This window comes from Bacillus rossius, chromosome 17 (assembly GCF_032445375.1).
Source record: "Bacillus rossius redtenbacheri isolate Brsri chromosome 17, Brsri_v3, whole genome shotgun sequence".
In the NCBI taxonomy this organism is placed as follows: domain Eukaryota; kingdom Metazoa; phylum Arthropoda; class Insecta; order Phasmatodea; family Bacillidae; genus Bacillus; species Bacillus rossius.
The window spans coordinates 17,078,026-17,138,973 of NC_086344.1; the positions used below are offsets into that span (position 1 = coordinate 17,078,026).

At 38.6% G+C, this 60,948-nt stretch overlaps 1 protein-coding gene across 1 annotated transcript; it reads right to left on the reverse strand.

The window, feature by feature from the left end:
- Nucleotides 1-11,376: 11,376 nt before the first annotated feature.
- On the reverse strand, nt 11,377-51,026 carry LOC134540973 (paraplegin). The gene is made up of 11 exons (XM_063384069.1): nt 50,656-51,026; nt 47,095-47,379; nt 44,647-44,784; nt 42,003-42,236; nt 39,442-39,606; nt 36,887-37,038; nt 35,923-36,145; nt 26,557-26,719; nt 16,232-16,542; nt 14,991-15,302; nt 11,377-11,662 (listed from the first exon to the last, which is right to left on the reverse strand). The coding sequence occupies exons 1-11, from the start codon at nt 50,824-50,826 to the stop codon at nt 11,477-11,479; spliced, it is 2,340 nt and encodes a 779-aa protein (XP_063240139.1). The 5' UTR covers nt 50,827-51,026; the 3' UTR covers nt 11,377-11,476.
- Nucleotides 51,027-60,948: the final 9,922 nt, after the last annotated feature.

Genomic DNA, 60,948 nt, shown 5'->3' on the forward strand with positions numbered 1-60,948 from the left:
ACCAATTCAGTCATTGCTTACCCTTGTGATGCGTAGTTTCCCTTGCAGTAAACAGTCTGTTTGGGAAACACCAAGCATAACTAACATTTGGTTAGTAAACTGACGTAGAAGGTTTGGAAACCTTCGATGGACCTACTAATCGTTCGATACACAAGACCTGAAACACACTATTGAAACACCGAGAAGCACAGCGAGTAAAGTCTATAATAGGTACCTGCAATTCTGGGAGGGGAGTTATTGAATCATTCGCTGAGCACTTAAACAATATGGCAGGTTTGTTAAATTCCTCAAGTACTAGCTTTAAAATTTCATTTGAAGTGAAGTGCCAAATTTATATTTATTTAGATTGTTTGACAATGATAAGGGGCATCAAGTATGCTTCTGTACAGCATGTAAATACTGCCGAGTTAAACTTTGGATTTCAAAGTATTAATATCAAACTTTGTGATAGTAATTTTATAATATCTGATAGTATGCATATAAATTTTTTCTAATAAATTTAAAAGTATTGTTACGAACGTGAGCAGAGGCGCAGCACGTGCAGGATCGGAGCTGGCTGGCGGCCCCGCACGGCCACTGATGTCACGTGGCTGCCGCAACATGATATGTGCCGCACGCCATTGGCAGATTACAAGGGTCGTCGCTGTTTGTTCACCAACAATATGGCATGCATTATTCAAAACAAACCACCAATGATTTCAAAATTTTAATCGGATTACACTGCAATGACATGACACGTTTTTACCGACCATTATGTAACAACGAAAAACTGCCTGTAGAAACACGTCACTTCCGGGCGCCAGGTGGACCACCTGTTAAAACAAAAATTCCTCTACTTTCAGACAGGCTGGCCAACGTGACAGTTTGGTTCTTCTCTTCAAGCATTGCACTATTTACACTAAAAATCCCGCCCACCTTGAAATCAAGATTTAAAGTCGGTAGGCAGGGGACACAGCTTGACCGCTGGACACCGAAGGAGCCCCTGTGAAGTCTGCGTGGTGGCCACCCGCATGACACCATCCCTGCCTGGGTGGACCTCAACTACCCGTCCCAGACGCCATTGTAGAGGAGGAGCTCGATCTTCCTTCATTAACACAAGCTGTTGTACGCTGAGCTTAGACCCATATCATGCTACTTGGCCTTCTGTTGGAGGGTATGAAGATAGTCCCGGTGCCAGTGATGCCAAAATTCTTGATGTAAACGCTCCACCAGTTGCCAACGCTGAAGACTATTCAATGCCAAGTGGCTAAGATCAAGCTCTGGAGGCGCAACAAGAGGTTCAAGCATCCTGGAGTCAGTGCCCTGAGGTCATTAGTATCAGAACTAATTGTAGACAGGGGCCAGGAATTTAATACAGCTTCGACTTGAACCACTGCAGTGTACATCTCCTCAAAGTTTAATATTTGCTCCCCAACCACTCTGCTCAGATGACTTTTGATCGCTTTCACATCAGCCTCCCAAAGGCCTCCGAAATGAGGGGCTGCAGGTGGATTGAAATGCCAGTATATGCCTAGAGGAGCAGCCAAATCATTTACTGCTCTCTGGTATGGTGCTGAAGCGAGAAGCTTTTGTAACTTATGTAATCGATTGTGGGCCCCGACGAAATTGCTTCCACAATCACTGTAAACATCTGACCACCTACCTTGACAAGCGATGAAGCACTTGTAGGCAGCCATGAAAACATCGGTGGACAAGTCGGAAGCAAGCTCCACATGTACTGCCTTGTTGGCACAACACACAAAAAGTCACAAGTAAGCCTTTAACATGGGAACCTTACGAGTTCTGCTGGGTTGGATGGCAAACGGACCCACGTAATACACACCCGTCCTAGAAATGGTTTCACCTGCTGCACTCTCATAGCTGGCAGGTTTCCAGTAACGGGTGCACAGGGTGATGGATTCACCTTCCAACATTGCAGACAGGAAGGCAAGACTCTGCTGATAGCCCGCCGATCTGACAGTATCCAGAATTGTTCCCTGAGGATACCCTGAAGAGTACGAAGTCCGGGATGCTGATTGATTTCATGATGGTGGCGAATTATCAGGTCAGTCAACGGGTGACAAGTGGGCAGCAATGCATGGTGTTTTTGCTCGAATAACAAATTAGAGTTATGGAGCCGACCGCCCACCCTAATGAGACAAGAAAGGGGGACAGCTTCCGAATACGAGCAGTAGAGCATTGACCCCTTTTCAACGCAGCTAGTTCGTCTGGAAATGCCACAGACTGTACGTGGAACAAGAGGACTTGCAAAGCCTTGGTTACCTCAAAGGACGTCAGCAGTCCATCTATCCGTGAACCAACATCTCGACAATTGAAGAGGTGGATTCCAAAAGGGGTTAAGTCACATTTTAGCGATTTTGTGTTTATATGTGGAATAACTAACTTTTTACTATTCGCATCTATGGCTGTAACAGGTATTCCAAAAGCGCTTAAGTTATAGCTGTTATGCGGTAGTGAAATCTGGGTTTCTTTCCAAAACGTCCTAAGTCAGCAGTGTTTTCCAAACAAGCCTTGGTTAGTCATGCACCGATATTCGCATGCATAAACAGGTATTAGTTACTCTATGGTGAAAGTATTGTCATGGTTTTGTACTGCATAGAGGTTATGTCTGTTTATTATTGTTATTGTGGTGGTTTGTCTTGTCAATAGTTAATGTATAAGTAAATGCCAAAATGAATGTAAGTGAACTACAAGATAGCACATGTTCTGTAACAGATATAAGTAGTACACGAAGTAGAAAACGAGCAAGAAATGAAGATAAGTGGGTTAAAAACCGTAAAAAGTTTGCCAGAAACAGCAGTGAGGCCCATGGTTGCATGCACGCATAAAGAAGGTGGTAATAGTTGTAAGGCTGCTTTGCTGTCTACAGCAGATATAAGTGCATTTTATGACAAAATTTATAAACACAAAACAGCTGCTGAACAGAATAGCTTTGTTTTCAAGTATATTGTCGCACAAGAGCCCATACAGCGTAGGCCCAGAAACAAAAATAAGCCTAGAAGCCGTACCGTTACTAAATATTTCATACGACAGACAAGCGGTCGTATTCTAAATGTATGTAACAAAACGTTTTTGTCTGTAATGAGATTTTCTCGTAAAAGAATAAACACCTTAAGCAAACACATGGAAGTATATAGGGAATGCCCACATGAAAGGCGTTGTGGGGCTAGGTTAAATCCCAAACACACTGCGATAAAAGACTCAATGATTGCATACATTAAAACGTTTGGATGCAATGAAAGCCATTATGGCCGAGGAAAAAGTGTTCGTGGTTATCTTAATCCTGAATTTTCTATCAAAAAGTTGTGGCGAATGTGGAAAGATAACCAAAAAATAGAAAACAAACCAATTGCTTCATTATCTAAGTTTTTCAAGGTGTTTCAAAACAACTTCAATCTCAGCTTTGGAAGCACAAAGACGGATGTGTGCTCATTTTGTTACAAGACTAAGAACCAAATCAAGACGTCACGTGACCTTGCTGAAAAGGCTCGATTAATGACTCAGTGTAGGCTACATACTCTTAGAGCTAAAATTTTTTATGAAATCATGAAGAAACAAGAAAACAATATAATAAGTGTTTCATTTGACATGGAACAAAACCAACCACTGCCCAAATTAAGCATTGGTGAGGTCTTTTATGCCAGACAAATCTGGCTGTACAATTTGACGTTTGTTTTGATGGAAAACCAACAAAACACTTCCAACACATCTGTGTACACTTGTCTGAAGACCAAAGTGGTCGAGGTTCTAATGAAGTATGTTCGGCATTGAGTCATTTTTTTGGAAAATCTTGAGAAAAAATTGGCAAATACCAAAAATCTTTTTGACTCTGAGATTATTTTCAGATGCCTGCAGTGGGCAAAATAAAAACACCAATGTTATGATGTTCTTACTCAACTACGTTGCCAAATCAAGAACCTTTGCAAAAGTGGAACATTACTTTCCAATCAGAGGTCATAGCTATATGCCCCCTGACCAAGTATTTGGAAGATTTGAAAAGGAGTTACGGAAAAAAGAAACAATATTAGAGCCTAGTGAATATCACAAGGTATTTGCGACGGGTGCTACAGTAAATGTGTTAGGCATAGATTGGGTGGTCTCAAACTTTATGGAAGCTTCAAAGAAGGCCATAGTAAAAAGACTTCCCTTTAAAATGCGTGATCAACGTGTTCTCATCTACTCAAGAATGCATGACACTACTATTGACATTCAAAACACATATTGTGGTCTGCCAACAACAGTCAAGGTGACTAAATCACGTACAGTATTGAAAGAAGCGTACACAAACGTTCATGTTTCGCCAGCAGAAAACCATATTAGTGAAAAAAAGCGACAAGATGTGAAGAAACTTCTGCAGTTTGTTTCACTCAGTCAATGTGCAAGACAGTTTTACCAAACTGCTCTGACTAACAATGTAGAAGGAGATAACGACAACAATATTGTACTATATGATGAAGAAGATCCATTCCTTTAAACATTGTAACCTTAATGTTCACTCAAAAGACTTGACACATTTTAAAGATCATATTGTTGCTTTTGTTTTGTACTATGCATAAGTCTACATACATATTTTTTCAGTATTATGTAAACATCACACTTAGGCCTGTCAATCTGGTAGGACTAATATTCTTCAATTACATGTTTTTCAAAAAGTCCTCAGTCACTGACAAGTTTTCCAAAAAGCTCTTAGTCACTGACAAGTTTTCCAAATAGCTCTAAGTCACTGATGTTCCGTTTTCTTAACCTAATTACAGGTAATATATTGAACTCATAATCACAATAACTGCCTGAGAACATGTTCTTAATGTAAAACATTAGCATTATGTGGATTTTGTGCTTGACATTATCAAAATACACATTCACACAAAAAAAATTGTTTCCTGGAAAAAGTACATTTTTGACTTAGCCCCTTTTGGAATCCACCTCTTCAATTATGTACGAACCTCAGAACCAAGGCCACCACCCTACTCAATCTGGTTAGACTACTGTAACATGCAATCAGTGATTCTAACTCCGCTGGCATAACCGTACTCAACGAGATCAACTTATGTTCAAGAACCCTGGATTCCACAAACTGACATGTAGGATTCGTCGGCCAGTGAACTGGAGATTTTTGCAACCAGGATGGACCCGTCCACCACAAGGCATGATTTAACAGCTGAGCGGGTAAGAAGCCACGAGAGGCACAATCAGCAGGGTTCCATTCAGAAGGCACATGCCTCCACCACGAGGTTTCAGTGAGCTCTTGAATCTCACTCACCCTATTGGCTACAAGTTTTCAACTGATGGGGCGAAGAACCAATCCAAGACAATACAACCTGTGAGTCAGTCCACAAATGGATAGACAAAAAGGTGAAATCAATTGCATACAATTCCAACAGATGATGGATCAGATGAGCCAACAACAGATCACCGCAAAGTTCTAGGCGTGGCAAGGACTGTGACTTGACAGGTGTAACCTTTGATTTTCCAGCCAATAAGAATGTGGTGATATCATCACCACGAACGACACACAAGTACACCACTGCTGCGTAGCCAATCTCTGAGCTATCACAGAAACCATGTAGTTGGTAGAACGACTGCGGTGGACCTGAAATCTTTCTCGGCACTTCAAGTGCGGCAAGTAGATGCAATTCACTGTTGAAGTGGTGCCACTTCTCGACAATATCTGATGAAGGCTCATCATCCCAGACCAGTTTCCTTAACCAAAAAACCTGAATTAAGTGCTTGGAGAACAGGGTGAGCGGTGACAGTCACCCAAGAGGATAAAAAATTCTGGCAACCTCAGACAGTATATTTCTTTTGGTGGGCCTTTTTGAATTTGTCTTGCCGGTTAGAGAAAACATCCGCTGTGGGGTCCCATTGTACACCCAAGACATTCACAACATGTTCTTTCTGATACAACGAATGCACACCTGGAGTTTCAACATCACCTGCCGGGAGCCAATCAAGAAGATCCTTGTGGTTTCTCACAAACTTTCTCAGCTTGAAAACTCTTGCGGCCAGGAGAGAAATCAATTCTCGCTGTAAAGCCAGTGCACTCTCAACTGATGACGCACCAGTGACCCCATCATCAACATGCACATCAGTCAGCAGAATGTTGGCTGCGACAGGAAAACGATCCCTTTCATACTCAGCTAACTGTCGCAGAGTGCTAATGGCTAGGTAGGGTGACAATGAAAACCCGTAGGTGACCGTTTTCAACCGATACTCCTCCATAGGATGACTTTCATCAAAATGCCAAACAACGCGCTGCAAATCCTGATGGCGACGACAAACCACAATCTGACGATACATCTGTTTCACATCTGCTGTGAATACTACCTCATGCAACCTAACCTTCAGAAGCACTTCTGTTAGATCCTGTTGTAATTTGGGTCCAACAAGCAGTGCATCATTCAGAGAAAGACCAGTTGAGCTCTTGGCAGAAGCATCGAAAGCACGTAATTTTTTGGTTGAGCTGTCTGGTTTAACGACCTCATGGTGAGGAAGGTAGTAAGACGGCAAGCAAGACAACTGGGACTCGGGTACCTTTTCCATGTGACCTGTGCCTAGAATATCATGCATAAATTCATTGTATATGTGCCTTAGGACTACATCTCCCTTTAACCTCTTTTCCAACCGAAGAAGTCGATTTACAGCATGTGGTCTCGAAGATCCAAATTCTAGTTCAGTGTCACGAAAAGGCAACGACACCACGTATCTACCATCCTGGCCCCGGCGATGAGTTTCAACAAATAACTCTCTACCATCCTGGCCCCGGCGATGAGTTTCAACAAATAACTCTTCACATTTCACCTCATCCACAAACTTGTATTTTACGGGAGGGAACTCTTTGACTTCCCAAAATCGCCTCACTATGTCCTCCAGTGGGGACAAAGTCAAAAGTGATAAGCAACACGAAGAAGAAGGCACAGAAGGTGAGGTCACTTGTCCCATCAAAATCCACCCTAGTACGGAATCCAATGCCGTAGGGTAGCCATCAATCCTGTTTCCAGTTAAGAGTCTGGGAATCACATCAACACCTATCAACCAATCAATGGGCCCAGGAGTATCAAACATAGGGTCAGCCAATTTTCGGTGAGCAACAGAGTGACGTACTTCCTTTGACAATTTGTCATTCGGTAAGCCGTTAGTGATATGAGGTAGTACAAACACATCCAGAGCAAACTGGAAGCCAGGGTTGTCCCGTGGAGAAAGGACCAAATGGGTAACTGATTTTGCAACACTGACTGGAGTATTGGAAAGACCATGTATCGGAAGATAGGCCCGATGACGAGCTAAACCAAGCTCTGGAGGCAATGCTCTGTGATAAAACTCACTTGACTGGCCGTATCTAGCAGTACGCGAGCTACCTGGGGTGTTCCAGAGACATCAAGAATGTGAACCTGGGCCGTAGACAACAATACCATTGGTGCCATAGCCCAGGTATCAGGTGTAACAGCTCCATCACCCGGTGGAAACTCAGTCTCAAGACTGTTCTGATGACCTGTGTTGAGTACTCTTCGGTTCGAAATGCAACAAGGTATGGTGTCATGCACCGCACTTCCGACAAGATGATGCCTTGCAATTTGCAAAGCGGTGAGACTATGAAAAACAATTCAAACACGTGTTCTTCTTAACAACAGAATGTCTTTCGTTGGGGTTTAGTTTAAGAACGTCAGGGCAGGTATACAACTTGTGAACACCAGAACAGATAGGGCACGACCCCGGGACGGAACTGGTTAGACATTTTGAAGATGCTTGGCCACGCGGCTGTCTCCAATTGGACTCTAAAGGCTGGGGCTTTGGTTTCACAGACTGCAGGCTTGACTTCTTAGACCTGGCATTGTTGGAACTAACTGCCTTGTAGGCCCGACGTCAAGGAATGCTATGAAGTCTTTAAGAGTCGGCAACTCAGGACCCAAACTCATTTCCCACTGTGTCTGAAGAGACGTATCCAACCGTTTGCAAACAAGAGGTAGAAGACTGAGATCCCATTTGTCCACCGGATCATCAAGATTGCGAAGCGCAGATAGGTTTTCATTGAGGACTGTTAACAACTGACGCAAGGAGATGTGAGAATCAACAGATGCCGATGGTGCCTGTAATAGTGCATCAACATGCACACTGACAAGAAGCCATTTGTTCTCGTACCAATCCACCAGTAATTTCCAATTAATGTCGGAATTTCCCTCGGACATCGGCAACGACTGAATCATCCCAAGTGGCTCACCGTGGAGGGCAGATTTCAAATATGCCAACTTCGCAACTGGACTCAATTCGTCGTTGCCTTGGACAAGCATAGCAAACACAGTAGAAAAATTAGGCCAATGACGTGGATCTCCTTCAAAAGTCGGAAGATTGATCTTCGGCAACATCACGCAAAACTTCAATTTAGAATGAGTACAAGCTGTTATCGTTTCCTTATGTTCCTCATTTTGGGCATCTAATGTAGCCATTACAAAATAATATCGCTCCTCAAACTGTCAAACGAGCGGCATGAGCATCCAGGTCAATTTCAGTACCTGATGAATCGGTTGCTGCCAATTCTACTGTTACGTAGTCTGCATAAAAATGTTCGCGCACCTTAGGAAGATCATGGCTAGTAGCGACAAACAAGTTTTTTTTTGTAGGATCGGTGCCAATAGTCTGTGCGAGATTGTACGCGCGCTTGAGGCGGCCATCAGCGATACAAAGACGTAGAAGGGCCGATTGTAATTCCGATATGACAAATACGGGGATCAGAACAAAGACAAACCAAAACCAACAACAAAACAAACTCACAACCACCAACAACGGCGCACTTTGAGGTTATACAGAAACAAAGAAAACAAAAACGTGTCAACACAAACTACCACGGTAAAACACACCGGAACGAAGATCCGGCCCGGAGGACCAAAAAATGTTTGTTCACCAACAATATGGCGCGCATTATTCAAAACAAAACACCAATGATTTCAAAATTTTAATCGGATTGCACTGCAACGACATGACACGTTTTTACCGACCATTATGTAACAACAAAATACTGCCTGTAGAAACACGTCACTTCCGGGCGCCAGATGGACCAAATGTAAAAACGAAAATTCCTCAACTTTCAGACAGGCTGGCCAACGCGACAGTTTTGTTCTTTTCTTCAAGCACTGCACTATTTACAATAAACATCCGCTTTCGACCCCCTCCTTCCCTCCGCACACCACGCGGCGCCGTTAACATTACGTAACTGACATCTGACAGCTGCCGACGCGTGTCTAGAGATTTCTCGCGTCGGGTCAGTGCGGAATGACGCGACTGACTCCAGCCACGTTCGTGAATTCTAGAAGTCGCGCCTGTGATATATAAGCTAGGATGCCGGCCTCCGGAGTTGGGAGTTAGTCAGTGAGGAGTCGGGAGTTTTCTCGCGGCGGAGTTTCCGGGCAATAGTGTCGCGGGTGCGGCGGAGTTCCGGCGTGAGAGAGTCTGCGCGAGTGCCGCGAAGTTCCAAGTGAAGCATCGAGTGGATCCTCGGCGAAGGGTAGTGCGATGACGGCGGCGGAGTGCGGCGGATGGCGGCGGCGGAGTGCAGCGACGGGGTCCTGCGACGGAGGTCCACGAGGGGTGCTGCAGCGAGAGTTACGCCAGAGGTACGGCCCAGCGAGCTGTGTGGTGTGTAGAATCCGAGTGACTAGGGAATGAACATTCTTTAGGTGTATTTGATTATTAGGCATTTTAAAAAGATTATTTGATAGTGAAGTAAATATTGGCAATAAATATAACTGTGGTAATAAAATCTTTAATTGGGCTAACTTTACGAACCCGGTATTTTTCCCACACGATTTTTTTTTTTTCATTTTAATAATAAATCGTAACAGTATACTTGGGTTCAAAACTAAATGAAGTAGCTTGGCTTCTGGGTTGAAGCAGCGTCCAAGGTGAATATATCACCGTTTTTTTTTTACTTTTTCCCAACCTAACTAAAACTAAGTGTGTGTGGGAGGGTTCCGGATTAGGGAGGGAGACTAAGTGTGTCTCAGGCTGAAGCCAGTGGCGTCTCGTCAGGGCAAGCAAGACAAGCAGTGCTTGCCCAGGCAGTTTCCAGACATTGTATTTTTTAAATAAATATTTTATTCAGAATAGTATTTTACTTTGGCTCGTGCAGTTAGGTGTATGTATTTTTTACACTATCTTCTAGGGACCCAATACTGTGCGCTGTGCATTATAAGAAAAAAACTCGTTGACACACAAAACATGCTGTTTTAGAAGCGTTGCTAGGTTTAGAAGCGCTGGTAGGACCGCTTTTAGCAGGAAGGCTGCCGCAGTAATTTCCTTTCGAAAGGATATCGATGATACTACACTCCCACTTAGGATATAAATAATGTAGAGTAGGTATTTTATTATCAGAATAATGAAAGTCAAACATTATTATTCAAAAATAATTTATAATTTAAAAAATTGTCAATTTTTCTACCTGTTGAATAGTCAATGTTCAGTTAAAAAAACTACTTAAATAGCACCCTTTTGTACCTTGAAATCCATATTTTCCCGGGGGAGCCGGGGGAGCCGGGGGAGCCGGGGGAGCCGGGGGAGCCCCCCCCCCCCCCCCCCCCACCACCACCGGGGCCAGTTTTGGGGTGAACGGAGTTGTTGCTTCCCCTCATGTAAACCTCACGCCTAGCCCCTGGCCGAAGCCTATACGCTCTTAGTCATACAGGAGGGGTAGTATGCATCATGTGCTAGTAGGGGGATTGGCCAGCCATGGTAGCGATTGGTGCCATGACTAACTCCCCTTACTGACTTCACTAGACTAAAACTAGATTATTTGTGTCCAGGCTCGTAATTCAGTGTACATGTGACTCCGCCACCTACTTTACTTTCACTTGTATACTAAAAGCAGTTCCGATGTATAAAATTTTAGACCTTTACGCATGGTATTTGTCATCTAAACATGATGTTAACATTCATTTTTCCTATAAATAAATTGAACCTGGAAATAGTAAATTTTTAACTCATTAGAAAGACAATTTATGACAGCCTTCTTAGGTTTATACATTGATATTATAAGTTACAATTGGTATTATGTGCAGGTATTTGTTGAATCTTCATATGAATCTGTTAAAATATATTTTTTTCATTAAATATCTTAATCCTAGTAAAACATAAACTGAAAATTATTCTACCAGTCTTTTGATTACTGAAGTGTTCAATAAAATGTAACTTAAAAATATTTCTCCAAATACAGATGTTTCTTTACCTTTAAGTACAGGAAAAGCACACAGATTTGTTTATGTACTTGTAAAGTCCATTTTAGGCAGCCCTGGTGAAGTCACTACAGGAGACAAGATTTTTAGATTTTTATCTGGTGGCAAAAGCTCTTATACCATCAGCTAATTAAATAATATAAAAAACTAAACGTCCAAAGGTTGTAGTTGTTTGCTGTAACATAGATGTTATACTTTTAGACATACAACCATTGAATGACAATACTAGGATAGCAGTAACTAAAGAATAATAATTTTTATGAAATGGTAAACATGTCTTGTTCTTCCTTTGCTTCAGGTGTCTGAGTCTTGTTTGGTGCATCTTTGAAAACTTCAAAATCTACGTCATTGATTAATTTCTTCTTCCCAAAAGGCGGCGGGCCAATCAATTGCTCCACATCGTCATAGTTGAGCGTCTCTTTCTTCAGCAATGTTTCGGCCAGCTACAAAGAAATAGTGATGATTAAAACCAAAAGGCAAAACACACAGTAATACACTTTACAGAAAGAGAAACATGTAAAGAACACTTGGAAATCAATTGTTTAGCATTTTGTTTCCGAAATTGAAAATTTTGTGAAATTTTCAATTTTTCTAAAAAATAGCATTTTGTAGCACATACCAGCACACTTTTTTCTTTCAGAAGTTTGTATTCATTTGCACCATGTTCCATAGTTTTTTTTTTTTTGCCTTTCCATATTAACAAAGAACTGTTCCTAACAGTAAACTTTAGTTTCAAGTGTACATATGATAGCAGTGGCAGAAGCAATGAGACGGATAGTTGTGAAAATTACAGAAACTGTGTTGCTGGTTTAAGCATTGAAAAAATACTACAAGTAGTTGTAGCTATTAGTACAATATATAATAAAAATATGAGCGTATGCTTTTTACTTTGTTTGCTAGGCAAACTATTTTTCACTCATTTGAAAATAAACCATGTGTTACATTGCGTATCATGTATTCGCATACAAATGTGTGAATCTTACATGGGCATCACATTTCATCCTGTTAAATTTATTATGCACATTTTGTTGCACACTAATTTTTACCCTCAACTTTCTTAAACAGTATATTTGCAAATCAAATTCTGAATCCAATATCAAATTTTTCATGAATATCAAATTTTAACATATACTAAAACTTTTTTTTCCCACACATTACAGTAGTCCAACAAAAATTGATCCAAAATACAGTATAATATATATATATAAATTACATATATTATATATAATATATATATGTTATATATATATATATATATATAGGTGTAAGATAAAATAAAAGAAACCAGCAATTCATTTTCTAACACTGCAAATGAGACAATTGCAAGTTAAAAATTTAAAAAAAAAACCTTTTATATAAGTAACAAAGTTGTTGGGCAAATTCTTACATGGGAAATAATTACGGGACCGAAATATTTGACCACATTAGATGAGAAAACGTACTGTTTTAGAATGCCTTAAATGAGTTTTACTGTAATCCTCTGCCCACAGCATACTCTTAAATGCTTTAGCTTGAGCATCATGAGATTATTCTGAAGTTCTGCTCACTCTCACCTGATGACCGAGGGGAACGAGTGGATCTTTTGGTTTTTAGAAGATAAACAATGATTTCATCCAGGCGTTGATTTCTGTTTTTATTTTACTTTTGATTATTTGCCATAATGTAGAGCTACATCATGTGCATTAATTAACAGAAATCATATACAACATGGAATTGAGATTACATTAATACAAGAATGGGCACAAGATGGGCTCAAGAATGGGTACAAGAATGGGTACAAGAATGGACCGGCCCTTATTAGAGAATTAGCATACGTAGATTTAACAATTTTTGATTACAGTTCATAATAAGAAAACACATTAAATTATCGTCGTGAGGTTCTTGATTTCAGATCAAAGAAACGTCGTGGTTAGATGTTAGATCTAAAAAGGTTTAAAAAAATTGAAAGGCTGGCATTTTGGAGATTATTGGATGAAGTGGGACAGCTGACGAGATGTCAGAGGGCCTGGGTCATCTGCCCCGTGGAGGCTGATCTGGTCCTTGGAAAAGTACCCGGGTTCAGTACTCGGTGCCTGGTCCGGCACTTGTACTGTGTTACTTGGTCCCTGTATGTGAACAGATCCAAACACATATGTTTAGGACTGAATCACAGACAGTAGGTGGAATAGGCAGAAAATGCCTCCTAGTTACGATGACAGATGGGGGAGGGGTGGTGCTAAAAACTCACCAAACAGGGTGATGTCTACCAGGGTCTGCCCGTTGGTTGACCAGGCGAGCGCGTGGCGGATGATCCATTATTCTCAAAGAAAATTATCTACAAAGACTAATACATTACTACTTTAGCTAGATTTACGTGGACTGATATCTCGAAGTTGGTGGTACTGCCCGATGTCAGTGCGACCTACTGAGGTGTGGCTGAACTGAGTAGAGATCGACTCGCGCGGGTCAGCTGGTAGCAGCATGTAGCTTATGCGACGGACTAAGCCAGCGCTCTGGTGGCTTGGGGAGGAACTACATGAACTGGTTCCTGCGGGAGACACCAGAGGGCAGGCGTTTCGCGGGCGTTCAAACTCTCAGGGGATGAGATTCGCAAAACTACCGCTAATTGGCATAAGCATGTACTTCATGTACTACTGTCATGGACTTGGGGACAGGCCGAGCCTGGCCGGGGTTAGTGGCCGGTCAAAGACCCGGGGCGGTGTTCCCAGGAAACCTGGAGAGGGGTTAAAACTGCGATGCCAGTGGGAAAGGTGGTCTACAAGACTTAGAGGCGTCAATATACTTTGGCAAAGATGATTCGCGATCATGCCAAGGAGTGCTCGCGTCAGGGGAGCTCTAGGAACTGGCCGGTGCTAAGAGCTTGCAGATCATAGCAGTTCTCGTCACGGATCGGGGACGAATTACAGGAGACGTACGTGCGCCAATGCGGGAATAATGGGATTGTCCTGCTGGGTCATTGAATAGTAAGCACAATCAGATCTAGAGCTGGGAATACTTTGGAAGACGAGTCTGACAAATGTTGGATGGAGTGTACAGGAGGAGGAACAAGTTTAAGTTCTTGCAGCAGAGGAATGATTGGAGACATCATTTAAGTTGAAAAAATTGGTTGTCTGTAAAGTCTGTTTACGGACGATAGTTTAACGTGACAACGTCATAACAAAACATTGATGAAATGATTGCATACTTTTATGAATAAAATTGAATCATTTTTTATTGAATTATCACTATTCTGTATGGATACAAAGAAGGAGTAAAATGAAATCTAGAATTTAATTGATAAATTTACTTTTATTTGCACTCATTAATTCAAATATGTTTATTACTTTAATGAAGATATTATTTTAACTATAACTTTTATACATGTTTGCTATTTAACTTATTCCAATCTGTGTTATTCTGTTAAAGATAGGACGATGATAGGAAAAGTAGGAAACAAATGGGAGTGTTTCAAGTTTAATGTACCTCGAAAAAGTCAAATTGATGGTTGTTCCAATCGAGTGGAAGAGAGATAGATGCGGCGCAAGCGTACAATGAGCGTAACGTGACAATGAGCGTAGTCATCCTTTTTCGTGCGTGCAGCCGGCGTTCATCGATTTATTAAACGTTGTCACGTCAAAAAAATTCAAATTTAAAATTTTGCCGAAAAATACTAGTTGGCAGCACACTGCACACTGTATGTGTGCCCGGATAAGCAGGGCCTTTTAAACATCTTCCCTGTCTGCGGGAACCCTCAGCAGGCTGTCCCCCCGAACACACAGCGGAGCAGCGTACCAGCTGCAGCTTGTCCCGGTGCTGCGCGAGGACCCGCTCCGTGCGGCGGTAGGCGGACGCCACAAGCCGGCGCGCCTCGTCGTCCATGAGGGCCGCCAGCCGCTTGCTGAACGGCCGCCGGCCCACCTCCCGGGAGTCCTCCTCCGAGAAGGACAGCAGCCCCACCGCCTGCGTCATGCCGTACTGCTTCACCATGGCGTACGCCATCTTGGTCACCCTCTGGAGGTCGTTCTGGGCCCCGGTCGTGATGCGGTTGAACGTGAGCGACTCCGCGACCCTCCCCCCGAGCGCCATGCACATCCTCTCCAACAGCTGCGGGACGACGTGGCAATCAGTACTACACACATGCATGGAGATGACACCAATAAAAATAACATAACAATTAAATACTTTTTGGCAAAAAAAATTATGATTATTCATATTTTAACTATTTTATTCCAAATATGTTTTTTCTACTTAATTTACCTTTGTGAATCAAAAGCAGCAACATGTCATAAGTCATAATTTCTTTTTCACATTTTACTCCCATTATCGCTATTATGTGTAGGGACCTTGAACAATGGTGAAGTGCGAAATTCATGGAAAACTGAAAATGTTCAGCGATTTTAAATATTTTTTTTTGGAAAAAAGAGTTTGACGATTCTAGGAGTTGATTGATTCCATTTATACATATAAAACATCACAAGTTACATCCAAGAATTGTAACACAGGAAACAAATTACATTTCATTAACAGGGTTTTGGGAAATCCTAATTTTTATTGATTTATGAATGATATACAAAATCTAACAAACAATTTAAAATTGTATACAACACAATCAGATGATCTTAGTTTATGCTCGGGTTGACATAAATATTGGCATTAAAGTCTCTAAAAATCTATTATATATATATATATGTATTAAATTTATGAAAATATTTATAAACAACACAATATAGTTATCTTGCTAAAGAAACAACACTGCCTAATTTTTTTGAATACATACATTTTTTTTTTATTGAAAATTATTTCTTTGCTTCTCCATGCATTTAGCCACTTTAAACGACATTGTTGAGCAGTTTCTACTGATTAAATATGAAAAAAAAAAGTATAATATTATTATTATTATTTTTTTTGCCACACAGGCGGTGTTGTGTCTTACTTGACACTGTATTATCAATTTATTTAAAATAATGGGGAAAAAAACACAAAATTATGGATGCAAAATAATTTCGGAACCTGCCCTCCCACCAGAGACTCACTTCCTCGTTGGAGTGCAGTTTGGCGTCAGAGGGCATGTACTGGGCGAAGCCGAGCGCGGCGGTGGTGCGCGGCACGATGGTGACCTTGAGCAGGGCGTCCGTGTGCTCTAGCATCCAGCCGACGAGGGCGTGGCCCGACTCGTGGTACGCCACCACCTCCTTCTCCTGCGGCGACATGGCGTGGCTGCGCTTCTCCGTGCCGCCCACCACGCGCTCCACCGCGTACTCGAGGTCGCGGCCTGTCACCACGCGCTGCTTCAGGCGGGCCGCGTGCAGAGCCGCCTCGTTGCACACGTTCGCTATGTCCGCGCCTGCACACACATACCCACTCATCCTGACAACCGCAACACTGGCGTGACGCTGCGTTTTTATCACACTTCACAGTGAATAGGGAGGGCGTGATGGTTCTGGGACAATGGAAACAAACGGGCGCCATCTTATCTGGCAGTGTGGGACCACGTGGGGCACCTCATACTCGGGCCACGAGGCGAGGGTTGTCATGTCCGCACTTACACACACACACCCACTCATCCCGACAACCGCAACACTGGCATGACGCTGCGTTTTTATCACACTTCACAGTAAGTAGGGAGAGCGTGGTGGTTCTGGGACACTGGAAACAAACGGGCGCCATCTTATCTGGCAGTGTGGGACCACGTGGCGAGGTGGACATGGCACCTCATACTCGGACCAAGAGGCGAGGGTTGTCATGTCCGCGCCTACACACACACACACACACACACCCACTCATCCCAACAACTGCAACACTGGCGTGATGCTGCGTTTTTATCACACTTCACAGTAAGTAGGGAGAGCGTGATGGTTCTGGGACACTGGAAACAAACTGGCGCCATCTTATCTGGCAGTGTGGGACCACGTGGCGAAGTGGACATGGCACCTCATACTCGGGCCACGAGGCGAGGGTTGTCATGTTCGCGCCTACGCACGCACGCACGCACGCACGCACGCACGCACGCACGCACGCACGCACGCACGCACGCACGCACGCACGCACGCACGCACGCACGCACGCACGCACGCACGCACGCACGCACGCACGCACGCACGCACGCACGCACGCACGCACGCACGCACGCACGCACGCACGCACGCACGCACGCACGCACGCACGCACGCACGCACGCACGCACGCACGCACGCACGCACGCACGCACGCACGCACGCACGCACGCACGCACGCACGCACGCACGCACGCACGCACGCACGCACGCACGCACGCACGCACGCACGCACGCCAAGTTTATTACTGGCGGCATATTTAAAAAAAATAATTGTCTGCTGTCGGCCAACATATATTTTTTTTTAAATATCGCCAACTTTGGAAAAAATAAGTCTGCTGCTAGGGACTGTAATCATTTATTATAGTGTCGCCAACTGTGAAAAGTTTAATCATCTGCTGTAGGCAGCGATCTTTTTATAGTGGTGCATAACTGAAACTTATAGTAGTAGTTATGTTTAAAATCCTAAAGTCCATCCAAATCTTTTTATAGTAATGGGTGATGTCAGGATATTAAACTTTAAAAACAATATATTTTAAATACTAAAGACGTCATTTTAGATTGACATATGCAGACTACCATTGTAACAAAGCAAAAGACATGTTTATTAGAAGTATACTTATAGCACTAGCTTACAGTCATAATTTTTTTACTGTGTAATATTCTTTTATACTTAGTATAATTTATGTATAATATTTTTAAAAAATGTATGTCAAGTGTTTCTTTTTAACCGACTTCAAAAAAAGAGGAGGTTGTTAATTCGACTTTTTTTTATTTTTTTGTTTTTTATGTTTGTTACCTCAGAACTTTAGACTGGGTGAACCGATTTTGATTATTGTTTTTTTATTTGAAATCTGGTGCTTCCAGTGTTGTCCCATTTCAATTTGGTTCAATTCTGACAATGGCATCCATGAGAAAACCATATAAGTCTTTAATTTGCATTAAGTATGTGTGCAACAATGGACGAATAACTCAATATCACGCCAACCGATTTTGATGATTATTTTTTTATTTGAAAGGATGTACTTCAAGGGTAGTTTGATGAGAGTCTGGTGAGAGTCTGGTGAGAGTCTGGTTAGGTTCTGATTATGGGATCCATGACAAAGTAACGAAACTCTTCAATTCTTAGGAGCAAATTACAGATACTCGGCCGAATCTTTTATAGGCTATCTGGAAATTTGAGTCACCTACCATAACATGGATCAAGCTGAGACGGTTTGCACGTTTCTCTTCTGTCTATTTGGATAGATGATCGTGTATCACACTGAGTCGGTGGGCACATTGTTCCTCCATCTCATTCGATAGACTATCGTTGATCAAGCCGAGACGGTGACTATGTTTTTCGATATTTTCCCTGTTCAAAACTTTTTCATGTAAAGCCACATTTTCTAAAGTCTATTTTTGCGCTCTTCGCAAGTCTCTTTTGAAATTGTCCTCGAGGTAGATTTCCTCTGTTGAGATAGGCGTTTCTCCCTGACTTTGTTTGTTTCATTTAAACGGCGATGTCTCATATGAGCAGCACGTTTAGTAGGTCTACCCATATTCAGACAAATTAGTAAGTGTACTTCAGATTCACTAAAAATCAAAAAATAAACACAAATTTTAACAACAAAAACCAACTTAAAAATAACTATTCCAAAAAAAATTAATATGCACTAAAAAATTAAAAAATAAAAATTGTGTATTCTTCTACAACTTAATAATCAACTTACTTTTTCTACTCAATATGTAGGTACAATCTATGTGTTTACCACGCAAGAAGGTAGGTAGGTAGGTACCTACCCACTTTAAATCTAACTGAACACATACCTATGAATAACAAACAATTATTAAAATATTTTTTTAGTTTTCTCCTAAGTAAAATTAAATAAAAATATTAGACAACTTAAAAGTCAATCAAATTATTATGTTAATATAATGTAATTACAATTACTGTTATTTTTGGAGTTGGTGTCAGCCAAGGAAACACTACAATATACCTAGTAATAATAATACGAGAATACTTTAAGAAATATTTTTTTACAAATTAACTTTTATATTAATGACAATACCTATACTGTGAGTACTGTGACAATACCAATACTTAATCAAACCCATTTACAAATTAACTTTTATACGACAATATACTGTGACAATATCAGCGACCTTGAAGCGACATAAATACCAATACCTAATTAAACCAAACAAACTAACTTTAATACAATACTATGCTGAGACATAATGTAGCAAAAAGGTGACAAGAAAATATAACCAATATTAAACACAAGGACTTACCGTAAGAAGGACGGCGTAGGTATGTGTTGAGTTAGATTTGAAGTGTGACACAGACTCCAAAAATAACAATAATTGTAACAACATTATATTATCGTAATAATTTGATTGACTTTAAGTAGTCTAATATTTTTCATTTCATTTTACTTAGGAGAACTCTAAAAAATATTTTGAACATTGTTTGTTATTCATAGGTATGTGTTCAGTTAGATTTCAAGTGGGTAGGTACCTACTTACCTTCTTGTGTGGTAAACACATAGATCATATCTACATACTGATGAATAGAAAAAGTAAGTTGAATATTAAGTTGTAGAAGAATACGCAATTATTTTTTTATTTTTAGTGCATATTAATTTGTTTTGGAATAGTTTTTTTTAAAGACTTTTTTGACATGACGTCTAATAAATCGATGAATGCCGGCTGCACGCACGAAAAATGTCCCGTTGCGCACATTGTCCCATTACGCTGTGTCCCATTGCGCTGTGTCCCATTACACTGTGTCCCGTTACACTCATTGTACGCTTGCGCCGCATCTATCTCTCTTCCACTCGATTGGAACAACCATCGATTTTACTTTTTCGAGGCACATTAAACTTGAAACACTCCAATACGTTTCCTACTTTTCCTATCATCGTCCTATCCTTAACAAAATAACAGATTGGAAGAAGTTAAATAGCAAACACGTATAAAAGTTATAGTTAAAATAATATCTTCGTTAAAGAAATAAACATATTTGAATTAATGAGTGCAAATAAAAGTAAATTTATCAATTAAATTGTAGATTTAATTTCACTCCTTCTTTGTATCCATACAAAATAGTGATAATTCAATAAAAATGATTCAATTTTATTCATAAAAGTATGCAATCATTACATCAATGTTTTGGTATGACGTCACGTTAAAGTAACGTCCGTAAACCGACTTTACAGACAACCAATTTTTTTTGTTAAAATTTGAGTTTATTTAGTATTTCACTTATTAAAGTATTTATCTATGGTAATAAAGGTTTTTATTTATTTTATACCTCTTATTATGTGTAATGTGTTTGCATTTAAGTTTTAAGTCTTAATTATTTGTTAAATTGTGGTAGCATGCAGGCATACATTGTTCAGTATGTTATAGGCATATGGTTTAATATATTCCTCAAGTGTTTTTAAAAGTCATATTCATCTTGTGGTCAGTAATAATAATAATAAAATTAAGTGTTCTTAAAAGTTAAGTAATTTTTATTAGTAATAAGTATTTATATGTTCAGAAAAAAAAACAGTAAAACCGTGTTAATACGTGTTTCAAGGGACTGGATGATAAAAACTTATTAACAGGGAAAACTTCTTAAAAGGGAAATAGTACAGATCAGATTCTACATAAAAATAATCATTAAAATGACATACTTTGGTTATGCACTGTTCGTTCAGCTTTCTTTTTTAAAATTTGAATATTTGTGGGGATTCCATTACAAAAAAACATTTGTTGTTTATTAAAAGCCTCGCATTACTTTAAAATTATTATTATTGAATTAAGTAATTACTCAAAATATTGAATTACCTTTTAAGTTACCATGAAAATCAAACATTTGAGACCCTCAGAGGCCCTAATGCAACCTGTACAGTGTTTACCTCTCTAATTTTATTTTTTATTGGTAGTAGACATCTGTAGGAAGGCCCTTATATATTAACTCTATCATTACCAATGGCCAAAGTGGGTGGGAAAAAATTAATGTTTGTGACAGATACCTTGAAAACTACACAATGGAGGCTCCAAGAGGGACTGATTCTACCTGTACTGTGGTTGACTCTTGAATTACATTTTTTTTAATCTAGTGGACACCTGTAGGAAAGTCCTTAGGTCTATCGGCATCATTGCACAGTTTGATGTAAAAAAATAAAAACCACGACAGTATTTGCCTTAGTTGCGTGGAATAGCGTAGGCTGTTGTCCCAAGCTCTCTGTACAATGACACAATAGGTGGTAAATAGATCCAGCAGATAGAGCTAATTTCAGCACAGTTAGCATTCTTGGTACTGGTATTAACCTCTGTGGTTATGTTTTTGCAGCATTCTTTAGTTTTGCTTCAAGGGTATTAAAAAATTTATAAATATTATCACTACAATTTTCTGTCGTAAATACATGTATCTAAATGTGTCACAATGAATGAGTAATTATCTAATTAATTATCTAAAATTATCTAAAAGTGAATACGTGTTTGCTGGCTGACATATTCAAATCATTTTGTTCGGGTTGTTTACAGTACTTTATTATTCTTTAGATCCAGCTCATTACATCACTGCTTGCTATAATATGACTTTGAATACTAACACTTCGAAATAACAAATATTTGTTTGTTTACAAATACTTGCCATAACATACCTCATCAGTGTCATATTACCAACGTTTAATGCTCATATTAAGCCATTTATGGGATATAAATACCCTTTTTTTGATGTTTTAATTGGACTTTATTATAAAAAAAAATAAAAATAAGCAACATTTAAAATATGCCACAAGTATTTAAAGTTTTCTTTCGCTATTGTCTCGCTAAACAGTAACAGACAAAATCCCATAAACCATTAAAAACATGACATATATGTAGGGACAGGTACTTTTCGCGATCGTGAATCACCGCCGTTATTTCGCGAATTTGGCCCTTTTTTTTTTACGAAAATGTGAATTTTGCGATTTTCCACTGTTTCGTCGCGAATTTGGTCAAAATTTTGTTATTTGAAGCTTAAATTGCCACAAACACATATAATTTAGATATAAATCATCTTCCGTTCGTAACACCAGCGCACCAATAAAAAATAAAACAATAAAACACTACATAAAAATACATTTCACCGTGCCGGCAACATTACTAGGCAAAACTAGGTAAACAATTTATTTTCTCCAACCATAACCACAAAAACCACATTCTGTGGCAATAAATCACGGCGAGGTTAACGACCACAGATGACGGTAATCCAGGACCGTTTATATTTTGCATTTTAACATTACAAGCTTCAACACTTGTTTCTCGTGCCATGAAGTTATCAAAACAAAACGTGTTTCTCAATAAACGTGTTACCAACGTAGCAGTACGAGAATGCGTGAAAGAAATGAACGTTTACGAACAATCGATTGTTGTTTAATCATACAATCAAGCGTGTTCGGTAGATAAAAACGATACCGCGTTCAGAACGCGTAAATTTTGATATCAACGAAAATTACCAGTGTTTTTTCTACATAATTTACTTAACCATAAAATACTTTAGGCAATTTTAAACTGCAACAAACTAATTGATGGATGTATGTGATTTTTTTTCTTCGGTTGTTAGGTTACTGCACATGCGTGCATTTATTATTGTTCGGTGGCTATTCATTGCGGTAACTGAACGAAGTATGACATAAACACACTAGAAAGGGCCTAAGAATTTTCTTCTGATGGTCTCTATTCGACAGATAAGGCAGTTTTATTTTGTAAATACTGTAATTACAGACTCAATTGGGGGACGCACCACAACGCCAAACGTACAATAACGCCGAATGCCAAATTGACCACAACGCCGGCACGCTAGAAAACTGCTGTGTACCACAACGCCGAAATACATAAAAGCCGAAAAATGTCATTCCAGGACTTCCACAAAGGTTAGATTAGGTTAGGTTTGACTAGATTAGGTTTGACTAGGTTAGGTTTGACTAGATTAGGTTTGACTAGGTTAGGTTTGACTAGGTTATGTTAGGATAGGCTAGGTTCAGTATGGTTAGGTTATATTACGCTAGGTTAGGTAAGGTTAGGTTTGATTGTGGTATTTCGGCGTTAAGGTACATTTAAGAAACACACACCAATTTATTCAGTTGTTATTTCAGCGTTATGGTACACAGCAGTTTTCTAGCTGTCAGCGTTGTGGTCAATTTTGACATTCAGCGTTATTGTACGTTTGGCGTTGTGGTATTTCGGCATTGTGGTAACAACCCCTCAATTGTTAAGCACATAAGCAGTGAAAAGCACAAAAAGTCACACATTTCTTCCCCCGCTATTGTAGCACTGCAGCATACTAACAGTGTTTGTGCACAGCAAGCAAAAAAAAAAGGAAAACTGAAGCGCATCGTTTTGCTATGGAGACCACTAAGGTGTTCCTCAAAGTGAACATCCCACTTCATAAACTTCAGGACCCCAGTATTTTAAGCTGGATGAAGAAATATGTTGAAGTTTTGTATTTATGCCTACATCAATATCTGTAATCATGGAGTGGCTTAAATTTAGAAGCTCTCAAAACCAAACGCAATTTAAGCTAGTTGGAAATGGGCATTTTAAAACTAACCTAAGCTAAACTTACCAAATATAAAATAAGACTCACCAAAACCAACCAAACCTAAAACTAAAGAAACCTAACTTTTTGGCCTAGCATACCACCTGAGTTAGGAATATATTTTATTGACAAACCTTCCCTCTAAACCCAAAAGTTTTGACATTCTGGAAGAGTAGCTACTTTTAAGTTTGAAGGGTTTTTCACTTCTAAATATTAGTTCTAAACATTTTGACTATTCATTACTAAGTTCATTTAACTTTTTCTTAAAAAAAAAGGTACGCGTAGATACATTTCGCCACTTTTTTTCCTCACCGCTTTTGGCTTTATTTCTCACCGCTTTTGGCATTTTTGCTTACCGCTTTTCACTAATTTTACTCACCGAAAAGTTCCTGTCCCTACATATATGTGTCATTTTAAACTTTAAAACAAAATATTATTTGTATTATCTTCATTACATGCACCAGAAGTGGGAAAAAATAAACAAATGTCGATAACGATGGACTGCAACACCACCAAATATTGACTGTCCATTGAGATAGACATTAAAAAATATTTCAATCGTAGTTTCAACGGCTTATAAATTGATGGTCACAATCAATCTGACAACATGTGATACAGTAGCAGCTAACTTGCTGTATGTATCGATGATGAAACATATGTTGCGAATCAAAAATATATGTATATATAAAAAACATAAATAATGATTTAAGATTCTAGATGAAATTAGCAAAACTGTGCTTAAATTATTGCTGAACAAAAATCCTGTTTACCTGGCTGTGATTAATAACAAAAACTCGTGAATAACTAAGGTTTAAATATGTAAATATTAGCTCATTCAATCTCTAATTTGTGAACATAGCATTTTAAAAATAATTCACGTTTTTCGTAAAATAGATTACAATGGATTTGACAGTACTTTGTGGTTCACAAAAATTTTCTGGAACAATAAGAAGAGTAGCAGGTTTTGGAAAATAAAGCGAATAGGAACTGAAATGAAAGGTCAGTTATTGGTTGGTAAAGTTAGGTTAAGTTAGTTTAGCTGCATATTTAAAAAAAATTATTTCAAAATGTTTTATTTTAACAAATATTACTGTAGCTTACTAAACTCAACCAACTTTTTATTTTAGTATTGTCTAATTTGTCTAATTTTCCAGAAACTGTTTGTTATATGACGCGAAAAAAAAAATTTTTGTGGGCTACAAATTCCCATTCTTACTATTCAAATTTGATACATATTTGTATTTGATAATAATTAAATTTTCAAATTCGTTTTCTATTAAAAGTGAAAAACTGATATTCGCACAGGCCTAATTAAGAGTAATGGAAATAACTTTATAGGCGATAAAGTTATTTGTAAAAAAAAAACACAATTTTAAAATAAATTTCATTTTCTTTAGTACGAACTTGTACAATTAATTCTGTAAATTTATTTTAACAGACGTGTCTTGATTAAAATGGTAGCCAACATACACTTTTCAGAGGTTGAAAAACAAATTATTTTGGTATTTGAGTAGCACTGTTTTGATTAGTATTCTGCTTTTCTAGAAAGAATTAGGGAATTACTTCCAGGTAGAGGTGGGTTGTTACAGCAATTTTCGGTAACTGTTACAACCTGATACTGATACAGTAAAGTACTAGTTACAAGTATCTGATACTTCTGTATCAGTTAGAGCAATAGCGGTCCCAGGAAGCGACAAGGTATCAGCATTCTCATTACAGGTTACACATCCTCAGTGCCGTCATCACCCGCGTAAAAAGGTATCGGTGTCTCTGATACATTATTTATCACGCCCGGTAATTCTCTACCTCTGTTACTCTCATGCCCGCCTAATACAGCCAGTATCAATCAGTTCAACATTCACTGCAGTTCGTCCTGGCCGTGTATTACCATGTACATTGTTGCGGGCTGTCATGCTTTGTAGTTAGTATCTTTATAGTGAAATAAGGAATGGATAAGTGCAGGAAAAAGACTTCATTTGTGTGGAATTTTTTCATGGAAAATAATGAGTTTGCTAATTGTAATTTGTGTAAACAAAAACTGAGTTATAAATCATCATCGACTAATCTGAAGAAACATTTGAAACGTAAACATTGATATAGTATGCTCACTAATGTACCTATCTGTTTTTTTTATTTTTTATTTTTAATAAAATCGTAATCTTTTAATGTATGAAAACACTAGTTACTAATTGTTTTCGAAAAAAGAAAGTCTATATGTTGATTACATCTGTTATTAGTGTCAACTAAGAATTTATTTGCATTTTCATAGCTGTTAGGTGCACAAATATAAATATTATATCTTGTATTAATGTACTTTTTAATATTAAAATTTCATTAGTTTTATTATTGAACGAGACGGTGCACGCACTGCGCACTGAGCGTACTTTGATGTGGGACAATAAACAAAACGACTCGTAAAAATTTCGCTCTGCGCCTCTCCTGCACTTCCTCCCCTACATTCTTTCCCTTCTTTATCCCTTATTCGTCGTGCCACTCCCTCCCCTTTCACAAGCTCCGCCCAAGTGACCGTCATCTGCGATCGGGTTCTGCGCACATTGGCCGTGGTGTTGTTACAGGCGAATTCTGAACTGATACTAAATTACTTGATACTCGTTTGCCGTTCCTGATACAGGCGCATATCAGTAACAAAGTATATCAGGATGATACTTTGCGACCCACCTCTACTTCCAGGTGTGAGTATACGTAAGGCTTAGAAAAGTAACATTTGTAGGTATTTGTGTAAACTTACCACTGAAACCTGGTGTCAAGTATGCCATTCTTCGGGAGTAAAACTGTGGCTCTTTCTCTAAGGAAATGCTTTTCAAGTGCTGTTCGAAAATTTCTTTCCTTTCTTCAAAAGTAGGAAAGTCAATTAAAATGTGCCTGTCAAACCTTCCTGGTCTAAGTAATGCCTAGAAAAAAATAAGACACATTTTTAGAAAATAAAATAATCTGCATTAAAAATCATGTTCTACACGAATGGAAATATCTTTACTACAAGCGACACTACAGAAAATATTAGGTAAGCATTTTCATGGTTAGTATCATCGAGAATACATACTTACAATGCATAATATTTAAACTTATTATGTGCTAGCATCTGTTTCTACTAGTATTACAAATATAGAATAGGGATATTTCCCATATTTTTTCATTCATTAAAGTCTTGACAGTTTTTTTTTTAAATAAGCGTGCAATCCTTTTAGTTTGAACATGAATAAAACATGTGAAAAATACATTTTAAGAGAGTGAGCACACATTTTCACTAGAAAAAAGGACATCCACACAATTTTTTTTGAGAGCAGCACATATTGCTGACTTAAACCAATCCAATTTGAAAACTCTTAGGAGTTTTTACGATATGAAACAATTTTTTGGAAATTTAGAATTTGGTGAACTTCGAGACCAAGTACATAACCTTATTATTAATAAATTAAAATACCTACTACATGGAACAAAATTTAAAAATATTTGAAAAAAACGTAACACTACAACAGAATCAATAAACCAGAGAACACCAAAAAACAAATTAATATCACATACAACACAAAAACCCCATGTAAAGTTATGAAATGTACCTTTAAATGTACCTTTATTAAATCATTATAATTTTATTCTTTACAGACAAAACCCAATGACCGTATTTTATTAAGTAGTTTGTCAAAAAATGTACCTACCAAGTGGTTTGCAAAAAATAAATATTTTTTTCCTAACTGTTAATGCACCACTTATGTATAAGCTAATTTTTATGTTGCAAATCCTGGTAGGTAGGTACGTACTCAAAAATTTAAAAATACTTGCCGCTTTATTTTAGTTTCCTTCCTGAATCTGCCCAAATGTTTATATTACAAATAATTATGGTATCAAAACAAATACAGCTCCTATCAGATGATGATTAATATATTTTAATGAAAACAGTACAGTAAACTACCTATAATTAGGGCCCCCTGAAAGTGATAAAAACAATTTTCAGATTTCATCATTAAAAATTACCAAAAGCGGTGTTAAAATTCACTTTAAAACACAAAAGCGGTGCTAAAAAAAAAAAATTTTAAAAAAAAACTTGTGTTACCGTAAATATATCTGAAATTATTTAAGTTAAATAATTTTACTTCAACCTACTCATTACTGAATACCCTAAACAAGTAGGTTACATATATTTATATGACAATACTTTTGATTTAGACACTGATTATTAGTTCGTTCCCATAAACTAATCTGGAAAACTATTAATCCCTTTAACAAAATCGAGGACGCACCACAACGCCGAAATGCCAAATTGATCACAACAACAGCTAGAAAACTGCTGTGTACCACAATGCCGAAAAATGTCATTACAGGGCTGCCACAAAGGTTGGGTTAGGTTAGACTAGGTTAGGTTAGATTAGGTTAGGTTAGATTAGGTTAGGTTAGATTAGGTTAGGTTAGACTAGGTTAGGATAAGCTAGGTTAGGCTAGGTTAGGTTAGGTTAGGTAAGGTAAGGTAAGGTAAGGTAAGGTTAGGTTTGATTGTGGTATTTTGGCATTAAGGTACATTTAACAAACACACACAAATTCATTCAGTTGTTATTTCGGCGTATAGTTGTTATTTCGGCGTTGTGGTCAATTTTGACATTCGGCATTATGGTATTTACGCGTTGTGGTAACGACCCAACAAAATTTATTAAAACTGTTGGCCAACTAATCATCATCATTACACCATTCGAAAAATAATGTTTGTTTACATTTTTCCGCCTTTTGGCGCGATTTAAAATGCTTGTGCCTGGTTTGCCCGATAATCTGCTTGATACTACGACGCTGTTCCAACTATATGCCAGCGCCCCCGGCTGACGTGATATGGCCACTCACGTAAGGCTGTTCCAAACACTGTTTGCCCAATCATCTGCTTGCTTTTGTATTTATCCGGTGTCGCTGTTCCAAGCTGACGTCAGTGCCCCGAGCGGTGTGCGTACGCTTTAAAACTTCACCTGTTTGTCTTATCTATCCAAACATTATGCCGGAAAGGAAAATAAACGCCGTAGTTTTGCGTATTTTTACAGTATATTTTTGGGTTTAACATTATAACGTGAGCGTGTGTAAGCTTTTGTTTGCTTTAGTGCATTTGTGATTAATGTTTGGCGGCCATGTTGCGGTGTTTGTTTACCATTGACGAGACAAGTCTTTTACCCAGTATTTAAATTTCGCGTAAAAACAGTGCGATTTCGCGTTTTAATACAAAATTTCCTGTAAAAACGCTGTGTTATGGCGATTTCGCGTAAAAAATGTATTTAACTGTGATTTCGCGTTTATCGTCGTTTGATCGCGATCGCGAAAAGAACAGGCCCCTACCTATTATCCGCATATGCTACGAAAAAATACAGTACATATGTAAATCTGTATTTTATTACAAGTGAGAAAATTTGATCTCTATCTGACGAGTATATTGTGTGCAGTATACAGTTAAACACCACAGGCGAGCCCAGTGCAAAGGCGCAGATGACTCACGAAGCGGCTTTGCAACACATCGTCAGACTGCTTCACTATTTAGAGGAACATGACGACGATGCGCAGTTGGCTGAAAAACTTATGTTGCGGAAATTCAATCAAGAATTAAGAAAAGATGTTTCCAAAGTAAGAAACAAATACAAGTGACTGATTTTTTTTTTCAAAAATTTGTAAATTTAAAGAGTTGTGCTTTTTTAATATCTAATGAAGTGTCTGAGTATGTACAGTATGTACTGTATCCTTGTTACGAAGTAAGTACTGAGCACTTTTATGTTTGTTTACATCACTGAAATGTATTGTACGTTAATTATTCAGTAAAATACTAAAATTTTAGCATCATTTAATAATTTTTTCTGTTAATTGTAACTTTTACTGTACATAAATTTTTTGAATTTTAAGTCCAAATTAATATTTTCTTTTTTGTTTCCCTTTTTGGCTCTTTTGCGGATTATCCGCGATTTTCACTATCCGCGGTGGCCCTGCCACTTAATTTCACGGATAATCGGGAGTGTACTGTATTAAGAAACATTTAGTTTTCATTTGTAAAGAATAATAGCAGAACACAGTCAACGTCCTGTCAGTGATTATTTATTTACATCTATATACTGTGTTTTCTTGCATAATCATTGCACATTTTATTCTAAAATCAAGTTTGAAAAGTAGGGGTGCGACGATTATGCGGAAAAAAAAATTTTGTTAGGTAAAGTTATTCATAAAAACAAAACCCATTCATGGAAAGTACGTTTATTTTTAAAAAAAGGTGGAGTATACAAGAGCACGCCAAACAATTTATATTAATAATTATTAAAAAAAACCTTTCTTCAACTTTAAATAGGAAAACTAAACTTAACGCAAACAACTTGAATCTGTGACGTGAACTAACGCGTAACTATTGCCGTAGTACACATTTGCCACGAAAGAATGCGGACCATCAAATGTAGTTAACTCGGCTCTAAACAAAGAAAATTTACACGTCAGACAACTTTGTATTTCCGTTCATTAAATAAGTGAGTGGTAATTTTCTAATAAATATTTGATTTCTACTTTAAAATACATCGTTTTATTAGGAAAAGATACCTACACAAAGCGCTCAGCATCTAATAACGGGACCAAAAACATGCAACGTTTACGCGAGAAGTTTTTTTATCCCAATTTTAACAGCCAAAAATATAGGTGCAACGATTTTGTGAGTGCGACGATTATGCGATAAAAGAGTGTATCTAAAATGGATGGTTTGTATGTAATCTATAATCTATAAAGCATTTTAAATAGTCATTTTAAACTCACTCACCAAATACTATTCACCGTCAAAATACCTATTTGTTATTGAGGATTAAGGACAGAAAAATCACAATATACCAATGTTCATGGCAATCGGTTGAACGGTGTAGAAGTTATGACCAGCAGCGCCATCTAGTGGTGAGTTATTGCAAAATGGATGGCATAAAAACCTTCTCCATAAAAAAAAACCTTCGATCTGTTGACATACCTACATAGTGATTAGGCATGTGCGAAGCTTCGAAAATATATATCAAATTCGAAGTTTTTTTTAATATTCATTAACACTTCGAAATGATATGAATTATTCTCATTAAACGAAGCTTCGTATCATTCAAGTCTTTACGTCGCACGTGCAATTTATTTTCTGTTAACTTTGGAAGATCGACCTCTCGCACGAGTGTGACTTCATAATCAATTAATCTAAAGAGTTACATAACCTATTGCAGCATTGTCGCATACAGTGCTTATTAATTTCATCTAACGAAATTATAAATGGATAAAGGTGTAGAGGGATCATCACAATCTAAAGAAAAACCATCAAAAAGAAAAAAAACGTAGTGCAATATGGAATTTTTTCACAGATGTTGGTGATTGTACTGCACAATGTGATAATTGCAAACAATTGTTCAAATGCCCGCGTATTAGGTTATGTTACAATGATAATTCTATTGTTTTTATAATTTGTAAGTCGTACACTGCGATATAATTTATTATTTGCGTGGTAATAACTGTTCTATTGTAATGCAGTAAAGACAAAAAGACAAAGTAAAACGCAAATATGTCACGTTGCGACTATTCTTGAAATGTATTTTTTAGTTCGTATTCTTATGCCTTCTTACTAATAACGTTTCATTTTGAATACTTTTAGACAAGATTTTCATCGTAATGTTCATAATAAAGTTTTTGCGGGGATTTTTGAAGCCATGATGAAGTAATTTGCTACAAAAGAATGTTAATGTGTGTGTGGTAGATTGATATTGTTTAGATAGCAAATTTGGAAATTTTAGTATCTTTCTACAATACCGAATTTTCCACAAAACGTATCACAAATATCGCTAGTTTTTAGTTGTTTTGAGTAGTATTTTGATGTGGATGAGAAAATAGCAAATATTATTAGACTTTAGTGATCTGTGGAATAAATAATTATTCTAGTTTTGGTGTTTTTCTAATACGGTTAGAGCTATACCAAAAAATTAAAAATACCGAAAATGGTATTTTTGAGCAGGCTACTATTTGTTCTAAAAACCACAAATAAGTATTTTTAATGTTGCTAACCTAATCTAACAAACAATTAATGCCAACTGACAGTATTTTAGTTTGTAGCTAAGCTTACCTAACCAAATGTTAAAAGAACTGAAAATGACCAATTAACAACTTAAAATGCTGCAATGCAGTTTAACAGTCATCAACTAGGTAAATGATAGGAACTCAAAAATAAAATTTTCATAATGTTGTTTTCCAGAAGAATACCTATTCGAGAATATTGCACTATTTTTAATTGCCATCTGAGGGCAGTTTCATTATTACATATGATTTCCATTTAAAACATGAAAACAGATGAATGTCTTTTGTTTAAATTAGTGATGGGTCAATTCCTGTTTTTTCCCGGTTCTCGGTTCGGTACCGGTTCTTAAAAATCGGTTCTCGGTTCTCGGTTCCTCGGTTCTGACTTAAAAAAATAAAATAAATATTATTCACACATTATTTATGAGGTGTTTTAAGTAATAAACTATTTACTGTTTTGGCTACAAAAAAGCATGTGTCCATACTTACATCTTCAACAATTTACTGTTTATAACACTGAAAATAATAATTTGTTTGTATTGTTGTCCTCAATGTTTTTTATTGTATGCTTACAAAGAAATGCATTGGCATAATGATTCAGTCTTCAAAGAGGCTATCAAAGCAAATTAAAAGGTTTAGTATAGTTTTCAAGCTACAGTAAACACACCAACCTTAATAAAACTAAAATTTACTATATTAATTAAACCCTACTTTAAAACATAGGAATAAAAAGAAAAAGTTACAATAATGGAAATAAATACAATGATGGTGAACTTTCAAAGAATTAGAATATTAAATTGTCCATCAAACTTATTGCCTACATTGAATTCAGTATCTTTGCACAGTCAACAGTAAATTACTGCCACACTTCTGATGCCATTTCTTACACAATTTGCTCTATTTGGCCAGAATAATTATACTTTGCATGTGTCAACAAGCATTTTGTAACTTCCCCCTTCAAAAAAATCCCGTTTGTCTAAATGAGAAAGTTACTAGCCATTACACTAGATGGCTGCAGATGCAGTGAACTTACATTCCAAAGCACTGCACAAAAAAATTTTATAACGCCGAAAATTATTACGGAAAATTTTTAATCAATCATTAATTATAATAAACAAATATTCTGTGGAATTTGCAATACACCAGTCACCCTTACGTGTCAACGACTCAATTAACTGCCTATTTTTAAAAACAAATTGAAACAAAAATGGCGTCTTTCTGTTCTCACATCTCTGCTGAGGCACGTCATAGAGTTGCACACCTCTATGAACTACATCTATGGCACCTTCAACTGTTATGTTTTGATTGTAAAACGTACTTTGTTTACAGATGTGGCGAGAACATTAAATATTTTCACGTGTTATTTATTTTATAGTTAGAGATGAATATTATTCCACGGAAGTCCAAAAAAATAATTCATATGTGGTTTGGACGTGAGTTGAGCCATTTCATGCTGAAGTTAAGTTATAGTGAAGGACTATTTTCGTAAAGGGTTTTGCTATACTGCCGGTACCGGTACCGGCACCGACATTTTAGCTGGGGTTCTCGGTGCCGGTTAAAATGCTGAGAACCGTAGGAACCGAGAACCGAGAACCGGACCCATCCCTAGTTTAAATATTTAAAATATAACTTTATCTATTTTAAAAACACATCTAGTAAATTTTAAATGTTATATTGATTGTACAATTGAAATCATTTACTCAAGAAAATGAGTATGACATAAAAAAAAAATATTTCTTGTAGGCACTACAACACTCCAGAACCATTTGGAGGCAAAACACACTGTGTTACAAGGAGCTATTGAAAGATAAAGAAAAAATTCAGGAACTTGAAGAAACTTCTACAAAGAAAAAACCACAATTGCTGCAGTCTACTTTATCGACTATGTTCAGAAGTACGCAGAAGATGTCACCAACCGATCCTAAAGCACAAAGTATTACAAAACAAATTACCAAAATGTTGCCAACAGAACGTTTGCCTTATGAGTTTGTAGAAGGGTGTGGGTTTCAAGAGTTAATGGGACACAAAAATTTTGCACCTACATATACAGTACCATATAGAACTACATTCTATGAACATTACATTCCAGCTCTTTATGAAGGAAAAAAAAACAAACCCTAAGGAAATACTTGTACAAGATTTACCAACAATATCATCCATAGCATTTACATCTGATAGCTGGACTTCACGTTCAACAGACAGTTACATCAGCCTTACCTGCCATTATCTCCGACCTGACTTTACTTCTATGTAATTTGCAATGAGCAATATTGTTGTAAATAAATCCCACACAACTGTTCATGTGGCTGCTACCCTAAAAAATGTTCTCATTGACTGGGGAATCGACCCAGCAGTGTCACCTATACCATTATTCTGTATCACTGACAATGCCCATGATTTCAGACAGGCTTCTGCGTCATTATTTAGAGATGGTTCAAGATCATGTTTTGCTCATACACTTCAAATTGCAATTGAAAACAGCAAGAATGATTGCCCAGGTTCAACCACACTTTTTATTAAGGCCAGGAGTATAGTTGGTCATTACCGAAGAAGTACTCGTGCTAGGAAAAGACTACACACACTCCAGGAGCAGTTGAACATGCCTGAACTAGAGGTAATTCAGCATGCTGATACTCGTTGGTGCTCAGAGTACCAAATGTTCAAGAGACTGCTGGAAATGAAACCTGCTCTTGTTGCCGACCACGTGAACTCTGGTGAAACAGACATGCTGACCGCAGTGGAATGGAAACATGCTGAGAACTTTGTTCAAGTTTTACAACCACTTGCAGAGACCACAGAAGAAATGAGTGGAAACACTTACCCAACATTGTCTATGATCATTCCAGTACTTCACTGTCTTCTATGTAACCTCAAATCGCACATTGCTGCCAAAAAGATGGAGTGACACTTGCAAGAGCGTTGCATAAAAACCTTAAGTCAAGGTTTCCAAACTACATGCAAGAGCCTCTACAACATGCTGCAATATTGGTAGATCCCAGATTTAAAGGTGTTCTTCTATCAACAATGGAATCAGAAGCCAATCTTTTGTCGGAAATTAAAAGTATGGGCTGTCTTGGATAATATTCCAGCGCAAGACAATAAAGATTATGATGAAGGAGAGAAGAGGTACGACGGTACTCAAAAGAACCCCGCATCAGCAGTCATGAGAATCCATTGTATTGGTGGAAAAATGAAGGCACAAAGTACCGATATTTATCCAAAGTAGCTCTTAAGTATATGGGGGTTCCTGCCACACAAGTAAATACAGAGCATCTCTTATCAGCAGCTGGAAATGTGGTTTCAACACAAAGAGAAAACTTGCTTCCTCAGCATGTAGAGCAATTTGTGTTTTTACATGCCAACTTAAAGTAAAAGATAAACTGCTGACATGCTATAACTAGAGCCTAGTGTTTAAATGTTTTATATACGAATAGATTTAAATGGTGTTTTGATTGTGTATATTTTTAAATAGTTTTTGTTTTTTTTTCTTGCCCCAAATGGACATTGGAGTTCAATAATTTTTCCGTGTATTAAAGAGTTCATTATATTATACTTATAACAATGAAAAATTTTTGAAGGCTCAAAAGAACAGTACTTCAATTTATGTTGTGTGATAGTGTGTGTGTTTATAAAACTATAATTTAATTTTAAATACATATAAGGATTTTTTCAAAATAGTTTGTTTTACGTTTTTAAATAAAACAGATTAAAGCTGCAATTTCTTTTTAACGTGGGGCACTTTATTAATGGGGTTGGCGAGTTGAGATAAAAACAATTAAGAAAATTTTTTTGCTTGTAAAATGCAACTACATATTCGCATTCAATTCGACTTCGCACAAATAGTTACTATTTGCTTCGCACGTCGAATCGCAAAGAAAATTTAATATTCGCATATGCCTAATGGTGATTGGTCAAACGGTGGCGGAGTTTATCGACATCATGAATACTAACATCCATTTTTATAGATAGATTGCACAACATTAATAAAACATAAAATTAATAACAAAATTGAGGTAAAAATGAAAAAAATAAGGTCTTGTCTCTCACCACCACGTAACAGTTTTACCTTGTCGAGGACGTCTGCTCGATTGGTGGACGCCAGCATGATGACGCCTTCCTTGGTCACCATCCCATCCAGCTCGACCAGCAACTGGTTGAGCGTCTGCTCCGTCTCGCCGGACGACCCGTCTGCCTGGCCGGCCCCCCCGCCGCGCTTCCGCCCGATGGCGTCGATCTCGTCGATGTAGATGATGCACGGTGATCGCTTCTTCGCCTCTCTGAACAGGTCCCTGGAGGGGGTGTTTGACCAGAAACCTTTTAGTTCATCCAAGAGAATGAATACCTCTGTATCTACAAGTACATGGCAAAAAGATTTCTAGACATTTTCATGAACTTCAATTAAATTTCATTACATTTGTTTAGGGACAAGATTATATGGTGCGATAAACCCAAAATATGTTGTTTTAAATGTAGGTATGTAATATTTACTCATGTGTGTCTGGGCCTCAGGTTAGTTTGAATGATATCTGCCCCTCAGAGAGAGTGAACTTAGCCATCAATGACATTGAAAATAAGTAGGGGCAAGATTGTAAAATAGCATAATTCCTGCCCACTGCTACAAACATCATTCGAAATGAGAATGCATTATGTTTGATTAAATAAATTATAATTATTCATAGTGTTATATTCATTAAAACAAACATAGGCTAGTTATTTGGACACATGTTCAATCCCACAGTGAGTTATTATTATTTAACCCAAAGTAAAAAACTTGCATAAGGATCGCACTACATTATTTAAACTAAAAATTGGCATAAATGTGCGACCCATAGGCGGGTAAATACGGTAAAACGAGCTTCGATCGATTCGCTTAATCGAAGCTTCGAAAGGGCCTACAGGCAGCCAAGGCCAACGGCCGAAATCCGCCCAAAAAAAAATCTGAACGCGAGTGTCTCTCGATCGGTGCCAGATTACAGAATGTGGCGGGCCCCAGGACACTGTGCTCACAGGCCGGCACCGCGCACACGCACCTGACCCGCGCAGCGCCCAGGCCGCCGATCATCTCGATGAACTCGGAGCCGTTCATGGAGAGGAACGGCACGTTGGACTCGGTGGCCACGGCCTTGGCCAGCATGGTCTTGCCGCAGCCGGGCGGGCCCAGGAGCAGCGCGCCTTTGGGGACCTGTCGCAACACATCGCCGTGGAGGAGGAGCGACAACCTGACCCCAGGTGAACCAATCTCAGGACTGCTCACAACATTTTGATATCAAAGAGTAATTTATTTATGTATAATAGCAAGGGTTGGCTGATTTAAACCACGTTTTTTATCAACCAAAATATTTTTATTAAAAAAAATAATATTTTAAATATCGTTTTTTTTTAATAGAATCTCTTAATATTTTTAATGAAAGAATCTAATTCCACTGTAATAACAATAGTTTGCTCATTAGTGATCTTGTGATTTACATGAACAAAATATTATATACCATGATTTATCGCATAATCGTCACACATTTTATTCTAAAACCAAGTTTGAAAAGTATGGGTGTGACTTTTATTAGAAAAAAAAATTTTTTGTTAGGTAAAGTTATTCATAAAAACGAAACCCATTCATTGACAGTACGTTTATTTAAAAAGTATAGTATACAAAAGCACGCCAAATAATTTGAATAATAAGTCATGCAACAAAAACCTTTCTTCAACTTCAAATAGAAAAAAATAATCTGTGACCCAAAAGTGAGCCTTAACTAACGCATAACTATTGTCGTAGTACACACTTACCACGAAAGAGTGTAGGCTCTCAAATGTATTTAACTCGGCACTCGACAGAGAGCGCGCATTGCATGCAAACGGCGAGATATTGATATTTGACTACAAGTGCGCGCTCTATAAGGGAAGCAACATAACCAAACATGAATGATGCCAACTAGCGCTGGCTACATTTTTAAAGACGTTAAAGAACGTCTTTAAAAGAAAATTTACACGTCAAACAACTTTGTATTTCCATTAATTAAATAAGTGGTAATGTATGAATAAATATTAGATTTCTACTTTAAAATACATTGTTTTAATACGGAAAAAATACCTACACAAAGCGCTCGGAATCTAATAGCGGGACCAAAAACATCATGAGACGTTTTCGCGAGAGGTTTATTAATCCAAATTTTGACTGTCTAAAATATTGGTGCGACAATTGTGTGTGCGACGATTATACGATAAACAGCGTAATAATCAAGATCTTATCATTTTAACTATCTAAAAAAGTTGAAAATTATACCCAGCTAAAAACTCATAAAAAATTTAATTAATTTGTGATATGTAGTCATAATGTAAAAAACAAGAGGAAATAATTAAATATACCATTTAAAAACAAAATTTTTTTTCTTTGGGAAATCCCAGACTGTAGTGTAACCCTCAATATGTGGGAAACACCATTCTATGGAGAATCCTCCTCCTGTGGGGAAATACCCTTTCTGTGGTTAAGTCCCAGTCAGATGTGATGATTTGCTGGATGTCAGATATTTCATATTATAAGTTTTTTGGTTCAACGTGACTGGCAGAAAGCAGGATGGTGTATGGCTTTCACTTGTACTTGCTGAGAACCAAAAGAACTACTGTAATAAAAGAAGCTGGTTTAAACCAACAAAAACCTTGTTTAGACAAAACAAACAGGGTGTATGTTTTGAAAAAAAAAAAAACTTTTTTTTTTCCAACCCTGATAACAGCAAAATTCAATATAATATAAAATATATCTACCACAGTGAAACCTCATTAATAAAAACACTGTTAATACGAAAACTCACACTAATACAAAGTGTTTTCACAGTCCCTATACACTAAATGAAATAGGCATTACAGTGCTAACTACTAATAGGTTTGATACAAAAATATGGTTGTTATGTAATGTACAGTTGTTTTTGTTCCAAGGGTAATTAATTACATGTAGTAAAGGGTGGTTAATGTATTAAACATAATATTGATGACATTGCTTTGGTTCATTGTAGGTTGGAGAAAAAGCTTCGAAATTTTACTGAAACTTATGTTAGTAGGGTTTTTTGTAGGTAATTTCTGAAACTTTGCTTTATTCTTATTTATTAAATCCTTTCAAATGTAATAAAGTAGAAAAAATTTTGAGCTAAAGGGTATCCATCCTAAAATTTTACTTTGCAATTAACATTTGGTACAGTATAAAATTGTGTGCAAATTTTTTTAATTTTACTTTAATTGTTTTTAGAAATTATATGAAAATTGTAATTAATTTTGTAATAGTTTGGTTAGTACACATTAAATCATTGCAAAGTGACCAAATTATGGTCCCTTCATGTTTGTATTAATGAGGGTATTTATTTATATAGTGCAAATGACTTAATATGAGCAGTGAACGTTGGTATATGACAGACTCATGCGGTATGCTATGTCAAGTATTCGTACCCAAACGAATATTCGTTATTTCGAATAGTTAGTATTTAAGGTAGAATTGAATACAAATATATTTATTATTCATATTCGTATTTGAAATTTGAGTATCAGCACAGGCCTACTGATCACAACCTCATGACCATGCGACCCGCGGACGACCTCGGACCTTGGCTCCCAGCTTCTTGTAGTGCTCCGGCCGCTTGAGGTAGTCCACGAACTCCATCACCTCCTGCTTGGCCTCCATCAGGCCGGCCACGTCGGAGAAGCGCACCCCCTTCCCGGGGCCCGTCAGCGGGTCCACCAGCGTGAACTTGGCACGCCCCATTTGCGTCTACCAGGACATCACCACCGTTCTCCTCAGTCCTACCGCACACTTGCACAGAAACACGCGTCAAAACTAGGGTTTGTTAAGCTTCCAAGTACTAAGTCACTATATTATATTTTCTGACATTAGACTTCAGCAACAAAATTAATTTTTATTTTGATCTTGGTTTAAACATAGTAAAGTTTGTTAAATTCACTGTTCAAGTATTATTTAACGGCACAATTTTTAAGGTAGAGGGGGTGGGGTCCAGATATTAAAAATACTTTAGCCTGTAGGACAATTTCAAAAACAAACAAACAACCACTTTTCTCCATAATTGCCCTACAGGTTTAGTGCCACTGAGATATGTACATAAAAAAAATTTTTAAATAAAAAGTACAAATTTCATTTGTGATGTGCATATGACTATTTGTAAAAAAACTTGGATTAAAATTTCAATATAACAAAATATGTTTTAGCAATGCTTGCTTCAACTTCACTTCGAAATGAAATGTCTAACTTCACTAACCATTACAAAAAAAAAAAAGATATTTTTTGCAAAAAAAAAACTAAATAGGAAATAAGGTCTGAACTTCTTTATCACTTGCAACATTAATTACTTAAAGCTTAAGTTCTATGTCTACTGATGCAACTTAGCTACACAGGTTAATTTTTGGGAGTTACCAAAATACAAAAATTAGTAATTTTTTCTACATATTTATATGTATTTTTGTAATCAACAGTCTGCGTAATTTGAGGCACACATAGTAAACATCTTCTTTTGATTTTATATTTATTTCTGAGTAAGAAAACTAATTTTTATCCTAAACATAAAATATTTTAAATTGTGAAGAAAAATTAAAACAAATGACTTTTATAAAACATAACATAAATAAATGTTTAAATTACGTATAATAATATTGTGATAAAGTTATAGGGAGTCTATAAATACCCAGTGAACGAATTTCAGGACTTTTTGAAGATATTTTAATCAAATTTTTCAAAATTATTTTTATAAAAAGGTGATTTTTATTACATACATCAAGCCAAAAACAGTTGATAGGCGAGGCCAGTATGGTTCAGAATCACAAAACCAAAATCCAGAAAGTGTTGTAGTTTTTGTGTTAATGTTTGTTACATTTGTTTTTCAAAAGCTTTGGAATCTCTACCCAGCACTAAATTATTAGTTACTGTGACCAAATATTTTTAATACACAATCATAAATAACTACCAGTGATAACATTTCAAAATAAAATCAAAATGCTATAATTTTGGGGGAAAATAATTCTTCTCATAACTTATGTCGAAACAGTTTTTAACAGGGTAAATTTTGCACTGGGTGCAGACAAACGAAGATGGCGAGATATGTCCTCCATGATATTTCACCTCCTTGTGTTTCCCCTCTTCTCCTTCCACAAATTTTTCCAGCTCCTCCACTCCTTCCCCTATTTGCCCCACCTCCGATGTCATGCATGCGCACATCAACTTTTGGCAGGGCTTAAATATGCTTGTAACCCCTGGGATATGCATTATCATTGTTTCAGTCGTTGCTAGAGCTAGTAGTGCGGTGGCGCTAGGGACGTAACTGAGGTAAGTCATGAACGTTGCTTGCATGGTAAGTGGTGGTCATAGCAGGAGAGGAAATGTAATCGCAAGTTTTGTTTCCATTTTTTCCAAATTCTTTCTTTGGTCCACCACCTTCCAAATTAAGTCTGGTCTTAACATAGTTTCGCCTGCGGACCTCGATGTGTTTTAGACAGCCTTATTTCTATGTGCCATGACGAGTCTCCATGCGTTGCCCTAGAGTATTACCATTTAATTTTGTTGACATTTCATGAGGTTTTGCTCTGTTGAGCTGTGTTCCTTTTCATATGCCCTTTTCCGGTATTTATAGTAAAGTCCCTGACTTTCCTTCACCAACTTTAACTTCCTATGCTATGGCATGAAAACTGTGGAAACCAATATGTCTTTCGGTTCTATCTTCCCACCTAAAGAGCCCTATGTGACACCAAAAACACTCCCAGACAAAACTATATTAAAAAAAAATTTCTCTGTTGTAACAATCCCGACCTCTGGCTAGCTCTAAAGTCATCTAGATTGCGCATACATAAAGACTTGAAGAAATAGTTGGGTTTGAAAAATACTGTTCTAATTACATAAAATCAATACAAAAAATATTTCACGCTGAAAAATGATGTCCCTCGGACATGAACTATTATTAATACTTCACGGAAATCCCTCAACTCGCAACGGCCGTCATCTTTCCACTGCAACACAGTTCTCAACTTCTTCACAAAACCATCATGAAACAAAGTTTACTGCCTTAAAAAAATTATTTCCATCCCAACTTCTACAGAATTGCCTCTCAGATCCCTGTCTCGGGGGCCGCACACCCTGCGGGTGTCCCCGGGAGCGCGACTCACGAAGGTGTCCATGCTGATGGGGGGCCGGATGCTCTTGCTGCGAGACAGCAGCGACAGCAGCAGCCCCACGACGATCAGCGACGCCAGCAGCTTGCCCGCCGTGTCCGAGCTGCGCTCGTAGATGACGGGCACGCCGTTGTCCGCCGAGACGCCCAGCTTGCGCTCCGCCTGCCGCAGCTTCTCCTCGAAGCGGTTGATGTCCACGATGTTCATGTGGAAGGTCCTGTGGTCGATCTGCGCGTCCAACACCACAACACAACTGCAGTACAGCCGGCAGACGCTGAGAGTCAGACGACTGTCAAGACTTCCTGCAGGTTTTTCTTTTCCTTATTTGTTACAATAAAAACAATCATTTAGTACTTGATTAAAGTCTGTTTCACGCTTACACTGTTGCCAGATTGATACCACCTGGGTTACTAAAACTAAAATTCTTACTCTGTCGACCATCGTTGATTTAAGTTTCAATATATATTTTTTAGTTAAACTATTTTCGATTTTTATTATACAGTATTTCTAAAATAGTACCGTTACAGTTGTAGACGACTGACAGAAAAAAATAATTAAATGCTAAACACCAATTATTAATTCACAGGAGGAACTATATGTAACAGTTACTATTAAAACACGGCATTCCACCACGTATGTGCAAACTTCTTAACAGGAAAATGTGTTTCCACAATTTTCATTTTAAATTTAACCTTATAAAATACAATATTTTCCAATACATTAAACCAATTGTCATTATCATTACATTACACAAAGTTGTGTATGGTTTGTATCTGGCAACAGAGCACACCGAAACATGGCCAGAGCTAATAGCAGAAATTGTGCATTGGAAAGAGAAAGTACATGCCCTTTAAATGCAAACTGTGATATAAGGATGAGATGCGCTATAGTTATCAAATTGCTTGCCAAAGAAAAACACAGATGACAGCAAGCAATGATTGATGTCACATTTTCATTATAGCACTCTTGACACTTTCATGCATTTCCATACACTCGCCTAAATATCTAACCTCAGTAACGAGCGGATTTATGTGTTCTCATGTTGTAACTAAACTTATAATTACAAAAAATTTAATGCAAAATTCTTTAAAATAATTTAGAGGGTCGAGGGTGATAATTATACGAAAAGCATTCATTTTAGGAAAATTTAATTTTTTTTTTAATTTGGTATTCACACTTGAATTTTACACTTGAATCAAATAAATTTGTTTTAATAATAAAAATATAATTTTCAAAGCAAATTAAGTGGGAGCTAATAAACCGAATAATGTAGAACTGAGAAAGAATAACCTTCAAAAGAGGGTGAAAAGTAACGAATCCAATCAAGTGGGAGGGTGAATATTTTTTGAGAAATTTGTTTCATTAGTACTCAGCATAAATAATAATCACTTATAAGTATGATAAGAAAATTTTATACCTGTATAATACATTTCAAATGAAGACGTGATTGTTTCAAAAATCTTAAAATAATGTAGGTGTATGTAGTACCTATGTAATGACATGAAAAAGGGGGAAGTAAATTTTAATCATTCTGTGCATACAACCAAATCAAATTTAATATTTCTGTGCATATAATCAAATTAAATAAAGGTGAAAAATTCAGAGATGTCAAAATATAAATTAAAGTTAAATATACACGTCCTTCATGAATTTCAAAGTAGTCTATCACATAATATGGAATAAAAATAAAGATAAGTGAGATATCATCTCTGAACACACTAAAACCAGAGTTATAAAATCTGCATTCTTAAGCTACATTTGAAAATAATCAATATTACTTCTTACAACAGTAAGAGCCACCATGGTCAAGTGGTTAGAACATTCACACACATCCCCTCCCCTTCCATTTTAAGTTCAAGGCAACCAGAGTTTGAATCCCGGCAGAGTCAAACCCAGATTTTCACAAGTGGGAAATGTGGCAGACTATGTGACAGCCTGTGGGTTTTCTCAGGGTACTCCCATTTCCCCCACCGATTCATACCCTATTTCATCTATCCTCATGCCTCATGCCTTCTTGCTCGGATAGGGCAGCCGGCTCCTGCGAGTGTTATCCTTGTTCCATCCATGCAGACCCTGCCTCAGGCAGGACACTACTTGTCGATTCTTGAGGTACTTCTTACGACATTACAAATTTCAACCTAATATGGTTTTGATATGAATGAAATCTTAAATATATCTCACACAATATTGGAAATATTCACAAAAATGTCTGACAGTGGTCCAATATCAGCAATACACTGAGGTTGCCACCAGTAAACCCACAGGTTATAAGATAGTAAAACATAATTTTCTAAAAAAAAAAGTTAATTAAAAACTACTATAAATTTTGATGCTGTTGTAAATGTAGAACGAACACAAGTGCAAGAAATGTTATATAGTATCTAGTTGCTTGTTTCGGTTTGTTTTGCGGTTATCAAACAGTAACGCAATTTTGACAGTAACGCAATATTCTGAAGTCGCGTCACGTCCTTAAAGCTACTGTCGTAACTGTATAAATGTAAAACATAACATATAGGTAGTAAATATAATTTCAATTTTTCAAAACACTAAGCATCAACAACTAACTCATTTGTGATATTTTTTTTCATAATTCATATTTATCGAAGTAAATTACCATAAAAATATTAGTAATACTTACTTTTTTACCTTTTATAACAGCACCTTCGTGTAGTATTATGGTTACAATGTCAACGTCTGGACGAACTATAACTTCTTCCACTTCCCCCTTGGCCAACATGTGGTGCACAAACTCATTCCAAGAAACATAGCGAATCACCTAGAACCATGAAGGTCATATACAATGTGCAACTATTAAAACTACTAAATAGAATTATGTGGTGAATTAAACACATTTTATAAAATCACACTGACTTAAGCATCCTCCGCCAAACACAAGATTGATAACGAATGCTTAAAAACACTATTTTATAGTTTTTTAAACAGGAGTTAATAGTGTCACTTTTTAACTTATTATGAATTCAGTTTTTCATATTGATATGACACTTCAATGTTTCATAAAAACAGCATCATTCTGACTGACATGTGATGCACTTTTAAAATTTATGTAATTATTTGTAATACACATGTTTCACTACTTGGGACAATAAAGAGAGATGGAAATATTTTTGTGTTTAAAAAATGTACCAGCACAAAATTTAAAAATTGATTGGTAATTACAGTTAAAAGTTAAAAAAAAAAAAAAAAAAGTGATTATTTCCCCCCAATCTATTAAATATTAACATTTTTGTATAAACTTCATGCTAAATAAACTACATTAATAGAATTTAATATACTAAATTGTTGTCATTTAATGATATTATTTAATTTTCGATTAAAAATTCTGATTGATTTAATGTTTTTTACTTGCATTTCGGTGCATTATGGTGTATTAACTAGCATTTTGGTGTTAAATGATGTATTGACGTGCTATGCAGAGTTATTTACATTTTGTCGCAATGCACCGTATAATCTTGTCCCTAAACATTTCTACACAGTATTCAGATAGACAAATTTTTTTAGTCTGGTACCCATTTTTCCTCACATTTATATATAGATGGTGTGAACCAAGCGGTGATATGCGAATAAGCTCTTTATTTAGAAAAATTAAAATGTACCTAAATATCTGGACAGAAATATTAGTTTCACTGCCGGTAAAGGATGGTTTGGAAAGTTCGTGGAAAGGTATGCAATGTGAGTTGAAAGTCACGCCCAGGCGGACAAGATAATCAGCTGAATGACAATAAGTACGAGGGTTATTTTTTTTTCAACCTCCGATCGGCTGTAATAAAAAAACGGGAATGAATTGGGAAATTATTTTAATGTCAAAAGAAACGTACATCTTTACTCTATTTTTCCACATAATCACCGTGCAGATTCAGGCATTTGTCGTACCAATGCACCAGCTTTCCAATACCCTCTGCATAAAATGATGTCTCCTGCCTATTCAGCCACGATTTAACAGTGCTCTGCAGTTCATCATTGGTGTGCCCTTCTGCCTGTAAGAAACCGATGAGTCCACGCAGCTCGCATTTCGCCGTACAGTTTATCGTTGCAGCCATGTTGACATTCCCATAACCAAGCTTCAACTGAGGTGTGAGTTGGCTGCTCCACATGGTTGGTGGAAGGGCGTAAACACTACGAGACGTGTCGATTCGTGTACGAGCGATTAGGGTATCGATTAATGGGCATGCCATGAAGAAATGAAACTGTAATCACACTGCAGGGCACTGTTAAAACGTTGCTGAATAGGCAAGAGGTATCATTTTATGCAGAGGGTATTGGAAAGCTGGTGCATCGGTACGACAAATGCCTCAATCTGCACGGTGATTAAGTGGAAAAATAGAGTAAAGATGTACGTTTCTTTTGACATTAAAATAATTTCCCAATTCATTCCCGTTTTTTTATTACAGCCGATCGGAGGTTGAAAAAAAAATAACCCTCGTACATACATAACCTCCAATCTATCATTATGCTGTGTCGTATTTGTCACACAATGTATTCGATGGTAGGCTTATAAAAATATATGGTGTGACATATTTATAGTTGAGTGTTATTCTATGAATTTATATTACGTAAAGAATATTTACCGACACATTTTGGAACACGTTAAGTAAATTAGCCTAGTTATTTATGGCAACTAATGCTTCAGAATACACAATTTCAAATAACGCAAATATTTTTAAGAATTGTGCTAAGTGACGAATTGGTGTATGTGTAGGTTGTAAATGTAAATGTATGTGTGTATGTGTGTGTGTATGTGTGTCTGTGTGGGTGTGGGTGTGGGTGTGTGTGTGTGTGTGTGTGTGTGTGTGTGTGTGTGTATAAAATGAAATTCTACTCCTGAAGTAGTGAAAAGGGAGTAAATATGGATTAATGATAAAAATAATACATCCAAAGTCAATTATGTGGGAGTTAATATGTGGAATATGAATAGTAAACAAACGAAAACATCCAAAACCTTCTTTGAAAATGAATGATTCATGCAATGAGGAAGAATTATTTAAAACTGCAAGCTATTTAACAAGCAATACAAGTCAAGGTCGGCACAAAACGCATCAAAATTTTCAAACATCAACGTACAATTTACCTCGGGTTGATTGCTACTGGGAAAAAGAAGCGACACTATCGCAATGAGCATGTATGCCGTCAGCATCCACAAGAAAGCTTTGGCCAAGAGCGACGAAATTTTGTCATCGTCTTCGTTCTCCTTCCCTGGCTTCTTGTCGTCGTCCTTGCCGGGGCGCTGCTGGGTGCTCGGCGGGGACGAGTGGAGGGCCCTCGAGTGGACCCCAAGCTGGCCGGCGTTTCTTAAGCCCGAGCGGTGTAGCATCTGCAGCACCGCTCGGTATTCCCGTCTTATCTCTTTCTGCACCTGGAAGACCACGCACTCGCAAATGTAGAGAGAACATTAAAATTTGACTGCAGTTACTTAAAAAATAAATAAATAAAAAAACATTATAAAAAAACATTTATAGTGATGTGTCGAATCCCAATTTTCTTGAATCCGAGTATAAATTAGAATCCCAAAGAGTAATTTGAACATACCCCTCCAATCTGAATCTAGGTCTCAAGGCTCCAAAATAAAATAATGCACAACAAAAAAAAAAATTAACTATTGTGCTGAAACATTAACCCTTTATATGTTTTATTCATGAAATAAGTTTCCAGAATCAATACATATTAAAAATTATTTTTATAATTATATTTTAAAAGTAAAATATCTTGGAGAATGGTAACAGAATAGGTATAAAGATAAAAGGGGGTTGTCTGTAAAGTTGGTTTACGGATGATAATTTTACATGATAAGGTCATAAGAAAATATTTATGAAAAATTGCATACTTTTTAATTTTCAAATATTATTTACAGTTTTTAAAAATTTAATTTAAATAATTTACTTAAATATAATCACGAACAATTAGTTAAAAAGCCCGCCTTAACCTGTTTGATACTATAGAAGATTTTCTCGCACGGTGGTTGGCCGGTTCTTGCACACTCGACTCAGGCGAAACGTGACAATTTTTCGTGCGTGCAGCCGGCGTTCATCGATTTATAAGACGTTATCACGTCAAAAACTGACCTAGTAAATTTCAGAGGTTATTAGTGTTGAATTTTTTAATTACAGTATATTTTTCGCTCATTTTTCTTAAATCTTTTTCCTCCAATGCTGAATCATGTGAATACTAAGAATTTGATTGTATTTGAGGGTTTGATTGGCAGATTCCTTACATTTTTATGATAGTTTAAAATTCAAATTTTAACAAATAGGTAGGCTTATAAGTGGTATTGTGCAACGGCAATACATATTTCACGTAAACAGTCATAAATACAACAGAACTATAAAAAAGGATGTTTCGCAGATTTAGGGACTTTATTTTTCAGTGGTTGCAAACTGCTTATTGCTTGTTTGTTCTTTACAATAGCTACCTGCTGAAAAATTTTCAGAATACATATTTTGTCAGTCACCTGTAAAAATTCTACTGATGACTGTGCACATGTTGAAATACAGTGTCTCTTGTTATATCCAGTCCATTAACATACTGAAACTTTTATATCATGGAACAATTACCTAACCTCTATTTCCATAGTGACAGAAATTAAAACTGAACAGCAAGGGCATAATTAGGGAGGGGCCATGACCCCCACTCTAAAACTTATTTTCTCACAATAATTATGCAACTAATTAAACAGCTTAAAAAGACTGATGTATGGTTCAATTTATGGCACTAAACACACTATATTTCAGAGAGGCTTTCTCTTTCAACACATATAAGTACACGATCATAAGCTGCGGTATTTTAAGTCTGTATCTACCTTTCATATGTGGCTTATTTTATTTAAGAATTTAATACTTTTAAAATCATGAAGGTTCCCTAGGTAGCCTCAAAATGCATTTTGAAGGATAACATTTTTCAACCCCCACCACAAACCCCAGAAAAAGGACCTTTAAAAAAATATATTCTTGTAGCTTCCTTTGGCCCCCTCTTCCACAAATCCCTGCTACTGATCCTCTACACTCCAAATACAGTTGAATTAAAGTATTTTAAATTAAATAAGAAAATAAATTTATGTTTTTGTACATTTTTGAAATATCAAATACAGAAACAGGCCTACTAAGTAGCTTGTGTTTTTAAATTCAATAAGAGTTTGCAATTCACAGTTCCGTTGCTGTAAAACTTTTACGGGTCAAGTGAATGTGGAGTAGTGCAACTACTGATGCTTGAAGCAGTAATACACATTGTGGTTTAGTTTGGGTCTGGTAAGCTACGTTGAAAACTTTGTAGCTACATTGTTTCTGACAGCATTTCCAGGTTGAATTTTACAGGAAATAACTTTTCTAGGCAGTAACATCCCAGTGTAAGTACTCTTTGAGTACTACTTTTCCATAAAAGAATGTCAATTATATTAAATGTCCCTAACCTAACCAACTGTTTACACCAATTAATGGTATTTTTAATGTAGCTAAAGCTGGAGTCCCAATAATCCAACGTGTCTGTCTGTCACCCGTCCATCTGCCACCTGTCCGTCTGTCAACAAGTCAAGCCATTCAACTGATCTGCACGTCTGTCCGAATACTTTTACATTTTGATGCTGCCAACAGACTAGAAGGCTTGAAATGTGATGAAAAATTCTCTTGTATACGTGGATTATCATGAAAGTTAAAACAATTATAATCATTAAACTATATTTTTACACTCTGATATTTAGTTATATAATTTCAGTTTCACAGTACATCTCAGTTTTTTTTAATCAATAATCAAACTTAATATGTGTTGAAATGTAAGTTGATAATTCAGAACGACAATCACTTTTCCATAAAAATTATAAAAAAAAAATTCCAAAATGCTGTTCTTTAAATCATGATATTTTTTCTAATCAATATCTAAGAGGGAATTGTATTACATTCAAGTAGTTTACCAGTAACTGACCATTTTCAAAGGTTAGTTATGTTACGTCAGGTACATTAAAAATAGTGTAAAATCGTGAGAATGTTCGGTTAGGCTAGGTTAGCTACACTAAATATAATTTATAAACTACTTGAAGTATAACAGCACCCTCTTAGATAATAATTAGAAAACATGTTATAAAGTAAAAAAGAAAAAGATTTTCAATTTGAATTATATTTTTACGGAAAAGTGGTTCTCTTCAGAATCTCTCCGGTATTACGTTGCTAACATTTTGAAGGTTATAATTTTATCCAACGTCTGTCAACAGTTACAGCTTAGGAAGGGGATGGAATGGGTGGATGGAATTTTTTGGGCCTTCTGAATGACTTCAGGTCACATGACCATCGAACCGATTGTACACGGACACGACGGACCATCTGAAACACCTATCACATCAAAATTTCAACCATTCTTTGGCATTTGAGCCCCCACACATCAGTCCAGCACCCAGTTCGAACTGCTCAGCCTGAACTGACAGTTTGGATTGGATTGAGGCCCTTTGAACACACAATCAGTCCAGGAGCTCAGATCAGACCGAGCAGTCTTAACTGACAGTTTGGACTGTCCCCACTACGACTGATCAGTCCACCGTCCTTGTACACACACACGGCAGTTCCGACTGTTAATTTGAACTGATCATGTGTAGGGGCCTTTACACAAAATAAAAATGAAATATTATGAATTTTAATTATTACATACTCACTTTTGGCTCTAGTTTTCCGAAACTTCTATTGCAAGCACAGTGCATCGTTCTACAATTAACGCTTAAGGTATCTGTGATATTATACGCAACATGTCTAGATCTGTAACTGGGCACTAGTGTACTGGCCTTGATAGCATTGAAAATATACTTTTGCGCTTTTATGACATTCATTGTGTATCATTTTCAGTAAATTCCCGAAAATGACGTAACCAACCCCAAAGTCTATACCATTTCACTACAATTGTTTACATCCGAAGTCTCCAAAGATAACGTTATAATTATGTTAGAAGATATCCATGCGGTGATGTTGCCTTCTTCGAAAAATGCCTACATGCTGAAATAATCTTAATTGCCACACTCCTGCAGTTTCAGTTCTCGCATAGATGCACGCGGGTCGCCGTGGCCTTTCCCACGCGAACGAGAGAGGCCACTGACCAAATTTACGGAATTACATAAAATGAAAAATTACGGTATTACAAAAACATCATTGGAAATGTTTAACTCATATTTGACTAACAGAACTCAGCTTGTTTGTGTTACTCAATATAATGAAAAAAATCATATTATAGAATATAAATCACATATTTGTAATATAAAAATTGGTGTTCCTCAAGGTTCTGTACTAGGTCCTTTATTATTTTTACTGTACGTTAAGGCTGTTCAAGTAGTCGAAAAATCGTCCCCACTTCGGAATGACTTTAAACTGATACATCACTCACAATAGCATAAAAACTGATCAGTGAACCCCCTAAGAGCGCTGTATAAGACTCACGGTCGCGCCGCTGGGTATTCAGTCGAGAGGAAGGCTTCAAAGGGGAAGGTTATGTCACTCGGCTCCGTACAGCTGGTAGGGCGACGCGCGAAAGATAATCGCCCCTAGCTCTCCTAGCGGAGGAATGGCTAACTGTTTGCAGCAGGTAGTCGCGCCGGCTTGTGGGCTATCCCAGGGGGCTGGGGGAGGAAGTGGCAGACAGCTCAGATCTCATTCCTCGCCGGGCGCGTTGGTAGTGGTGGGGGGAGGAAGTGGCAGACAGCTCAAATCTCACTCCTCGCCGGGTGTAGGGTGTCCGCTGTCGGGTTCGGTGTGTGACGTCAGCAAGGACCGCAGATTTATATTTGCCAGTTGCAAGGCTCACAGATAATGCCTTACTTTCACAGCGAATTATCTGTAGATTCTCTGACGCTTCATCTACATGTATAAAAATAACTTGAAAACATTATTTGGCTAAATTTTTGTCTCTTCGCCAGATTTTTGAAGCAATGAATATCTTTATTAATTATATTACTGATAAAGTTTTACATTTTGTAGTGGTTACCATGTTGGAAATTCCGGAAAATTGTTACGTTATTTTTTTTTATGACCCTGACATCTCTTAAGCTTTATCAACTCAAAAGTGTAAACATAAATTTTATTTTTTTTCGTATGTAACTTTTTAATGGGCATAATACTGCGTAATATTGTACTAATAACTTCCAGTCTGATACATAGAATCTAGTGAAGAAAAATCTCGATCAAATTCGTTAATAGGAGAATCGTACCAAGGGGTTAGAATTGATTGTACATCCTAAGAGTAGTACTTTTGTCTGCAAGGTTTTTTTTTATAACAACCACTGTCAGCGCAAGAGGTTGGAACAAATATGGTTTGAAAATCAAAATTATTCATTACTATAACAAAACAATTTAAAAGATTTTTAAACCTAAATATTATCTAAAAATTATGTCTGAAAATATTTGTATATATTGTAGCTTGCTGCTAAACATGATCCAAATTACTAAAACTGCTGTTATCTCTTTGTTTGTTTTAAATCAATAGATATAAAATTATATATATTTCACTTGTGGATGCGCAATATGTGAGAATTATCTCCACACTTATAATTTCTGTTGGTCTAAAAGATATTACGTTAACGTATGAAAAGAAAATCAAACTATTTTGGAATGATGTGTGTGTTAATTATATGGCAAATGTATGAGGTAAAGAAGACCTCACTAAAACTTCATACATAATTTTTTTTTTTTTTTTTTTTTTTTTAATGGGGGACCCCCCCAGGGGGTCCGCCCTGCCAAAAAATTCGCGTCCTTTATTAGGATCACTTGGTAATACATAATATACATGGAGGGTGACACTTGATTGGTACAAAAAAAGAAAAACAAAAGAATTACATATATACATATTTACAATATCCCTTCCGACTGAAAGTCTTTGGAGATGATGTTTTGTGATGTGTGATGGTCTGATGCTGTGCTGGAAAGGATGTTGTTCTCGTTGCGAGGTTGAGACGTTTGGCTCGGCTCAACCTTGTTGATATGGTGATGTGATCGGGTGGTGTGGTTGGCGGTACTGTTGCGGGTAGGGTGGCGGCAGGTGGTGCTTCGTGGGGCAGTGTTACCGGTAGACGTGCGGGCCACCGATGTTATCCGCCGACCCCTCCAGCATCGGCGGCTTCATCTCCGTCTGAGGCGTCACCCGGGAGGAGGTGTGTGGTGGAAAAGAGGGGGCGTCTGGGGTGTGGGGCTGTGGGGGGAGGTTCTGCCATTTGTCGGATGAGGGGGTTCAGGTTGGTGGAACAGTTTCTCAAGAATTTTTCTGTGGCAGAGGAGATGGTGTTGTGGATGTGGGGGAGTCCAGTTTGGTCGAGGAGGTGTTGTCGGTTGGTGGCGCGTGGGAGGCCAAGGATGAGACGGGTGCCGAGGAACAAGGTGCGGGTGATCGGTCGGAGATTGAAGAGGGAGGAGTGTGCCCAGGTTGGGCATGCATAGGTGAGATGGGATATGACGTGGGATCTGTATACAGTGATGCGGTTAGGGAGTGAGGTGCCTGAGTTTGGTCGAAGGACTGGGGCTAGTTGCCCCATGACTGCACGGGCTTTGGAGCGTATGGATTCCAGGTGCGGGAGTAAGGTGAAATTTTGGTCGAGGGTGATACCTAGGTAGCGAACAGTGGGGGACCATGGAATGATGTGGTTGGCGATGCGAGGTGGTCGGTCATGGTGGGGGTGATAGCGGGAGAAGAGGATGGCGTCCGTTTTGGTGGGGTTGAGCCCGATGCCGTGTGCATGGAACTGGGTTGAGAGGGAGGTAAGACCGCGGCTCAGACGGTCGCCGAGCATTTTTTCTGAAACGGAGGAGGCCAGTATGCAGGTGTCGTCTGCATACTGGACCAGGTAGGTGCCTGGGGGAGGGGTGAGGTCGGCGATGTGGAGGGTGAAAAGAAGGGGGCTCAGGATGGCTCCTTGGGGGACACCGGCTTGGATGGGTCGTGGTTGGGAGAGTTGGCCCTCTACTCGGACCTGGAAGGAGCGGTCCTCCAGGAAGGAGCAGAGAAGTCGGACCAGGTGTGGGGGGATGTTGGTGGCAGAGAGTCGGTGGATCAACTGGGCATGTGGGACCGAATCAAATGCTTTGGCGAGGTCCAGGAGCACCATGCCTGTGTGTTGCCGCCTGGAGAATCCTTGGACCACCAGGAGCTCCACCCGGGCGATGGCGTGGGAGGTGGAATGGTGTGGGCGGAAGCCAAACTGGTGATTTGGGAGGAGGTGGTGGTCATTGATGATGGGGAGTAGGCGTTGAAGTATGGCCTTCTCAGCCACTTTGGAGAGGATGGGAAGGAGGGAGATGGGCCGGTAGGAGGAGGGGAGGGTGGGTGGTTTGGCTGGTTTGGGGATGGGGCAGATGATGGCATTCTTCCATGAGGATGGGAAGTAGCAGAGGAGGAACATGGCATTGATGATTTTGGTGAGGAGGACTAGGGCTTTTCGAGGTAGGTAGCGCAGGAGAGGGGTCGGAATGGAGTCAGAGCCCGGGGCTGCATTGAGTCGGAAGTGGGAGATGATGGACTGCAGCTCCTTTGGTGTGACCAGGGGGAATGGTGGAGTCTCTGGTGTGATGGGGAGTGTGGTGTGGCGGGAAAGGTGGTGAGCCTCGTCGTCTGACGAGTCAGACGACAGGGAGGTGTTGATGGCAGGTGTGAAGGTGGTTTGGAGGTAGGCGGCCACTGCTTCGGATTTCTCCTGGGCAGTTTCCGCCACTCCTGTGGGAGTGGTGATGGGTGGGATGGTGGTAGGTGTGGCTTTTAGTTTTCGGAGGTAGGCCCAGAGAGAGCCTGTGGAGGAGGAGAGGGCGGCGAGGCGCTTTGTCTCCTGTTGGGCTTTCCACTCCCTCGCCAACCGACGGCACCAGCCCCGCAGCAGGATGTAAATTCTCCTGTTGATCGGGGACCTGGTGGCCTGCCAGCGCGTGCGGAAGCGGTTCCTCAGGGACAAGGCCTCACGTATGTGTGGGGGGAAGGGGGTGATGAGGGATCGGGGGGAAGCCATGGGGATGTGGGAGTGGGCAGCTGCCGAAATGGCCTGGGTGAGTGTGGTGGTGTGAGCGTCAACATCGGCAGGGGAGTTGAAGGAGACTGTTAGGTCAAGAGAGTGGGAGAGGGTGGTACGAAAGGCTCGCCAGTCAGCCTTTGGGAAGTCAAATCGGGGGAGGTGGGGGTCAGTGTGGGGGAGGTAGTGGAGAGAGCCAATGACTGGGATGTGGTCGGAGGTGCCGGAGGTGAGGGTGCGGAGGTCAGTAATGACGGGGAGGTGTGATGAGAGAGTGAAGTCTATGATGCTTGGGTGCCGGTTCTGTTGGGCCGGGTAAAGAGTGGGGGTGGGCGGGGCGTTGAGGGAGAGGTGGGACGTCCGGAGGAGCTGTCGGAGGGAGCTGCCCCGCCTGTTGGCGGTAACACAGCCCCAGAATGGGTGGGTGGCATTGTAGTCCCCGGCCAGCACCACGTGTACGTCGAGCCGCCCGAGGGCCACAATGTCAGCGGTGGGGAAAGGGTGTTGTGGGGGTAGGTAGAGGGACACGAGGGTGAGAGGATAGGGGTGTCCGTGGAGCCGTACTGCGACCGCTTCGGTCGCAGGGGAAGTTTGGATGTGGCGGCGGTGGTGTCAAATGGTGGATCGGAGTAGCAGGGCCACCCCTCCGCCCCTTCCATCACGGTCGGAGTGGTGGGTGGCATAGCCGGGAATCTGGAGTTGGTCGGTGGGGGAGAGCCAGGTCTCTGATAGGAATACGGCATCGGGGGAGTGGTTATGGAGCAGGTGAAGGAGGTCGGGGAGCTTGGGGAGTAGGGAGAAGGAGTTCCAAATGAGGAGTTTAAGGGGAGGGTGTGGGTTCATCAAAGAAGGACAGGATGGCTTGGATGAGGACTTCTATTTTTTCTGCGGGAGTACGGGCATGGGAGAGTGCAGTCATGGTGCGTCGGATGACAGGGAAGTAAGTACGGAATAGGTTGAGGATATCTCTGATGGTGTCACCAAGAGAGGTGGTGTCAGGTGCGGTAGTGGGTGGTGGATTGAGCAGGGGGGTGGGTAGGGTAGAGGTAGAGCGTTGTGCCCAGGCATTGCCTTTCATGGCGGGGAAGGTGCGGTGGGAGGTGATATCAGGTGGTGGAGCAGTGGCGGTAGTTGGTGCAGTGGCGGGTTGGCGTGTGGGGTGGCGTTTCTGGTAGGCAATCAGGTTGGGGCATTCGGGGGAAGTGGCTATGTGGGGACCCTCGCAGAGGCAGCACTTCCTCTTCTCGGGGCCGGCGGTGCAGTCCTTGGACCAGTGTTCTCCGGCGCATTTGAAGCACCGGAGTTTCCGGTCACATTTGGTGGAGGGGTGGCCGGGCGTCTGGCAGCGGTAACACTGCGGGACCCTGCCGGACCCGCGGTACCGCTCAACCTTCACCACCCAGCCTCCGAGGTTTCGCATGGTAAGAAGCTGGGGAGCTTCTCCTGTGGTGTTGGTGGTGATTAGATAGGGTTTGGTGTCCGCATCAGCCGGCATACGCAGCGGTATGACGGATGCCACTGGGTAGCCTTCATGTATCAATTGTTCCTTAACTTCATCGGCGGTGGTGGAGAGGGGGAGGCGTTTTATTACCACCCTGTCTGCTTTCTCTTCAGGTCGGAGGTTGGTGAATGGCTGGTAGCCCAGTGCGGCCAGCTTTTGGTACAGATAAATATGGTCTCGAGTGTTGGTTGTGTAAAAAGACGTTTTGTCTTTCACGTTGGAGAGGGTGACGGGGCCAGTAAGTTCCTTCTGCAGGCTGGCTACCGTGATGAACGGCCGAGCCGAGGGAGCAATGATGCACGAGATGGGTGGCATGCGTGAGTTGGTTTGGTTGGAGGGGGGTGGAGGGGGGGGGCAGGAGTCTTTGAGGTGCTCGGTTGTTGGTTATCAGGAGGTATTGTGCGGCGTGGTTTGTGGGCTTGGCGTTGTTGTTGAGGAGGGGGGGCAGAGTTTGATGTGGTTGTTTCCGGTTCCTCGACATCGAGACTGAGGGTGGAGGAAAACCTATTGTTGAGGGTGATGGAGGAGGACTGTGAACTGTTTGATTCTGTTCTGCGACGTTTTGTTGTTATTTTGCCTCTCTTGGGGACAATGAACCCATCGTCCATTTGGATATCAGTACCATTGTCTGGTCTCAGGGGTAGTGTCGCTACATTTTCCCGTGGAGCTAGGTAGTCGTGGAGAGTGGTGGGTGGCCCAAGTGGTAGGTCCAGCAGAGAGGGGGGTGGCTGCGGGCTGTTGTAAGGAGGGGGTGTGGGAGGTGCTGAGGTAGAACTGAAGATGGGGCTTCCACTGAGGCTTGAGGTGGTGATGGTCGTGGTTGTGAGAGTCGCAGGCAGGGTGGAGGTTGGTATGAGTCCATCTAGTCGTCTCAGTTCCGAGATTTTTACACAAGCAGACTAATGTCGTGTGTTCCCTTCAACTAGGGGGAGGGAAAGAGACAGCTCTTCACTTTGTTGCACATTTTTGTTAGCACTCAAGTCACAAATAACATTGGCATTAGCATTGTCTTTAACCGGTTTGCACTTACTGTAGGTCTTTTTTGGTGGAGTCGACGAAATGGATGGGAGAGAGGGGAACTCCTCCCATTCTGGTGTATTGTTCGCCATTTAAAACCACTATGGTATACGTGGTTTCATGGCTTGATACAATGGTTCACACAGATAGTCACTATTTTAAGAAATTAAACACTAAGACACTCATAAAGAAAATCAGGTCCCTAGGGGGTAAAAAAGCACTAATAATATACACAATGAAGAATAAAGAGTGATTATAGAGTCGTTGGATTAATTAAACATTCAAAAAACCATTAAATTAGAGTCAGAATTATAAATCTTATTTAAAAGGAGTTTGGGCGTCTCCAAAATGGCCGCCAAGTCCGAAGAGATATTAAACTCAATTATTAAATTGCACAGACAGCGATAGATAGCGATTGTTTCCTTGTAATTGACAACCGATTGCAAGATAATATATTGCAATTTGATTTAAACATTCTAAAATATGCTAAAATAAGGGTGGTATTCCAAAACATTCAGGTAAGGTAGCGAATAAGCACTACCTTGTTGGGATACAACTGTAACCTATCTCGCAGACTGTATTCCAGAACGCGTCCCAATCCAATTCCTGTTAGGAAACGAAAAAGCAACTGTTTTAATAAACTGTGCCCTGTACGAGGCTAGAAACTGATTTCAATGCATTCTAGCGGATGTTTGGCAACCATCGATGGATTTACTACGCCAAAATCCTACAGATAGCAGCACTATCGTGCGAATTAATTGGCGTAATTTTAATTTTCTCACGTAATTTTAAAGTTGTTGATTATTTGTTTTTATGACCATTTAACTATTCGAATATATTCCAGAATAGGTTTTGCTATTATAAAATTTTATTTGACACACTAGGTAATTTTAAAGTTGTTGATTATTTGTTTTTATGACCATTAAAGTAATCAAATATATTTCAGAATAGTTTTTACTATTATAAAGTTTTATTTGACACACTAAAACACATTATACATCCCCCGATTATAATTAAAATGACTATATATGAGTTAATGGCGCCAGATGCTATTCAGCCATCTGGGAGAAATCAACGAAAAAGTGAGCTCTGCGCATGCGCGTGATTTTGGCAACGAAACGGCAACAGATAGGACACCAAAAATCAGTGCCCTAAAAATTAGGTACTGGCCGTGTCCTATCGTGCACTTGGAATATGGTTAGGGTACAGGTATCGCATATTCAACACCTAAACCCTTATTTTTGTGTCTTGGAATACGGCCTTAATGTAGCCTTTTTTTATCTTCTACAAATGACTGCTCTTATGAAGAAATTAATAGTGGGTAAAATTTTGTACTGTTGGATATTTAAGAGCACACTTTGTTTAGAGCATTGCCCATATGATATAGTCTTATAACGTTAGAAAGCAAGTTGAAGAATTTTATTTAAAGTGATTACATTAACATTTAACATTTAAAATGAAACAAATTCTTCCAAGTAAGAGGATTGATACACGCACAGTATGTACGAGGTAAAGAAGACCTCACTAAAACTTCGTACCTAATTATTATATTGCACATTAGACAGCGATAAGTAATGTCTGCGCTAGCGATTGTTTCCTTGTAATTGCACAATGAAAGTCCCCCAGAATAAACCCTTCGCATATCAAATCTTTCTCCATGGCTGTGGAAGGACCGGTATGGTTTTTATAGCATACATGATCTGGGATAGTTTTCTGCCTTGATTTGGCCATCGAACATATACTACAGTATTTATTTCTGATGCCCAGGTAAAGTATCTTCTGCGTTTCCAGTCCGATAAGAATAGCCTGCAAGGTAATACAAATGTACTGAAATGGTCTAATTAGTGTTATAAAAAAATTACATTCAAAGAACTATTACAATGTGAGATGATTTGTGTTTTCTTTGGATAACTAAAAACCACTTGTTTTTAAAAGAAGGTTATTGTTTTAAGAAGCAGGTCATGGCAGAAACTATCAACAATCTCCTTACGCTGGAAAGTGATTTTGACTACCCGCGAAGTCAAATAAGATGTATTCGCATTTTAAACGTTGCGGACCTTGTTGGTGGGTTTTCTCAGGAACTCCGATTTTACCCTTGCATTCATTCCTCCACACCTATCTAATTCATCTTGTCCATTGTTCTGGACAGCTGGAATAACACGGATGACTTTTGGGTACAGCAGCCAGCTTCACGCAGTACTAGCTTGTAGTCATTCACGTAAGCAGTGCTTGATGTAGGAAACAGCTTCCATACATTTGCTTGGAGAAACTACACTTCACATTAACAGCTCGTCTGTGATTATGATTTATTTAAGGATCTGATAGTTGTGCGATAGAATTACAAATTATTAATTTGACAATTGTGGGGAACTACAAAACAAAAATTGACATAAACAGCAAGACATATGCGACATGGACAGGTATGAAATGACAACGTATCTTTATTTGTGAATTTTCTGTACATTTATTTAGTTGTAAAACTTTACATGTTGAAGTAAATTTATTTGCAATATTTTTTTGTCGAGGCACATTTTGTTGGGCACTGTATCTATTCAGTAAATTGCTTAGTTTGAATTGGGGTTTGGTGTTGGCGAATGTCCAACTGTGACTTAAACATGCAATTATGGCACCAAAAGACTAGTTGACCATACAGACAATCAGGATTTAAGTATTCTGGTATTTAAAAATAAACTTATAATTAAAAAAAAAATAAAAAAAAGTTTTTATCATTGAATAAACTAAATATTAAAAAAAAATTCAATTTTTTTTTGTCCAGCAGTCATATAATGCCCACATCTCTGTGTAACAATTAGAAGTATGTTAAAATCAATTTTTTAAATTTTAAATTTTTTGGGGTTTTGAACCCCCTTCCAATTGAGGGGGGCAATCGACTTCGGGCAAATTTCCCACCATACCCGGACTCATGGACATACAAAAAATTATAGTTAGTGCCTATAGCAAACAATCTCTTGTAGTGTGATGTGATGTGACAAATTCCACAGATAGATTAGTAACTAGAGAATCCTGAGTTAGGTTAAAAAACACAAATAATTTTAAATTCAGAAATGTGTATTAAATACGTTGAAGTTGTGTACTGTAACGTTTTCATTGTGTCAGGCCAATTTTAGTTTGTCGTTTATGGTACAAATTAGGTGGTCCGTATTTATTTGAATAATAAAACTGTATTATTTGAATAAGACAACTAATCTTGCAAAATATCGTCAGAGTTGATAAGTCATGAACGTATATATTTCTATAATGAATTTTATGTATATATCAAAACAAAAATGGCGATGAACACTAGTTGCTGTAGAACACATAGGCGCAGTAGAGGAAGCGAGTTTCTCACCATTTATTTGCGCATGCGAAAAGGATGCATCTACATCTTCAGAGAATTTCGGAACGTATCAGAGATGGCAGAAACCTCCTTTTCAGAGATCTCGAGGGGTAAAGGATCT

Bases quoted from the DNA above. Each gene is read 5' to 3' on its own strand.
- LOC134540973 (XM_063384069.1), bottom strand. From the start codon at position 50,826: ATGAATGTCATAAAAGCGCAAAAGTATATTTTCAATGCTATCAAGGCC. The intron at 16,543-26,556 runs GTAAGTTTACAC...ATGTGTGTGCAG, and splicing joins CTTGACACCAGGTTTCAGTG to GCGCGGACATAGCGAACGTG. The intron at 15,303-16,231 runs GTGAGTCTCTGG...GTCGTCCCGCAG, and splicing joins AACTGCACTCCAACGAGGAA to CTGTTGGAGAGGATGTGCAT.